Below are 72,089 nucleotides of genomic sequence, written 5' to 3' on the forward strand. Positions count from 1 at the left end.
CTTCTTCTTCTTCTCCTTCTTATCCTTAGGAACTTGGTTTTTAGCTTTACCAGTTCCCTCAAGCGAAGAGGAAGGAGGAGAGGAAGAGTTAGAAGAGGTAGAAGGCTGGTGGGTAACTTTAGACTCATCTAGTTGTCGATTCGACTGTTCAGGAATAGTGGTGTTCTGAACTACATTGGTTGAGAAGAGCCAGACCGGCAGGCTGGAGTCGCCAATTTGTTGTTGGGAAAAGTATCCAACACGGAATGCCCCTATCCCACTCTAAGGAGTGATAGTGCCTTAGCAAAAAACAAGACAAAACTATCTGAGTTTTCTTCTTTATGAAATGTAAATAGAGGAGAAGGAAGTAACTAACCGATGTCTTCCGCTAGTTTGTTGATCCAATCTCACTCTCTTTTGTTTGCTTCCCGCTGCTTGCTCCTTCACTGGCCCAGCTACACCAAGTTCCTGCAAGATCACAAGAGAGGGAAAACTACAAAAAGCATAGATTCACATTCATAACTAGTTTAGGATTAGAATAAACTAAATATGCAAATACATCAAAACATCATTGGTATACAAGCATATAGGAGAAACTCAAATGGTTTTATTGATATGAATAACAAAGTTCAGGAAGAGATACAACCATGAGAGGCCCAATCCAGCATCACCTTCCCAGCAAATGGAATCCCTTCTTCACCTCCTTCAAAGCAAATCACCCAATAGTTCTAATCTCAAACCAACAACAATTCTTTGAAAATACCAAATTCCAGCCTCCTGGATCTCATGGAGGAGAGATCCATATATAGATGTTTGGAGAGAGGATGAGTCAGCTTGAGATCTTACTAGTGTCCTCTCCCTCTGTCAGTTCTTATTTCCACTTGGAGGTTCTTGCTTCCACTTGGAGTTTGAGAACCTCTTACTCATCACTAGTCGAATTCACTGAGGCAAGTGTCATTGAGGAAGATTCTGGAAGCTTCCAGTGCTTTGACACCTTGCTGAATGACCTTGCCATTTGGCACTTCTCACTCAACGCACCCTGGTAGTGCTTTTACCTGCGTTGTAGTGCAGGTAGCCAGTGTTAGCTTTGCATTTCAGCGCAGACAGCTAGTAGAGCTCTTGAATTGATCCTGAATTGACTTGTTTTTGAGCAGTTTCTGGTGGAGAACTTCTGTGAATTGTTGTGGTTTGTTTGCCTTGTTCCTCTAGGGATAGGAACAACATGTTTAGGGACTTTGGATCCCTTAGATTATGGACATTTCATGCTCAATGCTGTTAGGCACAAAAATGTCTATAACAGTCACGAAAACACATGAGAACCACCGCAAAACCTAGACCTAGGTGTGCCTTTCTTCTTTTGATGGAACTATTAGCTTCTATCAAAATCTACATCTCTTGGCATTGTTTACCTGATACTTAATTGAAATTTCTTATGAGCTTTCTGCCTTGTTTTGAAGGATAACTTCCTTTTGTGAATAGAAGCAAAATCCCTAGATCGAATGGCTTGATCTAGAAATAATAGAGACAAAAAGACTTTTGGTTTTCTTAGAGAATTTAGAATATGGCAGAAATACATACTTGGAATCAAACACAAAATCTCCTCTTCTCCTTGCTTGTAAGCTCCATTTCCAACTTCAAATGCTATAAATGGAACCTACAAAATGACTAAAACAAGCAAGAGAACTAAAACATACAAATAACATATACTAACATCTCTAAAAAATGAGTAAAGAAAGAATTGTAATACATATGCGTAAATGAGACATAAGTATAGGAAAACAAAGCACTTTTTGTATTAATGAACGTAGGATAAGATTACAACCCTTTATCGATCTTGACCTTTTAGATGTATCCCAACTATCTTGTCCTTCCTTTGCCACAAAGCAAGCCTTCATTCACAACTTAGATGCAAGGATGGATAATGGATCTTTAGGCACAAAGAAGCAACACGAGGGCATAACTAAGAGTCTCTAAAAGCCAACCCAAACCCTATGGGAGGAAGTAAATTTAAAATGTAAAAGAGTTGGTTTGGGATTTACCAGTCTAGGACTTAGATCCACATATGAGGGGGGATAAGCTCTAGCGATAGAGATAAGACCTCAAGAGTGGGAGTTCGAGATATTGATCCAATAGTAAATATCTAAAACCACTTATGATCTACAAAATATTTCAGCAAGATCAACTTGAAGTCCGGATATCACTAGGTACCAATCGAACCCTCAGATGTTTGGAAGACTACCTTCGAAGTGAAGGAGGGCCTTTTCGAATGGTTGGTTATGCCTTTCAGGTTGATGAATGCTCTTGAAACCTTCATGAGGCTAATGGATGACATCTTATGGATGTTCACCAACTCATTTGTAGTGGTATATTTGGATGACATCCTGATCTTCAGCCAGAGTGAGGAAGAGTACCTCCACCACATCCGATAAGTTCTCCAAATATTGTGGCAACACAAGTTGTGTGCCAATTTGGAGAAATGCACTTTTGGCATGACTTAGGTTCAGTATCTAGGATAAATTATTGATGAACGGAGGGTGCATGTGGATCAACCAAGATCCAAGTCATTCGGGATTTTCCAGCCCCAACCATTCTGACAGGGCTCCGCAACTTTTTGGGCCTTTCCAAATTCTACCACAGGTTCATGTTGGGATTATCTCAATGCACTTGGCCCTTAAGTCAAGTCACCAAGGGAGGAGCGAAAGAAAAATTCTTTTGGTCTGAATCTCAACAGAAGGCATTTGCAGAGTTGAAACATCACCTCTGCTCTGCACCAATTCTCACTTTACCAGACTTGCAACAACCATTTGAGATTGAGACAGATGCCTATGACTATGCTAGTGGGGTAGCCCTTACTCAATAGGGACATCCAGTGGCATATCACAATGAGACACTTTCAGACACAATTTGGAAGTATCCCACTTATGATAAAGAGTGTATTCCATTGTGCAGGCCTGCCGACAATGGAAGCATTACATTTTGGGGAAGGCAACAGTCATCCACACAGACCACCAACCCCTATAGTTCATACATATGCAAGGGAAGTTGCATAATGATCACCAACAAAAGTGGTCCACATACTTGCAACAATTCCATTTTAGTATCAAGTATAAGAAGTTTGGAACCAATAATGTTGCAACTACCTCATCCGACCACCGATCATGGCGTTAACCATCATGCTCAACCCTTGTGGGCATGAGACTTTTTACTGGCTATTTCTCTACAAAAGCAACCCAGAATTCAGCCACACATACCATACGCTCTTGGAGGGTTAGCAAGTTCCAGGTTTTCACCTCCAAAATGCCTTGTTATGCCACCTGCGACACCTATGTGTTCCTTCAAGTGAGCGTGCCAAGATGATTTGGGAAGCACACTATAGTCAAGCCACTGGGCATTTCGGGGTTGAGAAAATGGTGGAAGTACTACAAAAGTATTTCTATTGGCCAGCTCTTAGACTGGATGTTGGGAAGTACATCAGATCCTGCACTGCCTGCACCATTACCAAACAGACCATAAAGAAGCAAGGCCTCTATACTTCGTTGCCTACCCCTAGTTGACCTTGGGAATCCATATCCATGGATTACATATCAGGTCTTCCTTCTACTAAGCATGGAAACAATTGTGTTTTTGTGGTCATCGACAGATTCTCGAAGATGGAAATTATAGCAGCTTGCAAGAAAAATATCACAACAGAAGCCACTTGTAAACTCTTCTTAGAACGCATGTGGGTACACTTTGAGATCCCACAGTCTACCATCTCAAATCGGGAAAGCAGGCTCCTCAATACATTTTGGTCCAATCTTTGGTCAATGTTGGGCACCAAGCTCACTAAGTCCACATCTTTCCATCCCCAAACTAATGGCCAGATGGAGGTCATCAAAAGGATGCTCATACACATTCTGCGCATGTACAACTCAAAGCATACACGCACATGGGATGAGAGCCTTACCTATGTCCAGAACAGCTATAACTGGACTCTCCACAACTCGACTGGCCACAGCCCTTTTCAGGTGGGCTTGGGATTCCAGCCATTATGTCCCATTGATGTGGTCATGCCATTTGCAGCTACTCAAGCAGATTCAACTCATGTACAGTCTGAAGTTGATAAGGCAAACAACTTCATTGAGCACATCCAACATATCTGCCAATAGCTCCGCGACATTCTAGAGAAATAAAATTCCAAGTACAAGAAGCAACGTGATCAACATCGGGTGCCACACAAGTTTCAAATGGGCGACAAAGTGTGGTTGCATTTGCAGAAGGAACGCCTTACCGGAGCTTATCGGAAACTCAAACCACTCTGATATGGTCCTTTCACCATTACCAAGTTTGTGGGAGACAACGCATTTGAGCTCATCACTCCCCCATTCCTTGATCTACACCCAGTGTTCAATGTGGACCGCCTTCGACCATAATTCCCACCATTGCTAGACACATCAAACATTGCAGAACAGCTCACACCTACAGAGTTAAATCCAGATTGCATGGAACAAGCCACAATTGATCTGATCAAGGACACCTGACAACAAAGGATCCAAGTATATCGAGTTGTCAAAGCAGGCCAACTCCTTCACCAAGGCAAGTGGCTCACCAGGGACCAAGTTCAGCATAAGTTTCATCATCTCATGGAGGAACTCAACGCAATGGGGACCATTTCTTCCTAAGGGGGGAGGAATGATCTAGGTGGATATTGGTGGCTACCCACCTATTCCAATTAGACCCCAACCATTTTTTCATTCAGTTTTTTAGTTTCCTTATTTGTAGCACAATTTACTATTTTTGGCAGTTTTTCGAGCCCTGAACTTCCGGAGCCGTTTTGAGGCCCTAAACGACGTTTTTGGGGAAAAATGGGACCAACCTGGGATATAAAGTGATGTTGGTCATTCAAAAATCGTAGTCCTCAAAGAGATATTTCTAATGAGATATTGTGTGAATCAAACAGAGATTGTATGCCAAATTTATGAACCCAGGAAGTTGATGTAACAATTTACCCAAATGGGGCCCATAGTTTGGCGCTTCATCTCCTAGGGTTAGGTTTCTGGATGTTTAGGGTTTTCCATTGCTTCTCAATAATAAATAGGCCTTTGAGCCTCATTGTAACACAATTCAGAGGCATGTAGCCGCCACATCTGTTCTAAGAGATAAGCTACCATCACCCGAGCTAGTCTTATTTCCATTATGTTTGTAAGCATATTTCAGTATTTTATATTAATGAAATGAAGTGTTGTTTCTAGTGCATCTTTGTATTTATGTTTATATATGTAATTTTTTTCATTCCTATTTAAATCCAAATCAGTAGTTTCATAGCGGTCTACTCTTTCTCTGTTTTTCTTTGCATGTCCCCAACAAGGTCGGGATATAAGGAGTTAGGTCTCGATTTGGTTGAACCTTTGCAATATGAGCCTTGCAAACCCCGACGATGCCCATGGGGGAAGAAAAGAAAGACGATGGGGTAGGAGATCCTATCAAAATATTGCTCGAGGAGGCCCTTAAGAAATAAAGGAACACAATGATGGATAACTTTGCCCAGATCCTTCAACGGTTACCCATCAGCGACGCATCCACATCCAGCAACCACTCTGGAGGCTCCACTCCTTTTAAGGTGCAAGTAAACTTTGATATTCCCATATTTGAGGGCCAAATATATGCATATGCCATAGAGAAATGGTTAAATCTGCTAGAAGGATATTTTTCTATTCATGATTTTTCCTGCCGAGAAAAAATTACTTTTTCTCTTCTCAAAGCCACCCCCCACATCAAGGAATGGTGGGAAACCTACTGTGAGCAGAAGGATGAAAGTATGACCTCAATTTTTTCAGCCACACCCACTTAGAATTCATTCCAGGATGCCATCAAGGAGTTGTACTACCTGTTAGGAGCTATGAGGATAAATACATAAGTGGACAACGTTGCAGCAGGGAAGGGACCAAGATGTGCTAGAGTTTACCAATGTTTTTCATACCCTTTGCACGAAGTTGGGTATAAAGTATTCTGAGAAACATTTGATACTCAAGTATCACAGCTTCCTACATAGGTACATCTAGGACGAGATAAAGTTCCTGGACATCTCCTTGCTCAGCACATCATACTGATACACCCTCAAGATGTGTGAAGTTTAAATAGAAGAAGTGAGGCTTTGGATCTGCGAATCCGAAGTAGGGGAAAGGTGCCCCCAAACTGTAAAACAAAGGAAAAATCCAAAGCGGGACAGCCCAGGACAACTTGCCAAAGCCGAAAGCAAAGAAAAACATCGCAAAGCCGAAGAAGGACATAGGAAAGTGATGTGAGTTCTATAAGAGCTCCACTCACAACACAAGTGAGTGTCGGGCCAACCAGTCACTAGTGGCCGAGATGAAGGCTTCATAATCAGATGCATGTTCTAACTGTGAGTCAAAACTCGACAAGGGGAATGACAAAGGGAAGCAGATTATCAATGCGGAGCCCAATGCCACCATTGCAACCACAAGGATCCAAAAGGAGGAACCTGAAGATCCAAAGGAGGAGGAGCACCTCTTCCATTCCAACATGTCGGTAAAGGGCTCCCCACTATAGTTCATTGTCGATAGTGGGAGACAAAATAACCTCATTTCAGCAGAGGTCATGAAGCGGCTGAGCTTACTGACCATAACACACCCACAATTGTACACCATCACATGGCTTCACCAGGGATGGGATCTTCACGTGAGCCAGCAGTGTCGCCTCCCATAGAGTGTCAAGCCCTTCACGGATGACGTAGTGTGTGAAATTTCTCCCCCTTGATGTTTTTGATGTATTATTAGGCTAACCATACATGTGGAAGTGACATGATGTGTATGAGTCAAGGCTTCATGTTGTTATTGTTACTTTGGGAAATAAAACTAGCTCGAGTGATGGTAGCTTATCTTTGAGAAGAAATGTGGCGGCTACATGCCTCTAAATTGTGTTACAATGAGGCTCAAAGTCATATATATTATTGAAAAGCAATGGAAAACACTAAACATCCAAAATACTAACCCTAGGAGATGAAGTGCCAAACTATGGGCCCCGTTTCGGTAAATTGGTACATCAACTTCCTGGGGTCATAACTTTGGCATACGATCTCTATTTGACGCACGCAATAGCTTGTTAGAAATATATATCTGATGACTACAAACTTTGAATGAAAAACATTGGTCAAACACCCATTTTCCCAAATAATGTCGTTTAGGACATCAAAACATCTCCGAAATTTTAGGACCCGAAAAACTGCTAAAAATAGTAAATTGTGCTACAAATAAGGAAAATGAAAAACTGAAAGAAACAATAGTGGGGTCCAGGTAGAATAGGCGGATGGCCACCAATATCCACCTAGATCATTCCTCTCCCCTTAGGAATCAATGGTCCTCATTGTGTTGAGTTCCTCCATGAGATGAGGAAACCTTTGCTGAACTTGGTCCCTGGGGAGCCACTTGCCCTGGTGAAGGAGTTGGCTTGCTTTAACAACTCGATATAGGTGGATCCTTTATTGTCAGTTTTTATTAATCTATGAAATATTTAGCAAGATTGAATTGATCTGCAAAATATTTCAGCAAGATCGACTTGAAGTCTAGATATCACTAGGTAACAATCGAACCCTCTAATGTCTGGAAGACTACCTTCAAAGCCAAGGAGGGCCTTTTCCAATGGTTGGTTATGCCTTTCGGGTTCACAAATGCTCCTACAACCTTCTTGAGGTTGATGGATGACATCTTGTGGCCATTCACCAACTCATTTGTAGTGGTATACTTGGATGACATCATGATCTTCAGCCAGAGTTGGGAAGAGCACCTCCACCACATCCGACAGGTTCTCCAAACACTACAGCAACACAAGCTATGTGCCAATTTGGTGAAATGCACTTTTTGCATGACCCAGGTTAAGTATCTGGGATACATAATTGATGAACACGGGTGCATGTTGATCCAGCGAAGATCCAATTCATTTGAGATTGGCCAACCATAACCACTCTGACAGAGCTCCGCAGCTTTCTGGGTCTTGCCAAATTCAACCACGGGTTCATGTTGGGATTCTCTCATATCACTTCGTCCTTGAGTCAATTCACCAAGGGAGGAGTGAAAGAAAAATTATTTTGGTCTGAATCTCAACAAAAGGCATTCAGAGAGTTGAAACATCACCTCTACTCTGCACCAGTGCTCACTTTGCCAGACTTGCAACATTCATTTGAGATCAAGACAGATGCCTCTGACTATGCTATTGGGGTAGTCCTTACTCAACAGGGGCATCCAGTGGCATATCACAATGAGACACTTTCAGACACAGTTCGGAAGTATCCCACTTATGATCCAGATTTAAATAGGAACACAACAAATTACAGATATAACCATACATATAGAGATGCAACAGAAATAATACTTCATTTCATTACTGTAAAATATTGAAATATTCTTACAAACAAAAATGGAAATAAGCTAGCTAGGGCGATGGTAGCTTATCTCTGAGAAGAGATGTGGCAGCTACATGCCTCTGAACTATGTTACAATGAGGCTCAAAGGCCTATTTATTGTTGAGAAACAATGGAAAACCATAAACATCCAAAAATATAACCCCAGAAGATGAAACGCAAAACTGTGGGCCCCGTTTGGATAAATTAGTACATCAACTTCCCGAGGTCATAACTTTGGCATACGATCTCCATTTGACGCGCACAATATCTCATTAGAAATATATATCTGAGAAATACAACTTTGGGAAGAGAAACTGTTATAGCTCCAAATCTCACTCTTATGGTTTGTGATACTGCACTCATGGCCCAGGGCAACCCCTCCTTCTATACCTGGTCCAAAAATTTTAAAAACAGTGTTTTATCCCTTAAAAGCGACATTTCCCTGAGATAAACACGTGTATACGCGGGTAGGTGTATACCCAACCCACATATATGTATTAAAACACTTAAAAAAATATAAAACTCCTTAATTTTGGGCGGAGATCACGGGTTTTACCTACTGATCACCTGTTAGTGCCCGTGGCCCAATTGTTCCCAACAAATTCCCAACTAAAAAACTACTTTGGGAGAAGTATAAAAAGGCTTCAATGGGAAGGCCTAAGGGAGGAGAGAAGAGAGAGAAAGGTTATTATGCTGAGATTTCCCTGACCAGGTCTGAAGATCCTTGTGCCTCCTACACTTCCCCCATTTTTACAGGAAACCCTTGTTTCCTTGTGTGATGATGTCCATTTACTACTTGTGATATCATGGAGTAAGTCATGGAAGGAGTTTATTAAAGGCTTGAGACTGGACGAATACTCACATGCATGTTTTTGTATTTTCTAAATCTGTCATTCACCATTTTCATGCATGATCATTCACTTATGCTTACACTCAGTATCAACATGCATTTGCATTCACATTCGTGTTCATTTTCCCGTCGGCGAGTCTGGCCAACCTTGGTATGGACTCTGCCTCACTAGATAGCATTGCGCAATCCTGAGAAGGAAGCTTCTACCTTCCTCTCCAGAAATGTGCATTTCTTACCAACAACTATTCCCCGTGCTTGCTTTGCGTAATCTTGAGGGATAGTGACTATTGTCCAAGAAAATTGCGCAATGCAGTCACAGAGCCCACAGCCATTTCCAGCTGAGATTGCACATTGCGCAATTCCAACAATCAGCAGCCAAAATGGACTATGCAATGTGCAGTTCTAGTAGCCTAGATTGTGCCTTGTGCAGTCTTGGCAGTCAGTCTCCCAAGCGAAATTGCACAACCTTTATGATCAGTCACACAAGTATGTTGCAAGTCAATTCTCAAGTTCATTTTGGTTTTCCACTGACAGATTTCTTGCCATGAGTGTTGCCATGTCTCCAGGTATGGCAGGTGTTCATCTACCTCTCAGCAGTGCAGGTACAATAGTTTCCAAGAAAGCAGAGTCAAAGACACGTTCAAATCACACCTATAGATGCAATCGATCAAATGTATATGAGATTTCCTTCTCACTAAGATATCAAGTTGTTCATAGACAAGGACATCAATATATGACAGCAGCAGCATCACAGCAAGAAGCATCATGAACTGTAGATGAAGGCAACATTTTGAATGCAACGAATGTAGTGAACGCAGCGAACACAGCGAATGCAGCAAACACAACGAATGCAACAAATGCGGTGAATGCAAGAGGAAGGTTGTTGATAACACAGAGGTGGAACAAAGTTGCAAGATCAAGCATATCCACTGATAATGAAAGCAATTTTGGAGACTCAGGCTATAAGGTGACAGTGTGACATGAAGATCGCGTGAAGATAGTGAATGGAACCAAGAAGGAGTTTCATGTGCTACATTAGCAACCCAGGAAGAACATGAAGTTGCACAGACAGACGAATGAGTTGCAGCAGGAACAAGAACAGCAGTGGGCGCAACATGCACTCACGGATGAAACTGCACCCATACAATTTAAAGATCCATCCCAGCAGCTGAGATAGAGCAGACATGGTGAGTAGTTTTGTTGATCGCATGCAAGGGATTCAGCAACATGCATGTCATTGTGTGCATGCATGCAATCCTACCCATTCAACACACTCACCAAGGTGAAGATAAGAAGCAAGTCCAACTGGAGTTGAACATGTACCTCGGCAAGTTGATGTGCATGACCACCAGCACACACTTGATGATCAGCACGGACACTATGCATCAGTGTGGCGTCAGTTCAGCCACACCCAAGAAGACCATGCGCATGTTAGTAGACGATTTGGATGAAGGGGTCGAACCAATGCACCGGTTGCAACGAACGCAAGAGTTCGCTTCAGCAAGATGTCACCATGAGGTGCATGCACACCATCAGAGATGACCAAGCTTTGCATCAGCTCAACACCTTCACCATGAAAAGCATGTCAAAGAGTTGGTCTCATCACACCGAAACGAGTGTCAGTGATGCCTTTCATGGCTTGCTCAAGCCATGTTATCTCACATGAGTACATGTGCATTGTAATGTTGAGCCATGTCAAGTGTAAGTCGAGTGTTAATAGTTTGATGTAACAGTCATAAAGTAGGTGAAGAGTCATGAGGGTAGTTGAATTGTCACAAAGGGGAATGTCAAGAGTCACCCCACCCTTTGCTATAAATAGTCCCTCATGACTCATTGTAAAGGATTTTGGTCAGCCAAGCTTCTGATAAGACTATCTTGGAAAGAGCTTGGATAGTATTGTAACACGCCTTGGCTTCTCCACTGCATAGAGCTGGTTCATCTCTTTGGAGGAGTAGGCAGATGTGGCTGTAACATTCCACTATTGGGGCTAGCGGGTTTACATGGATGTATTGTATGATGGGAACTTACACTTATTCATATAATAAGAGCCAACGCGTTTTCACACATGTATTGTATCTGTTGTAAGACTGATCTTTAACACTTGTAATGCATGTTGCTTTAACCTATGTTCTACATATGAACTGATTCATTTGTTGTAATGCATAATCTATTAATGGAAATGTGTTGTATATGTTGTTAATGTTGTCCCGTCTGTGTCAACTTCTCTATTGGACATCAGACAAACCTTACACATGAACCTTTTTGTGACAACTGTTGCACTCGTTCAGATTGATCCATGAGTGTTGTACGTGTTATCTTACCTTGTATTTTGTGACTACTGCATCCGAGTGGACTGCTCCGCCGAAAGATGTGTATGTCCTATGTGTTGTGTGTTCCTAGCTGAGTTGGGACTGATCCCTTTCAACCTGGAACTCACCTTCACCCTCATCTCAACCCACCTGTGTTAGAACCTCTCATACACCTTCCTTGACTCACTGTAGCAGTCACACCCTTGCTACTGATAGTGTTATCTTACTTGCCTCTGTGTGACATTGTGGTCAAGGCATTGCTTTACGACCCACTACTAGGAATCCTACACGAAATAGTACTTCTTACCGAGGAGATCCCTTTACATGCTAGCCGTCTAGGTTAGTCATCATTTTGAAGCTATAAGGAGGGCCAGATGACAAGCTGAGTCCTCACATATGTTTTGAATCTCTTCACATCTATCATGACTAACTACCAAGTTTCTCTTCTGGAATGCATGTATTATAGAAACGATTTCAGCATTTAGAAAAGGCTCTCCGATAACTTGTCTCAAAAAACATTTGATGGTGGAGGCTAGGTAGCATTGGTAAGGCACACGGTTGGCGTTGTAGGCTCATGAAAAAGACATGGATTGATCCAGGTGGATGTTGGTGGCCACCCACCTATCCCATTTGGACCCCCACAACTGTCTCTTTTAGCTTTTTCAAGTTCCTAAATTGTAGCACAGTTTACTATTTTTAGCAGTTTTTCGAGTCCTGAACTTCCGGAGCCGTTTTGAGGACCTAAACGACGTTTTTTTGAGAATCTGGGGCAACATGGGTCCATGGACCCATGTTGCCTCCCAAAGTGGTAGTACTCGGATAGATCTTTCTAACGAGCTATCGTACGCGTCAAACGGAGATCGTATGCCAAAGTTACGACCCCGGGAAATTGATGTACCAATTTACCCAAACAGGGCCCACAATTTGGCATTTCATCTTCTAGGGTTAGGTTTTGGGATGTGAAGGGTTTTCTATTGTTTCTAAACAATAAATAGGCCTTCGAGCCTCATTGTAACACAGTTCAGAGGCATGTAGCCGCCACATATCTCCTCAGAGATAAGCTACCATCGCCCTAGCTGGTTTCTTTCCATTTCTGGTTGTAAGCATATTTCAGTATTTTCCATTAATGAAATGAATTATTATTTCCATTGCATCTCTGTATTTATGGTTATCGCATCTCTGTATTTATGGTTATCTCTGTAATCTATTGCATTCCTGTTTAAATCCGGATCAGTGGTATCAGAGCGGTCTGCTTTTTCTCTGATTTCTTTGCATGTCCCCAACGAGGTCGGGATATAAGGAGTTAGGGCTTGAACTGGTCGAACCTTTGCAAGACCAGCCTCGCAAATCCCGACGACCTCCCATGGCGGATGAGAAGAAAGACGAGGGGGCAGGAGATCCTATCAAAATCTTGCTCGAAGAAGCGCTCGAGCGGCAAAGGAACGCGATGATGGATAGCTTTGTGCAGATTCTTCAGCGGCTACCCAGAGGCGACGCATCGACTTCCAACAGCGACTCTGGAATGCCACGCCCTTCAAGGTACAAGTTAATTTTGAAATCCCCATATTCGAGGGTCAGATAGACGCAGATGCCGTAGATAAATGTTTAAATCTACTAGATGGGTATTTTTCTGTTCATGAATTTTCAAGTCAGGAAAAGATTGTTTTCGCTCTTCTCAAAGCAGCCCCCCACGTCAAGGACTGGTGGGAAACCTACTGCGAGCAGAAGGATGAAAGTACAAGCTCACTATTTTCAGCCGCACCCACTTGGAATGACTTCCGGGATGCCATCAAGGAGCAGTACTACCCTATCGAAATCTATGAGGACAAATAGATCAAATGGACCACACTGCGACAGGGACGAGACCAAGATGTGCCGGAGTTCACAAACATTTTTCATACCCTTCGCACACAGTTGGGTATCAAAGATTTTGAGCTGCATCTGCTACTCAAATACCGCAGCTGCCTACACAGATACATCCAGGAAGATATGGGGTTCTTTAACATTCCCCTCACTCGGCACAGCATACCGATACGCTGTCAAAATCGAGCAAAAGTTCAAACAGAAGAAGCGAGACTTTGGATCTGCAAATCCGAAGCCCAAAGGACAAAGCCAAGGCGGGGTGACCCAAGACAACCCATCGAAGCCGCAGGAAAAGAACAATACCACGAAGCCGAAGAAGGACACAAGAAAGTGGTGTGAGTTCCACAAGAGTCCCACTCATAACACAAGTGAGTTTCGGACCATGCAGTCGCTGGTGGCCGAGTTGAAGGCTTCCGAATCAGATGCATGTTCTGACCCTGAGCCAGAACCTGACAAGGGGAATGGCAAAGGGAAGTAGAGCATTGATGCGGATCCCAGTGCCACTGTTGCCACCGCCAAGATCTAGAAAGATGAGCCCGAAAACCCAGAGGAAGGGGAGTGCCTTTTCCACTCACAGATGTGGGTGAAGGGTTCGTCGCTACAATTCATTGTCGACAGTGGCAGCCAAAAGAACCTCATTTCAGCAGAGGTCGTGAAGCGGTTGGGCCTACCGACTACACCACACTCACATCTGTACAGTATCGGGTGGCTTCATGAAGGACGAGATCTGAAAGTTCGCCAGCAGTGCCGCCTTACCTACAACATCAAACCCTTCACAGACGAGGTATTGTGTGATGTTACACCTCTGGATGTTTGTGATGTATTATTAGGCCAGCCATACTTGTGGAGGCGACATGTTGTGTATGAGTCAAGGCCTCGCGCTGTCATTATTTCTTTAAATAATTCATTATACAGGATACCGGAGGTGGCCCCACCTACTGCCACATCTTTGATCACTACCAAGAAAGGCAGCAAGCTCATATCACAGACTAGGAAATTCATCTGTCTGGTTCACTCCCAAAGTAAGGGGAAGATTGTTGCTACATCCATGACCCTTGCAAAGGATTCCTCCACGCAGCAGCAACAACAAAGGGATATGGTCATGACAAAACACAGGAACAACTTCTCCTCACCCACAGGGATACCACACAAGTTTCAGGTGGGCAACAAAGTCTGGTTGCATCGACAGAAAGAACGCCTTACCAGAACCCATCAGAAGCTCAGACCACTCCAACATGGTCCTTACAGCAATACCAAGTCTATGGGGAACAATGCTTTGGAGCACATCATTCCTCCATTCCTTCACCTGCACCAAATGTTAAATGTGGACCATCGTCGACCATGCTTCCCACCATTACTGAACAGATCAGAGATTACAGGACAAGTTCAGCAGATGGAGGAACTCAACGCAATGGGGACCATTGCTTCCCAAGGGGGGAGGAATGATCCAGGTGGATGTTGGTGGCCACCCACCTATCCCATTTGGACCCCCACAACTGTCTCTTTCAGCTTTTTCTGTTTCCTAAATTGTAGCACAGTTTACTATTTTTAGCAGTTTTTCGAGTCCTGAACTTCCGGAGCCGTTTTGAGGTCCTAAACGACTTTTTTTGAGAATCTGGGGCAACACAAGTCCATGGACCGATGTTGCCTCCCAAAGTGGTAGTACTCGGATAGATCTTTCTAACGAACTATCGTACGCGTCAAACGGAGATCGTATGCCAAAGTTACGACCCCGGGAAATTGATGTACCAATTTACCCAAACGAGGCCCACAATTTGGAGTTTCATCTTCTAGGGTTAGGTTTCGGGATGTGAAGGGTTTTCCATTGTTTCTAAACAATAAATAGGCCTTCGAGCCTCATTGTAACACAGTTCAGAACAGTTCAGAGGCATGTAGCCGCCACATCTCTCCTCAGAGATAAGCTACCATCGCCCTAGCTGGTTTCTTTCCATTTCTGGTTGTAAGCATATTTGAGTATTTTCCATTAATGAAATGAAGTATTATTTCCACTGCATCTTTGTATTTATGGTTATCGCATCTCTGTATTTATGGTTATCTCTGTAATCTATTGCGTTCCTTTTTAAATCCGGATCATGGATTCTTTGCGGAATAAATGAGTTGCACGTTGTTCATCTCCACGCTTCGAGGGCACCCCATGCACTAGTGTGCCACGCTGCCTGAAAAATCTATTTATTCTCTTGCTCATCTGGTTCTAGAGATAGACTCTGCTTTCAATCACTATGACCATAAATCACTCAACACAGAAATTCTAAAATTACGAAAAGCACCTGATGAATCCGTTGAACAGTTTCACACACGCTTTTGTAATCTTGCACACTAATTCCCCGAAGATGATATTAGTTGGGAATTTCTTGATGGAAGATTTGAATATCTTCTTCACATATCCAAACCCCGCTCAGCACACTTCGGTGATGGAGCTACGCAATCACAAGCAGGAACAGTTGCTGTCTCAAGTGATTGTATGCCTTCACATCATCAAACAGCTCCACCACCGCGGAGTGATGTGGGAGATCATGCACACGCCTCTGTTGAACTGTCACGCTCTCCCACTCCACCTGCTCTTGAGATTTGCGCATATTTGGTTAGCAAGCATGTTGGTTGTCACGTGGACTCTTTCCCTTGACCTCCATCCTCGCGTTTTGTTGATCCTCTGGATTGTACTATCTTATGTTCTCCCATTCCGAACTCCTCACCTGTTGTGAACGAGGATCAAGTTGTCGACAGAGTTGGTGTTATGCAGCCAACCTGCGCCATCATTCATGATGAGTGTGTGCGGGAATCTAAAGAAGATCCCGCGGTGAAAGATGACTTCCTTCCAACCGCACCTCATCTGCTTCATTATGAAATCCCTTGTGATTTTTTCACTATCGATTTCCCCTATGAAAACCCATTTCCGAATGTTTCTACTTCCTATAATTCATAGGACACCTTAGATGCCAGTCTGTCATTACAGTGTGAAGAGGACACATCTTCCTTGGAAAATCTGTTCAATCTATCATTTATCTTTCTTGAAAACACAGAGGGTGAACATATTTACTTCCCATCTACCCCTCTACCCGATTCATCAAATTATGAGGATGTCGATGAACATCCTGAATTTTCTGATCTTGGTTGTCGTGTTATATTCACTTCCTCATTCGATCACGATGTTTATTCAAACATTGCTATTCTATCCAAGACACTAGTCTATGATGATCTATCTGTCAATGAGGTCGAAACCCCCCCAGATTGTTGAGGCACTTCAGCCCAAGTTGATGGTTATGCCAGGCCCTCACTGTCATGAGGTTGGTTTCACTTCCAGTCAAGAAATTATTGAAACACTCAAGGCTCCTCATCACTCTCTTCTTTGCACATAAGATCAACCAAACATTCATATGTCACTTCCTTCACTTGGACTACATGATCCCATCGCTCCTGTGTTAGAGGAATCTTACACAGCAAGCACACATGCACAACACAAGTGGTATACCTTTCTCATGTTTTCTTACATGTCACAATCAAGAGAATTCATAAACTCAACATCTGCATGCAATGTAGCAAAACATCATGGCAGCATCATAGAATGCATGTCATGCACTATCACTCATCTTTTTTATGTGGTCACTTTTAAGCTCGGAGTGTGTTTGTCTTCACTGCTACATCTTTCTTGTTTGTTGGTTCGCACAACTGTCTTGTTCGTGAACATTTTCTTCACCAACATGGGTCAACCAATGCGTCTATCACTGCATTGGAAGTATCACTTCACGTGACATGACCCATGCATTGTTAACTTAGGAGTAGGGGTAGTGTTTGCTTTTGAGTTGTTTGTGTGCATGCTTGTTTTCTTACTTGCTTTATTCACTTGTTTGTCTGCTTACTTGTTTTCTTACTTGGTTTGCTTTAACTTTTGCTTTTGCTTTTGCTTTTCTTTGATGTTTGTTAGTTCATTTGTTTCATTCGTAGGTTAGTTTTGCATGAAATCATGTATGACTCTTGAAACGAGTTGGGTGAAGTACAAGAGGGCTTGTACAGCTATCACTACTTGGTTATCTGTCATCTCGCCTCTGTATGAAGATCTTGTTACTTTCAGTCCATGATATTTCAAAGGAAAATATGTATTGTTCGAAGTGAACCTTGGTGAAAACATAACGCTTGCGTGCTAACTAGTGTCACCTTCTCTAGTTGGTTGTTTTTGGGTTAACCCTTGTTAGCTTATTCAAGTAGAGTAAGGTGAGGGGGAAAATCTTAACAAGCATGTCAGAGATACAATAAACTACTTATCTGCAGGAACAACCTCTTCTTCTCTCAATAAGTCGGGATCCCTCTTCCACCTCTGAAATGAATAATTTTTATGCACAGTTACAAAGATGAAAATGAAAAAAAATGAAAAAGTGAAAAAAGTTTGAAAAAAATGAAAAATGAATAAGGCGAAAGAAGAGAAAGGCTTCTTGCGCAGGGAGGTGATGCAAGTAACTTCGTCGAGGTACTGACCAGGCTTGTTGGAAGCGATCCATGCTTCTGTTCTTATGTGTCTCCACCCGGGTATTGTCCAGGCCTGTTGGCAGTGGAGCAACACTAGAGATGAAAATAAGACTATGACGACTATACTGCTTCTGTATCAATATACCCCTCAGTCCCAATCATAACAACTATGTTGACTTGGCTTGGAATTTGTGTCAATCAACCAAGATTTTGGAAAATGCTACATCTTACAATCAAGCAAGTGTGAAACCAAGAGGAGCTGAGAACTAAGCAATACTTCCGGATGTGTTAGAATTTCTTTTCATGAACAAGGTCCATTCAGAGAGCTAGATTTATATCATTTTGTTGCCAAGTGTTGTAGCAGATACAACCACCCTCCAAAAATTTTACTTAGCTTCATTTTGGAGCCTCCCTTCCAACCTTCACAGCAGTTTGTCTTGCTTCATCAGGTTCACAAGCTTTAGTGTTTTGCTTGCACAAAGGCGTCCTGTCAATCACATCTTGATGCATTCCCCTTACAGGTTGTTCACTCGAACTTGGTTCAATTGCAGGCTGAGCAGCTTCCCCAAGAAAATTGTGCATTTTTGGAGGGAAAATAGCCTTCCCTCTAGAAATTGCGTAATCCTATTTGGCAGCCTGCTAGGCTCAAATATTACGCAATTCTGTCAGATAAAACTCTCAGGAGGAATTGCGCAATTTTCCCCAGCAGGGCTACTTAACCCAGAACTTGCGCAAATATAGGCAGCAGTGAGCTCCTCTGCCCAAAAATTGTGCAAATCTCCTGGGCAGTCAACCCAGCTCCCAGCCAGAAATGTGCATTTCCTTCAAGCAGTTGAACATCCTCTTTCATGTGCAACTGAGTTGATTGGTTCCCTCCAGGACCGAGAAAAATAGACTTGCATGCATGGATTGCTTCTCCCAAGGTAGCATGCAAAGGCATCCCTTGTTTTAGGGATCTATGTTTAGCAGTTGGAGATTACATGCAAGGGTCATTTTAGAAACCTCCCACCAAGTGTCACTTTCCCTAGATTTATGGCATGCGCATCACAACCTAGATGTTATCAAAACTCATCAACAGGATGCTACAAATTCCATTCCTCACATCAACCTTGCAGCTCTGACATCCCACATCACATCTAGGAGTAGTCGTCACATTCAGCTCAATTGTTTTGGGGTAAGCCTACTTCCCATGCCTTGTGTTGCATTTATGTCACTTTTTGTGTTTTCGCTTGTATGAGTATTGTTTTCTTGATTTCTTTGAATGCTTCTTTCCGTTGACATGTATATTAGATTGTCCTAGAACCATTTCAGTTTTCGTCAACATCTCATTATTGTCGGATGCATGAAACTATTTTTCGTGAACAGCCGCCGATTCGGCGACTCACCTCACCCACATGCATGTTGTTCCATTTTATGAATCTGTCATTCACCATTTGCATGCATGATCATTCACTTATGCTTACACTTAGTATCGACATGCATTCACATTCACATTCACGTTCAGTTGTCCGTCAGCGAGTCTGACCAACCTTGGCCCAGACTCTGCCTCACTAAACAGCATTGTGCAATCTTAAGAGGGAAGGTTCTTCCTTCCTCTCCATAAATGTGCATTTCTGCCCAGGAGTTGTTCTTGAGGCTTGCTTTGTGCAATCTTGAGGGATAGTGTGTGCTGGCCAAGAACATTTTGTAATGAAGTCACTGGGCCTGGAACCATTTCCAGCTAAGATTGTGCATTGCACAATTCTAGCAGTCAGCAGCAAGACTAGACTGTGCATTATGCAGTTCCAGCAACCTGGCTTGTGCCTTGCGTAGTATTGGCAGTGAGTCTCCTAACCTCCCGGCTGAAATTGTGCAACCTTCATGATCAGCCACACAGGTATGTTGCAAGTCAGTTCTCAAGTTCATTTTGGTTTTTTACCCACAAATTGCTTGCCATGAGTGTTTCCATGTCTCCAGGTATGGCGGGTTTTCATCTGCCTCTCAACAGTGCAGGTACAATGGTTTCCAAGAGAGCAGAGTCGAAGACGTCATTCAGAGCACACCTGGAGATGTAATCGATCAAATGTCTATGAGCTTGCCTTCTCACTAAGATATCAAGTTGTTCATAGACAAGGACATCAAGATATGACAACAGCAGCATCACAATGAGAAGCATCATGAACAGAAGTTGAAGGCAGCATACTGAATGCAACGAATGTAGTGAATGCAACAAACACAACAAATGTAGTGAATACGAAGAATGCAAGAGAAAGGTTGTTGACAATATAGAGGTGGAATAAAGTTTGGAGATCAAGAAGATCCACTAATAATGAAATCAACTTTGGAGACTCAGGCTATGAGGTGATGGCGCGACATGAAGATGATGTGAAGATAGAGAATGCAACCAGGAAGGAGTTGCATGTGTTGAAGCAGCAACTTAGTAAGAACATGAAGATGCACAGAAATACGAATGAGTTGTAGTAGGAACAGGAATAGCAGTGGGCACAACATGCACTCATAGATGAAATTTTGCCCATATAAGTTAAAGATCCATCCCAGCAGTTGACACAGAGCAGACATGGTGAGCAATGTTGTTGATCGCATGCAAGGGATTCGGCAGCATGCATGCCATTGTGCACACGCATGCAATCCAACCCATTCAACGCACTCACCAAGGTGAAGACAAGAAGCAATTCCAACTGGAGCTGAACATGTACTTCAGCAAGTTGATGGGCACGACCACCAACACACACTTGAAGATCAGCACAGACACTATGCATTAGTGTGTTGTCTGTTCAATCGCACCCAAGAAGACCATGTGCATGTTAGTAGACGAGTTAGATGAAGGGGCCGAACCAATGCACCGGTTGCAACGGAGGCAAGAGTTCGCTTCAGCAAGATGTCACCATGAGGTGCATGCACACCATAACAAACGACCAAGTTTGGCATCATCTCACCACCTTCACCATCACAACCATGTCAAAGATTTGGTCTCATCACATCGTACCGAGTGTCAATGATGTCTTGCATGGCTTTCTCAAGCCATGTTGTCTCACATGAGTGCATGTGCATTGTAATGTTGAGTCATGTCAAGTGTAAGTCGAGTGTCAATAGTTGGATGTAACAGTCATAGAGTAGGTGAAGAGTGTTGGCATTATGTTTCTGGTATGGCTATATGTTACAGATGTTGTACTTGATGGCAACACCCGTGGCAAGGCTCTCAATATGTTGAAAATTAAGAAGTACGTAGGAGAACAGTTCAGAAGATGTGTACCCGCAGGTACACCGTGAAGGGACCGTGGCCAGACATGCAGGTCAGCCGTTTAGGAGGTGCGTACCCCCAGTGCACTCACTTCAAGGCAGAGAAAAGCACACGTGGGGTTTCTTATGTTTAATCCTTGGTATTTAGCCGACGGTATTTGTGTTATTATGGTTTTGGCTCGTGGTATTGATCCATAATTTTAGGAGGAGCTTGCCTATATAAAGCAAAGGAGATCCCTTGGCTAAGTATCTTTGTAAATTGAATATCTTAAGATCTGAAATATTGGGTTATTGTTTCAAAAGCTTGATCTATATGAAAGTGAAGTGGAAAGCGAATCTATGAAGGGTGATCTCTCGAGCGCATGATCAGATCTGGGCATCCGACTAACTGTAGCACTCTGGTGATCTGCCAATTCGACCCTAATCAGAAGTACGCATGTGTTTAACGGTGCCTCTGCGTGGGTACGCAGAGCAGAAATAGGCGAACTGCGTGGGTACGCAGAGCAGAAGAAGGGTCACTGCGTGGGTACGCCGAAGCGGAAGAAGAAGGGCTGCGTGGGTACGCAGCGCGACAGTGGTTCAGGTGCGTACGCATAGTAAAAGTATGCGGCGCGATAGTCTTTTTGAGTGCGTGGATACAGTAGCAGTACGCGGCGCGATAGTCTTTCTGAGTGCGTGGATACAGTAGCAGTACGCGGCGTGATAGTGTATCTGGGTGCGTACTGCACGCAACACGGTATAAGAAGTAGTGCATGGGCATGCGGCGCAGTAGAAGGAGCTCTGCGGGTATACGCAGGGAAGCAGAAGGTGCAGTGCGTAGCGACGCAGGCCAGAGAAAGGAAAACTGCGTATCTGTCTTATGACTTTCTGTTGACTGAATTTTTCTGTTGATAAGGTGTTCTGGGTTTAGTTCTGTTTTTGTTGATCTGGTTACTGCAGTTGACTGTGAAATCTACATGTACTTGATGATCATTTGATGTTTATGAAAAGTGGTCCTTGTAAGAAAAGAAGTAGGGGGTTGTAGCTCCCTTCCAGGAGAGACTGGAAAACGAGAGAGAGTTGTAGCTCTCTGCAGGTTGCAGCCTGCGTACTGGTAAAGGAATGCACCAGTACAAGACCATTGTAAAAGGAGTTTCTAATTTGTAAAAGAAGATAAAGACATATTGCAGCAGGTGGTTTTCACCCACATTAGGTTTCCACCTTATATCTGGTGTTCTTTGGTGTGACTATCTGTTTTTCTTGTTCATGCTCATTATTTTATGGTACTGATATGAAAAAATAATTCAAAGTGTAAATAAGGAAGATTTGTTAAAAGAATTTGATAATACTGATTCACCCCCCCTCTCAGTATTATTTCCAACAAAGAGTCATGAGGGTAGTTGAACTGTCACAAAGGGGAATGTCAAGAGTCACCCCACCCTTTGCTATAAAGAGTCCCTCATAACTCATTGTAGAGGCTTTTGGTTAGCCAAGCTTCTGATAAGACTATCTTGGAAAGATCTTGGACAGTATTGTAATGCGCCTTGGCTTCTCCACTGCACGGAGCTGGTTCATCTCTTTAGAGAAGCAGGAGGATGTGGATGTAACGTTCCACTTTTAGGGCTAGCGGGTTTACATGGATGTATTGTATGATGGGAACTTATACTTCTTTATATAATAAGAGCCAACACGTTTTCACACATGTATTGTATCTGTTGTAAGACTGGTCTTTAACACTTGTAATGCATATTGCTTTAACCTGTGTTCTACATCTGAACTGATTCGTTTGTTCTAATGCATAATCTATTAATAGAAATGTGTTGCATATGTTATTAATGTTGTCCCTCCCATGTCGACTGTTATGTCAGACATTAGATAGACCTTTCAGATGAACCTTACTATGGCAACCATTGCACTCGTTCAGATTGATTTGTGAGTGTTGTACTTGTTATCTTACCTTGTATGTTGTGACTACCGCATCCAAGTGGACTGCTCTACTGGAAACTGTGGATGTCCTATGTCTTGTGTGTTCCTAGCTGATTTGGGACTGATCCCTTTCAACCTAGAAATCACCTTCACCCTCATCTCAACCCACATGTGTTAGAATCTCTCATACACCTTCCTTTACTCACTGCAGCAGTCACACCCTTGCTACTAATAGAGTTATCTTACTTGCCTCTGTGTGACATCGTGTCAAGGCATTGCTTTACAACCCACTGTTTGGACTCCTACACCAAATGGTCTGAGGTCTAATTGGGACTTATTACAGGGAAGATCCCCTTACATGTTGACGGGTCTAGCACCGTCAACAAGTTGATGTATCTTTTGAGCTCATGATAGACAATCCTGATATCTCTTTTGGGATTTATTTATTGGAACTTTTGAAGGATCTAGTCAGATCCTTGGTAATGCATTTTTTCTAAAGTAGATATGCAAATGTAATTTTGTTTATCTTGCATAAATAAAGTCATATTTTTTTTCCTGAGAAAAAAAAACATTTAATCTCCTCTAATATAGGCCTAAGGAAAATATTGTTGCATGAAATAACATCATTAATCCAATTTATAGATAGCATGAAATCTCGATACATGTGAATCTAAGTACAACCCTTCTCTTTTGCAACCAGGTGCAGGTTTTTGCATGCAAGAGTTCAACTTGGTTTTTAGTCTGAAGTCCCAGACCCATCTTGATTTTGAAAATATGATTTGAAGAGAGGAATAATATAAAACCTTTTCCACTGATCTAACCATTTTTTATAGAAGTGCCATCAAAATAGGCCCACGGATTTTAATAATAAATTTGTTGATTAATAACCACTTTTAGGGGTGACAAGACATTTTTTTAGTGGATAATGGCTTAACATGGCTAGTACATAATCAACAGTGTGTGAAGGAACCAAAACCTTGTCCCGAAAGATTGCCTTATTCCTGGCCAACTAGACCCCCCAACAGACAATGAGGGGAAGAGCTTTGAATGGGTGAAAAATGGGGTTGGAAAAACAAGAACATCATGCTGCTTCCAGATCAGCTCCATCCCAAGGAATAGAATGACATAAATAGATGAAGAGCACATTCCTCATTATTTTGACATAATGAGCACCAACCAAGCCCGAACATGAACCTTCTCTGTAGGACATTCCAAGTGGGAACCTTCTTCATCATAAGACACCACATGAATAAATTTTCTTTTGCGGGATAGTTTAATTTCCAAACCACCTTCCACCACCATTTCTACTATGCTTCCACTCAATCAACCATAAGATAAATGAAACCCAACTTTGGAATGTAAGAACCAAAAGGGGAGATACTCCAAAGAAGTTCATTGAGTCTATCAATCATCTAACACGTCCATCTAAAATATGAATGTACTCTTTCCATATGACCCTATGCTCCACTTCTAAACCTAGCTCCTCAATAGGGAGGTTCGGATTAGCAATGTGAGCTAGTTTATTGTAACCACGGTGATTTAGAAATTTTATTAGTGGAGGAGACAAAAAATTATTCATAACACTTCTAGGCCATGGATCTAAACCAAGGTGCATCCTATCACCTCTACCAATGTGCCATGTAATATCATTTCCAATAATATCAAAAGAGTTGAGAACAACTTGCCATATAATAGAAATATTTGACCTTGATTTTTCTATGCTTCTCAGTCAATCTTCTAACAAATTAAGAGCAATGTATTTTTGAAATGCACACGACATCCAAAGATTATCTATTGAAATCAAATGCCAAACACATTTAGTTACCAAGGCTTTAGAAAAATGGAATAAATTCCTTAAGCCCCTACCTTCCAAGGCTTTAGGTTTGGCAATGGAGTCCCATCTAACCCATGGAAATACCCACTTCTCTTGATTCCCTGCCCATAGAAAGAAAGAAGACAATATTCTAATCTTGTGCAAAATAAATTTGGGAATCCATGCTAAGGAGGCCCAATAAAATGGAATAGCCTCTAAAATTGATTTTATCAGAACCAGACAGCCAGCTCGACAAATCCATCTATGATTCCAACAATTCAATTGTTTATCCACCTTAGAAATGAATCAAGCCTTGTCTGCTTTACTATAACAATTGGGTTTCAACTAAAAACCCAGATATTTTAGACCTTGCACCAATGGCATTGATTCAAAAAAACAAGTATCATATGATGAAATATGTTGCATCCCTCCTCTAACTTTGTTAGTTGTTTCCTTTGTTGAAACATAATTTCTAGGCCCTTTGGTTTCCTATGATTCAACGTAACCTCATTGTCCTGGAATTGGCTAGAACAGTTAACAATTGCAAAGTGAATGGTCAAAACCAATCCTTGGTGGCACCTTAAGACTTATTGAATTCTCAAAATCTTATATATTGTGCACCGATCTAATGTCAAACTAGAACAAACATCCAGGGAATAGTCTTTTGTTATATTCTAATTTACATTGCAAACCACTATATTGCAACACACCTCAAGAACCTGTTGTAGTGGCTACAACAACCCTCCAAAATTTTGGCTCGCATGCAAATTTCAAAGCCTATCATGGATCTTGTGATCGATCATTCCTTGGCCACTTATTGGTAAGTTGATGATCTCAAGCCCCCTTCCTTGATCTTAAGATTTGTTCATGTTCTCATCTTTATGTAGCATGTGTCATCTTTGGGCATGGGGATTATTGTTTGTCATGCAAAGGGAAGTTTGTTTTTCTTCAAGGGGAAATCTTTGTGTGTATGAGTCATTCTCATTACATAGACTTGTTTCACACTCACTTCACGCACTCTTGTCACGAAGGTTGTTGCATCAAGCAAAGTATGTTTTATATGTTCTGGATAGTCTATGTTGTATCACTAAGTGTTAAAGTGGTTGATCACAGTTAAATTTCTATCACGGTTCACATCATTTCTACTAATCCCACACTTATCCAGATTCCAGACTTTCCCGAGAAACCTAGCCTCATCCAACTTTCTAGAACTGCACACTTCTGCAAACCTCAAGCTTTTTCCCTTTCTTGCTGGAACTGCGCAATGCGCAAATACCCCAGCCTCCCTTGGCATCCAAAACTACGTAGTGATTTAGTCTAGTTTCCTTCCCACGGCTGGAACCTACTGTCTTCAGAAACTGCGCAGTATTGTCCCTCAACTTCCCAGTCTTCCTTTCATCTAGAAACTGTGCAGAGATGTCCTCCCAGGACCCCATCCCGCAATAGTGTCTTGTATCTCAAAACTACGCAGTGTTGTCCTAGTTGTCCAGTCTACCTTGCATTCAGAAACTGCGCACATGTGTCCTCTCAGGACATCATCCCGACAAAAATCATTTCCTATTGAAACTATGCAGATGTATTTATCAAAGACCACAAGGAAAGATGACATGCTAGATGACTCTCAATGAGTTGAGGAGAAAGACCAAGGAACCAAGTTATGACAAGAAATCTGAACCGCATGCAAACTTCGTCGGATGCATAACCAACTAGAGGGTAAGTATGGTAAGTAAAGTACATTTGTTTGAAGTACATATCTTAGTGTAGCTTGAAGCACTGTTGATCAGTGTCATATCATTCTGTCTTCAATAACATGCATGTTTGGAAGTGCTAAAATTCATTCCATGTGTTTCCTCTACATGTCTTGATTCTTTTTAGCTTTTTCGCACTTGTCCCTCTTAACCTTAAGACAGTCTCATTGAGCACATATTTTTCTTGTTGGCTTATGGTGCCCTGTCATCGAGTCATGCTAATTGTCTGATCACATTGTCACATATATACAAGATTTAGTTGCTCTCGCACTTAGCCATTTTTCCTGAAAATCTGTCGACTAGACAAACCCATTCAACCGGACCCCGACTGAGCTACACTCCACAATCTCACCTCTCAACTACCATGCTCTGCTACCCAGAATTGTGAAGTGCTTGAGGTTGTCCTTCAAGGGAAGTTACACTGCACAATCCTAGAAGTGAGCAAGTTGTCTGTCTCCTAGAATTGTGCTGAAGTTGTCTCTAGGCCCGATCCACTATGTGCTTCATCATTTATCAAGCCTCCCTCTAGTCTACCATAAATATGCACTACACTATGACCCAAGGCTTCACTTATCTCCAGAATTGCACAAACATGCCCAGCTGCCTACCCTGCGCTACCTACAAAAATTGCGCAGTCATGTTAAGTCAGTTCTCTTGCTGGCTTGCTCTGCATTATCCCTAATAATTGCACAGATCTGAGTGGTACACCTGTTGTTGCCCTGCTCTGCACTTTTTCCGTAAACTGCACAACACTGCCTATCCTGCACTATCTCTTATAAATGCACAATTATGACTAGTAGCTCACCGCAGCCTGACATGCCCTGCTCTGAAAAATTGTGCAGTTCTACCTAGCTGGGTTCCACCTTGCAGTTGTCACTGTTGTCCATGATTGCACAATTTTACCTCTTAGTGACCTCTGCACAGTTTTTCCCGACAATACTCTAGAGCCCTTCATTCTGGCCTAAGTTTTACTCTGCACAGTTTCAATGTCTTGTCCTCCCTCCCTATCACCTGGACCAGAAACCGAAAACAATGCATCATACTAGACTAGGATATTTTTGGATTTGATGTCATCCCATCATGAGTGAATTGCAGGAATAGGTACATTTATGGAACATGGCACGACAATGAACGGGATGAAGAAGGAGTGCATGCTAGAAGACTTTATCGCAACTGAATGAGCATACCAAGAACATTGAGCAGCAAGAAAAATGGATACATGCTTCTAAATCATCAAGAAAAGACCAAGGCCATCGAAGACCCCGCAACACTTTGTCATGCGGAGGTGAAGACACAACACACCAAGAGCAAATCTATCACTCAACAACATAGCAGCTTGACATGGACACCACAGTCAGCCAGTACATGTCAGCATTGTCATGTCGAGTTGTGTCATTAGTTGTCTTGACCACATCACTACTATGGGCCATACGTGTTGTAATCAAATGTAATGTAATGTGAAATTCCAAGAGACACACATATGAAGTTGAAGAGTCACGTTAGTTGAAAAGTCATAGGAAGTTGAAAGGTCATGAGGGAATTCCAAGAGTCACAAGGGTCAAGAATCGCCCTTGGCTATATATACCCCATCATTGTATGAGCAAAGTACTTTTCACCTTGGCTCCTCCCACATAGCCATGTGAGTCTATAGTTTGTTCTTTGAGGGGTGAGTGGCTCCAATCTCCCACTACTAGGGATAGTGTTGCAGAGAATTTTGTCACTATCCCTATACTCCCCGTTCCTTGATCCTGGAGGACCTCTACAGTGAACCCCGCATGCTTTTCCTTCATGAAGGAACTCCCATTGAGTCCATCTTCATGAGCAGATAAATTCCCTTTTGTACCATTTCCCCTGAAACTTCTTTTTTGCCCAGTTTACAAGACCGGTGCTAATGGCCTTTTCTCCCCCACACCGATGTGCATAGATTAGCACTACTCCTCACACCGACCGAAGTGACTGAGCTGTGTTCCAGTCACGTCAGTCCTATTATGGAAATTTTTTAAATTAGAGCCGAAGCTTCCAACTCTAGAAGCTTCGTAACAGAAGTTTGGTAAATGGTTTGGCTGGATGCGGTCGAGGATGACATTTTGGGCTCCTTTCCCCTATAATGATGGAACTACCTCAAGGGATAAGACCTTCTCCCATGAGAAGAGGATCCATCTCCCATCCATGTTTCCTATATAAACCTCCCTTCTTCCCAAGCACAAGCTAGTTACAAAGTTAGAGTGTTGATATTAGTGTGCTTATACTATTTTGGTTTGGAGTAGACAAGCAAGCTATTACTAGTTGTAGCTATCTAGTTGTGTGAGGGAGAAGTGTGATTTGGTTTGGAGTGAAACATAAAGGGAAGAGCCTTAAAACTATTGTTTCTTGAGGCCATCATCGAATGCTAGTAGAAGTGTGTGGGAACCTGGTTTTGTCATAGGAAGAGTGCAGCATCAAGACGAATGGTTGTAATCTCTCTTTGATATTAATATATGCAACTATCAATTGGTTTCCTACATGTTTTGTAATATTACATGTTCATGGCTTAATGTTTCTTGACTTGTTAAGTAGGTTGAATTGCAATTTGTCTATTATTATGTTTGTTTTCTACTATTTTTTACTTGTTTCAGGAGCTTGAAGAAGGAAGCGAGAGATAGCTGGAGCAAGCAATCAAGGACATCATCAAGCAGGATAAGCGGACCAAGAGGTAGGCCCTATTGATTGATTCTAACCTAAGGAAATATTCCATAGAATGTATATGTTGTGGCTAGATCCATCATCAGGCTACATGAATTTGTTCATGTCCGCACTTATAATTTTACTTCACCACAAATTGGCGACTCTGCTGGGGATCCCATCCTTTTATTTGTCTTGGATTTCATGATTTCGTGAGAAATTTTCTAGTTCCACGTTTTCCCTTTGGTTTTGTTTCTTTTCTCTTGTTAATTGGTCTGAGTCTAAAATTCATAGTGGCAGATCTAGCCTCTGTTTTCAAAAAAAAAAAAAAATCCTTAGCTCCCTCGATTAATCCGCTAACAGTCGCACTGACCAGCGCGAGTTGCTGAGAAACAGTCATGCCAGCCAATCTCTGAAGCCTGTTGTCAGTTAGGCAGTCACACCGATGCCTATAAGTGAAGATTAGGCCTTGACCCCAATCTTGGCCAGTGTGTGCTTCTACTGTGGTTTTGACCCCGTATGCCTTTTGGACCATTTTCTCCCTAATTAGAAAGCTACTTTTCAATTGGTTTTGTTTGCTTGTTGCCTTATCATCTTTCTACTTGATTGATTGAGTCATTGAGTGGCCAGCAACACTAGGGCATCTAGTTTGTCATCCATTCAGCAGTTTGTGAACTCACTAAGTCGGGTTGTAGGTGTGCTTACTCTTTGAATTTTGTTTTTGGTCCTTCTTACGACTTTGACCTATTTTTGCACAAGTTTGAAAAGTTTTTTTTTCTTGCCTAAACATTTCTTTTCTTGCATAGATTACATTGTTGGTCTTGTGTTTGGTAAAGTTGGTGTTTCATTGATTTCAATCAACTTCTCTTTTCATGTTTTCATTTGATTGAAGAGCCTATTGTCTCAAGAATTTTTTCACTGAAAGATTGTACGAAAAAAGTTTGTTTCATTGTTTCATGAAAAAGTATGAAATTCTAGCTTGTTTCATCATTATGTTACAATAATTTGAATCTTTACAAGACTAGAATTGCATCGGCATTTGAAAAAGGAAGAGATTTTTTTTGTTTTTGAAAGGACTAATAGATAAGTTATTGTCAGGAAATTAGGAATTGGAATGCATTTTTCATTAGTTTATTTTTTTAAAAGTAAGGTAGTGAAAGATCATTTCGTCTTTATTTGCTTGATTGTTTTCATTTGAATGAGTAGTTTCTACCCTCTCTAGTGTAGGCATTTCATCAAATTGAAAGGGTCTTGTCTCATTTAGTTTCATTTAAGGTTTTTCGAGTAGCATCGCTAAGACCTGAAAATTGAAGCATAACTCAAAATCAACTTTAAAATTAATTCAATTAACCTAAGGCACATTTGACATTAACGATCATATCTAGAAGGTCTAGGCTAGAGACGTGCTCCGATGTCTTTAAACCTAGCAGTTGTTGTTAGCTTTGGCATTAGACATTGCTAGTATGGATTTGTGATCCTCGTACTGTCGAGTATATAATGGGAGACCCCACTAGGTTGCAATCCTCTTATCCTTAGGAAGCTGAGTCGGCCACCGAGCAAACATGATACACCGAACATTCCGGGAGATTGCCTGCTCGTACTTCTTGGTTTGTCGAGAGGTATTCTTCAGTTCACGGTTGCCTGGTAATCTTGTTTACCTAGATCATCTAGAGCAGTAATTTGATCTTTTTTACTCATTAAACTTAAAAGATCATTCGAGCACTTGTCCTTTCGATCTCGTTTCCAATCAAAAGCGATAGAATCATCTTGTTTCTTTCTCGACTCCTAAAAAATGAAAGAGCATCAACCTTTTATGCATCTTAATAATTGGTTGCCCATGATCTAAAACACCTTGTTAGCCTTTTTGAGGCCAAATCGTGAGTTTCCTTAAAATAACATTTTAAAGCCTTGAAGTTATTTGCTCCGTCGACTAAGACAAGGTCATCGTGGCTGAACCATTTAGTTCACCCAATTCCTCTTCCTCTCCTCTGTCTAAAAGATTGTCTGAGGAGCCATTTCTTGAGTTACCAGAGTCACTTGAGGACCAAAATGTTGAACTCGCAATTGTTTTGAGTGTTCAACCATTTTCATTTCGTCCTTTGCCTACTTTTGATACTGATTCATCTATTGATCTTGGCCCAGAATCTCTGGACAATCCTGTTCAAACTCCAGAGAACTCGTCGACCATTGACAGTCAGCTTGGACTAGTTATCTACCCACTGAGCCCTCTGTTTGACCCTGTTGTGATATCACCGCAACGGCCTTACAATTCGTACGACCAGCCGGGTGTTCCTTTGGAACTATCCCCTCGTAATTGTTCGGCCATTCTTCATCATTTTTTTTCAAACATGGAACCCGAAGGCGATGCTCCAGTCACATCTCTGGATGAGTCTGAAGTTTCTACTCCAAACATTGTTAAGGGGGAAGAATTGCAATTGCAGTTTCCTCCCGATGGTTTCCCTTTTTCAGAAGGTATTCTCGCCAGTTTGCCACCCAACTATGTGTCTTTGGCACAGTTGGTTTCAGGTAGACCTAGCGCCTCATCACTTTACCATAATCCTATATGGGTGTTAGGCACCAAGCCTACGTCAAGTCTGTTCATTACGAACACGACTTCCCTACAAGCTGTTACTTCAATCCCGGTGCAACCCATCGTTCCGAATACTCTTGTATCATTAATCCCAGTTACTCATCAAGCACAATCGGTAGTTTCAAAGATTGTCTCTGTCAGTTCCTTCGTCACGACAGTCAGTGGCCAGATTGTGCCATCGCCTGGAGGGCAGAACCTAAATGCTTCTATGGTGTCAGGTGCCACTAATGTGAGCGTCTCACAAGCTCACATGCTTGGTATAAACCAACCTTCTTCTGGTATTATTTATAACCCTGCTTATACTACTGGATCAAGCAATTTCCATTACCAACAGGTTCAAAATCCCATTGGTCTGTATGAATCGAGCAATGTTCAGTATCATCAGCCCTATGGGGCTCAGGTCCAATACCAAAATCCTTACGTTCCATATGGTTCTCAAGGAATGGTTAATCAACCTTACACCCTCCAATATGGGATGTACATCCAGCCTAGCTATGGCCAGATTTAGTTCAGTAATTTCCCAAGGGAAACCTTTGTTGCAAAAAGGGCTCTCTGCGCAACAGCGAGGGAAAATTATCTCGCAACGAGGTCACCTGCAACAACCGCAAGGTCAATCATTACAACAGTTGCAGCAAGTCACACAATAGCAGATGCATTATGCTCTGCACACCTCTCAACCCATGTCCTCGCAGGGCCAACCTCTACAACCCCAGGGACAAATTTTGCAACCGCAAGGTCAAGCCTTGCAACAGCAAAACCAACCAGGGCAAAAGCAACCCTTGTATACATATCAACAAGGTCAACCCTTGCAGGGGCAGGGTCAAGGTCAAGTCCTGCAACAGCATGCCTAAAATCCTCATGTCCTAGGTCAATAGGTTCATAATCCTGTCGACTAAGGGCACTAGGTACAAAATCCCTACGTCCAAGGGTAACAAGTGTATCAACCTTATGCCCAAGGACTGCAAGTCCAGAATCCTCTTGTTCAGGGACAATAGGTTCATCAGGTGTATGTTCAAGGACATCAGGTCCCATATCCATATGTCCAAGTTCAACAGACTCAACATCTTTTTAACCCGTACGTTTCTTATCAGCAACCTATGCATGGACAGTTCCAAGGTATTCAAGGTAAAAATCCTCCCTATGGTCAAGGTAATCCGCAATGGGGGCAGCCTCAGATGCCATATGGCCAAAATCCCCCACTGTGAGGCCAAAATCCTTACCAGTAGGGATGGGCTCCCCCCTATGGGCCCGCTTATCGACCTCCCATGCCTTTTAACACTCAATTACCTTTCTTAGCTACACTCGAGTTGCCAAATGTATCGCGCCTTACAAATGATCCAATCCTTTATTCTTCATACTGGCCTCTGGTTCCATCCAAGATACCAAGTGATTTTCCAAAGTTCTATGGGAAAGCTAAAGAGGATCATCAGGTCCATGTGATGACATATCACCTCTGGTGCTCATCAAACTCATACGTAGATGATTCCATTTGTCTCTGTATTTTCCAACGAACCCTCATGGGTGTTGTAGCAAAATGGTACATCGAGCTACCTCGAAGTACTTACCATGACTTTAACTCTTTATCCATGGCTTTCCTCGCACATTTTCAGCTTCCCGTTCGCTATGAAGCTGGCACCTATTTGCTCATATCACTTAAGCAAGATATTGTGATGCACATCTCTGATCACATCCATGAATGGAGACGTAGACGTCGCCTGATCAAATTCGATATTGATGATCAATTTCTCACTTAATGGTTTACCAAATCATTCGTAGCACCAATTGCTCGTAATATAGCTATGGGTGGATGCATCACTGAAGAGCAGGCCATTGCTCGTGCCCAGTACTTGGATATAGTTTACTCTCAGTCTGGCACTTTATACGAGTTATTACCCAATGCTCTATGGCCATCATCTAATCTCGCAGCATCAAAGTCACCAGTTGTTCCTCCTGTCGATGGAGTTATTGGTTCAGTATCTCAGACCCCTGCTAAAACTTCTTCCAAACAGAAGTCAGTCTCAAATGTTGTCTGTAATAGTTCATCTTAGAATCCACCTGGCCCTGGTAAAACCTCAGAGGTCCATGTTTTACAGTCTACCACAGCAGACAAATCCTTGAAAGGAAAAAAGAAAGGCAAAGGCAAAGCTAAAGTCGATGCCCCGAAACAAGGTCCTCCCAAATTGTCTGCTGGAGAATATTTGCAATGAAAACTTAAGTGTCCCTACCTCATTTGCGAGGAAGATCACTACACTAAGTATTTTCCTCGACAATCCGAAGTTAGTTTCCTGCTCAAAGGGACCCCTGTTGTCCTCAAAGAGTCATTTCCATCTCAAGAAACCCAAATGGTAGACCAATGCGGATCTGCTTCCTCTGGATCTCAAGTGTTCATAATGAGCACGCCTATTAATGTGGCTACCCAATCAAAATACTATCAAACTCCAACTCCGACAGCTAGGAAAGAGAAAGAAGCTACACCTTCTTCTTCTACCCCGAGTTCTGGCCCTCTGCATATTGAGCACCCTAACCATGATTCCACTATGCGGCCACCCTCTCAAGGTGTACTGCGGAAATCCTCGTACAATCCCAATGCCCGAGCTGCTTAGCACTACAATATTGTTGAGGATTTGGCTCAGGCATCGTCAACCATGTCAGCTCTTGAGGTACTCCAAAGCTTCCCATTGCAATGGAAATATTTGCTGTCAGCTATCGGTGGCACCGATCCCACCAATTCCAATTTGATATGTTTTGATCTAGAGAACCATGTTCCACAGCTCCCTCATCAGATTTTCTTTCTTATTCAGGTAATCATCAATGAGAAGACTATCCACCACACGATCATCAATGAAGGTGCTTCCACCTGCATCATGTCAACTACATGTTGGAAAGCTATTGGTTCCCCTGCACTGAACCAGTCTCCGAACACTTTAGAAGCTTTTGATGAGCACGATTTGCGACCCTTCGGTGTCTTACCTAACCTTGCTATCACCTTGGAAGGTAAGACAGTGCAAGTCGGAGTAGGAATTGTTGACGCCAATCTCAATTATAATCTTCTACTCAATCGAAGTTGGACTCATGACATGCATGTCATGGCCTCCTCTGTGTTTCACGTGATCCGTTTTCCCCATCAAGGGAAGATTGTCACCGTCGATCACTTGTCTTTCTTTGCCTCTTCCTCCTCGGATGGCAATGTTCCATACGTCAAGCACTCTGGTGCTCCCTATGAGAGTTTTGGGGTAGGTCTCTTCAAAGATTTTTCCTTAATGGGGATTTCTCCACTCCCACCTCCTCATGTTGTCTCTATCTATTGGGTTGTGTTATATTCATTCCACGACTAGCCCATGTAGTTAACTGGGGGGTTAGAAGGGGGGAGGAGCCCCCCCTTTTTTGCGTCAATTGCGTAGTGGGGGGAGTCACAGGGGGTTTGAGGGTTGCGGGTAACCCCACTCTATGGGTTTTGGGCCCTCTATTAGGTTGGGCGGAACCACCTATGGTTTTGTGCATGATTTTTGCACATGTTTTTGGACGTGATGGTTTTTGGTCCATGGTTTTGGACGCAATGGTTTTCGGTCCATGGTATTGGATGTTTCAGCATGTATAAATATGTGTTATAACATTGAAAGGAACATAATGAAAAATCAAGCTAGTAGTCCTAGTTTTGGGATCAAGGGGAAAATCTCTGTGCATATGTGTTTTATGTGTTATGCTCTCGCATTGTTTATTTTATGTGTTTTAGAATTCGTGTGCAGGTAATTTCTGAACGGGGTTAAAACCTACATTTGGTATCGGAGATGTTTTGGCTTCAAGGGGATGCCTTTGTTGCTAAGGGGTTTTGCTCGGGCCTGTGGTAGACCCTGTTCAGTGGGAGATCTGCGAGATTGATTCTGGTGGTGAAAGAAGATGGCAAGCAGTGGAAAGATAGAGATTGACAAATTTAATGGTCAAATTTTTGAGTTGTGGAAACTCGAGATGGAGGATCTATTGGTGGATAAAGATAAGTTGATCATGGGTACTAAACCAACATGAGTGTCCGATGAAGAATGGAAGAAGTTGGATTGGAAGGAAAAGAGCACAATATGATTGTGCGTCTCAGATTTAGTATTGCTGAATGTATCAGGGGAAGCTACTGCGGAGGCTTTGTGGGACAAGTTAGGGACTTTGTACCAATCTAAGTCTCTGGTGAATAAATTATTCCTGCAGAAAAAGTTGTATAACCTGAGGATGAAAGATGGAGACTCAGTGACAGAACATTTGAAATCATTTAATATTGTGGTAAGTCAGTTAGCATCTGTTGATATTAAAATTTCAGATGAAGATAAGTGCATCAGTTTGTTGTGTTCACTACCAGATTAGTGGGATAGTCTGGTTATTGCAATAGGTAAAAATGCAACTGCCTTGTAGTTTGATGAAATAGTCTCATCCTTGCCGACGGAGGTGATGAGACGGAAAAATATGGAGAGCCAGAATGGTGATGCCTTGTCTATATGAGGACTATCCCAGAACAGAAACAAAAATAAGTCATCAAGTGGGAGATCTAAATCTAGAGGGAGACTAAATCTCTAGGAAAACCTGTAAAGGTGGTGTGTTGGAAATGCAGAAAGGAAGGGCACTACAAAAGGGACTGTAAATCTAAAGTTCCTGATAAAGGAAAGGGATCTGTTGATGCTCCTTCTGCAAAGGCAAAAACCACCTCAAATGAAGGTGGGGATGTGTACTTGGCTTCTTCAAGTATACATGTAGATCATGAGGCATGGTTGATTGACTCAGGTGCATCCTCTCACTTCACTCCCCATAGAGAGTGGTTCTGCGAGTATGAGAAATATGATGGTGGTGATGTATTCTTAGGGGATGATAGGAAGGCTAGAATCGTTGGTTGTGGAAAAGTAAAGTTGAAGTTGCAAGGTGGAAGAGTTAGAACACTTCCAGGTGTTCTACATATTTCGACATTGGCCAGAAATATGATTTTTGTAAGCAATCTGGATGATGCTGGTGTAAACACAGTGTTTGAGAAGGATACCTGCAAGATGGTTCGTGGAGAACTGGTATTGATGCAGGGAGTTTGGATTGGAACTATGTACAAGCTTCAAGGTAGCACTGTTGTTTATGGGTGAAACAGTTCTGTGGTTCCTACAAGTAGAGCAGAAAATCTAGTGGTCTCTGGAGAGAAGACCATGTTGTGGCATCAAAGGCTTGGACATATTGGAGAGAAGGGCCTTTGAATACTTCATGGTAGAGGTATGGTAGAAGGTATGAGTAATATCTCTTCCGATTTTGATTTCTGTGAAAATTGTGTATATGGGAAGCAAAATCGGGTGAATTTCCCCTCTGGTGGTAAGAGGGCGAAACAGATATTAGAGTTTTTTCACAGTGATTTGTTTGGACCTATGAAGGTTCCATCACTGGGTAAGTGTGTGTACTATGTATCATTTATAGATGACTTCTCAAGGAATACATGGATATATTTCCTTAAGAAGAAATCTGAAGTCTTTGACAGGTTTAAAGGATTTAAGTCTCTGGTGGAAAACCAGACAGAGAAGAAGATAAAGGTGCTAAGGAAAAATAATGGTGGAGAGTTTTGCAGTAATGAATTTGAAGAATTCTGTAACAACTGTGGTATATCACGGAAACAGACTACTCCACATACACCTCAGCAAAATGGAGTTGCAGAAAGAATGAACAAGACATTGATGGAAAGGGCAAGAAGCATGCTCATTGGTGTCGGGTTAGGAAAGTAATTATGGGCAGAGGCGGTGGAGACAGCGTGTTACCTGGTCAATAGATCACCTTCATCAACATTGGAGGATAAGACTCCACAAGAGGTATGGACTGGTAAGAAACCCTTTCTTTCACATCTGAGGGTATTTGGATGTGATGCATATGTACATGTTCCAAAGGAGAAACGAACCAAGTTGGATAGTAAATCTGAAAAGTGCATCTTTATTGGGTATAAGGATGGTTTAAAGGGTTATAAGCTTTGGAACCCAGTAACAAGGAAGGTTGTGTACAGCCAAGATGTGGTGTTCAGAGAGGTGAAATATGTTATTAAATGTGAACTCCAACCAAAGGAACCTGAGAAGATAGAGTTTGAGCTTAAGGAGGAAGAATCAGACTCTATAGTATAGGAGGAATCAGAAGATGAAGAGCCACAAACTCTGGGTGTGAGAAGATCAGTTCGAGAAAGAAGGCAGCCAGAAAGGTATAGTCCATCTAGTTTCTATTCAAATTTTGCTTTATCTATTACTGATGATGATCCCAGAACTATGAAGGAAGCAGTAGATTTAGAGGATGGAAAACTCTGGAAATAGGCCATGGTTGATGAAATGGCATCTTTACACAAAAATGAGGCTTGGGATCTAGTGGATTTGTTGGCTGGAAGGAAACCGATTGGTAGCAAATGGGTGTTTAAGAAGAAGACAAACGCAGAAGGAAATGTGGAGAAATACAAAGCTCGATTGGTAGCAAAAGGTTATTCCCAGGTGTTGGGAATTGATTTTGGTGATATTTTTTCTCCTGTTGCCAAGGTAACTTCTATTAGATTACTTTTATTTGTTGTTGCTGCTTTTGATTCTGAGGTAGAATAGATGGATGTGAAGGCAACATTTCTTCACGAGGATCTGGAAGAGGAAATCTACATGAAGCAACCTGAAGGCTTTGCGGTGAAGGGTAAGAAAGAACTAGTATGCAAGTTAAAGAAGTCTATGTATGGGTTAAACAGTCACCAAGGATGGGGTATCAGAAATTTGATACATTTATACGGGGACTTGGCTTCACCAGAAGCAAAGCAGATCACTGTGTGTATTTTAATTTAATTGGTGACTGTGTTATTTATTTGGTCTTGTACGTGTATGATATGTTGCTGGTTGGAAATGACAAAGAAATTATCCAGGATTTGAAGACCCAATTGTCCTCCAAATTCGACATGAAATATCTTGGTGCTGCAAACTATATTTTGGGCATGGAAATTAAAAGAGATTGGGAAAAGAGGAAGATATGGTTAAACTAGAGGAAGTATGTCGAGACAATATTGCAGAGATTTAATATGCAGGATAGTAAACCGATGAAGGTTCCTATTCATGTAGGTGTAAAGTTATATGTTGAACAATGTCCCAAGACACAAGAAGAGGAATATGACATGTCCCGTGTTCCATATGCAAGTGCAGCCGGTAGCCTGATGTATGCGATGGTTTGTACTAGACCAGGCATTGCACATGTAGTGGGAGTATTGAGCAGGTTTATGTCAAAACCAGGGAAGAAGCACTGGATAGCAATGAAGCAGTATTTGCGTGGCACTAGTGATTATGGTTTGTGCTACCAAGGAAGAGCAGGATTGGACAGAGTGTTGGATATTCGTGGCTTTGCTGATCTAGACTGGGCTGGAGATCTGGATCAGAGAAGATCTACAAGTGGGTATGTTTTTAACTTATTTGGAGGTGTATTCAGTTGGATGAGTAAGAAACTATCTATAATGGCACTATCAACTACAGAGGCAGAATACATGGTAGCCACTCATGCAAGCAAGGAAGCAGTTTGGTTGCAAAGATTGTGTTCAAATATGGGGTTAGTACAGGGAGCGATAAGGATAGATTGTGACAGCCAAAGTGTAATTTTCTTAGCAAAGAACCCTGCATATCATTCAAAGACAAAGCACATTGATGTTCAGTATCACTTTGCGAGGGATATGATAGAAGACAAGAGGGTGTTGCTGGTAAAGTTGGACACTTTGAAGAATACTGCAGATGCATTGACAAAATTTGTGAGCTCTGAGAAGTTCTCTTGGTGTAGAGAAACAATGGGCATTGCAGGGATGTATAAATGACTAAGCTCTCTTGTGGCCCCCTGTGGAAAGAAAACAACAAGTGGGAGAATGTAGGGTTGTGTTATATTATTTCCACGACTAGCCCACGTAGTTAACTGGAGGATTAGAAGGGGGGTGGATCCCCCCCTTTGTTGCGCCGATTGCGTAGCGGGGGGAGTCACAGGAGGTTTTAGGGTTGCAATTAACCCCACTCTATGGGGTCCGAGGCAGTGCCTCAGAAAATTTTGGTTTTGGACCCTATGTTAGGTTGGGCGGACCCACCTATGGTTTTGTGCATGATTTTCACACATGTTTTTGGACACGATGGTTTTCGGTCCATGGTTTTGGACGTGATGGTTTTTGGTCCATGGTATTGGATGCTTCGGCATGTATAAATATGTATTATAACATTGAAAGCAACATAATGAAAAATCAAGTTGGTAGTCCTGATTTTGGGATCAAGGGCAAAATCTCTGTGTATATGTGTTTTATGTGTTATGCTCTCGCATTGTTTATTTTATGTGTTTTAGAATTCGTATGCAGGTAATTTATGTATGGTGTTAAAACCTACACTGTCAACATGTTCTCGGTCAAATCTGATCCCTGGGTGATACCTACACCAGACCTTGTTAATACTTGGGGTGAGGTTGTGCCGCTTAGTCCCGCCGAAGTCAATTACATGGAAATTGTTTCGTCTTCAAACTCTGCATCCTCTGATTCTCATATGTCGAAGAACTCTCTCGATACGTACTCTCAATCCCCTTGGCTTGGAACTTTGGAATCATTTGATCCCTTAGCCAAGACCTTCCTTGATGATGAAGGTATCATGGAAATCATGTCTCTCGAGAAACCACCATGGATCGATACTCATCATCGCTCCTCGTTCCTGCCTCGCCCGGTGGTTATGTCTACCGCTTTTGAAGAGTCATCTTCTCCATTTTTGCCACCAATTGTTACTCATGAAGTATGGTCCGAAGGAAATCTGGGTAATATTACCCAAACGATGTCGATTAACATTTCTATCAAACCCGATATCGTTGAACACATTCATATAGGGGTATCTTGTTCTCTAGATGAGATCAAGACATATACTCATCTATTTCAATAATTTTGTGATGTGTTTGCATGGTCTTACGAAGAAATGCCCAGAATTGATCTTAGCATTGTGGTACATGAAATACCAACATATTCATACGCAAAGCTCGTTCGCCAACGGCTTCGCCCGATTCACCCTAGGAAGGTTGTTGCTTTTAAGAGTGAAGTTGAAAAGCTTCTCAAGGCTGTGTTCATCTATCCCATCCCCCTTACAGACTGGGTGTCCAATAGTGTCCTGATGACTAAAAAACAAGGCATGATCCGCGTTTGCATGGATTATCAAGATCTTAATCGTGCATGTCCTAAAGACAACTATTCTACTCCCTTCATTGATCAAATCATTGATGAATGTGCCAAGAGCGAGATTTTTTCCTTTATGGACGGTTCTTCTGGTTATAACCAGATTAATTTCGCACCAGCCGATCAAGAAAAGATAGCCTTTATCTACCCATGGGGTACATTCACGTACAAGAAGCTCCCTTTCAGCCTCAAAAATGTTGGAGCCGCGTTTCAACGAGAAATGTCCTACATGTTTCGTGATATTCGCAACATTGTCCAACCTTACTTGGATGACCTTCCCACCCATTCTCGTAAGCGCCAAGATCACCCAGACCATCTTCAGCAGATTTTTTGACGCTGCAGACACTATAACATTCGATTAAATCCACACAAATGTGTTTTTTGTGTGGAATCAGGATGACTTCTTGGCTTCATCGTTTCCAAGGACGGTATTCGCCTGGATCCGCTAAAAGTCAAGGCCATTGTAAATTTACCCCCTCCATCCTCACTGCACCAACTCCAGAACCTACAAGGAAAGGCCAACTTTCTCCATCGTTTTATACCCAACTATGTCAAACTAGCCACTGGATTTACCCAGTTTCTCAAACAAGGAACACCCTTTGTATGGGACGAGGTGGCCCAAAAATCTTTTGATGATCTCAAAGCCATCCTCATAAATGCTCCTCTGTTGCACCCGCCGAACTATTATCGAGATTACTTCCTTTACCTAGTTGCGGCCCCTAGCACCATTGCTATGGTCTTGGTCCAAGACGACGACGAAGGCAGCGAACATGTAATCTACTACCTTAGTCGGAATCTCCTTGACACTGAAATGCGTTATGCACATGTCGAGAAGTTGGCTTTGGCTATCATTCAGGTTGTTCAATGCTTTCGGCACTATATCCTTTTACGTACGACTACAGTGATTTCTGAATGCAACCCTATGACCTATATCCTAACTCGTCAGTTGCTGGAGGGAAAGTATTCTAAATGGATCGTCATCATGCAAGAATTCGATGTGGTCTTCACTATGGCCAAATCTAAGAAGTCACTTGTTTTTACTGAATTGATTTGTTCCCTCCCATCCAAGGCTCTCCCTACTGGTGCAGATGAATAACTTCCAAATGAGACTCTTTTCTTGATTAGCACCCTTGATCCATGGTACGGTGATATCATCGTGTATCTCCAAACATCCACGTTGACCAAGGATGATCACCGAAGGATTTGGCATCATTCCCAACCCTACAGTATTATTGGCGATACTTTATACCGTGTTGGTGTCGATTCAGTTCTTCGTTGATGCCTTACGATCGAGGAAGTTGAAAGAGTTCTCAATGATTTCCACTCTAGGGCATGTGGTGGTCATATTTTTGGTTATGCTATAGCTCAAAAAATCCTTCGCGTTGGTTATTTCTAGTCGTCTATCTTCAAGGATTGCATTCTTGTTGTTCGTAAGTTCCACGAATGCCAAATTTACCAATGCAAGATGCACACCCACCTGCTGACCTACACCCCATCATTACCATTGGTCCCTTTGCCAAATGGGGCAACGATTATATGACATGTAACCCTCGTTCGACCGAGGGGCATGGCTATATTATTTTGGTTGTGGATTATTTCACCAAATGGGTCGAAGTGATGCCTACATATTCTGCAGATGGTAAGACGGCGGCTCAATTACTTTTCAACCATGTTATTTCTAGGTTCGGTACACGCCAAGCCATTGTCATAGACCATGCTCGCATTTCAGAGATTACATGATGGCTAAGCTGACATCTGCACTAAGCTTGTGCCACTGTTGGCTTAGTAGGGCTTGACCTAGGTTGAGAAGTGATTTAGCCAAGCAAATCCCAGTACTACTGGCCCTTTCGGCAACAGTCTGCGGAGCGCGGACTAATGTCTCACCTGAAGTAGTATGGGAGGGTGCTAGAACCAGGTTTCCGCACCCTATGGATGTCGATATGGTGGAATTGGTACGCGGTCCAACTTTCGTACTTACTGTGCTACGCGCACCAGCGGGTACCCCACACCTTGCGATACCATCTTCACGCAATTCTAGCCATAGCGTGACCCGTTTTATTTACCTAAGTCTTCCTTAATTATGCATTGTTAGATGATTACTTAGATTATGTTCATATATAAGCATTCATACAAGTACTTATCCAATTGCACGCAGTAAATAGACAGATTAAAAGTAATGCATAACCACAAAATACTGATTCAAGAATAGATGCACAGAGTAAACTTCTCTTTATTAGCTTTCAATCCCAATTACAGACTCAATCTGCCCTGTGCACTCAGCTGCAGGGGTCTGCGCACTCAGCTGCGGACTCTACTAGGCCTCTACGCACTCAGCTGCAGAGCCTCTTACTACTACTACGACCTAGTACACTTCAGATCCAACTCTAAGCTTGAACCATGCCTTCGCTATTCTATCTATCATTACTTATTTTTACACTTAGAGCCTCGCTCTATTTATACAATCCCATGGTCCGTGAACCATGGGTAAGCTTACACAACTTTACATTAAATTACAATATTTTAGGGCGGACAGCCCTATGACTCATCCTAGACTTCGCACCTCGTGCCTGCAATTCGTGGAGTCTTATAATATAATTGACCAAAACTTGGGCTTTGAGCCCCAAAAACATGCTGCTAGGGATCCCATGCCCAATAGGCCCCCAACACAATCATCGTGACTCATCTCGAGTCAATCTACTGGTGCGGCAATCTTGGCACGGAGCCCTCCAATGGTTCCTGTGTTGCACAAAGGTCCGCAACGCACTGTTCTACCGTCTGCTGGATCTGCTCTACTCTTTCGGCCGAATGCTCACTGTCAGGGGAAAATCCCTATCTTAACGCATGCATCACCTTCATTTGTACAATATTTCCTTCAATTTCGACGGTGATGAGGAAGGCCTTATCAATCCAAGGTTGAACACGCGCTTTAAGTACTGCCTCTTTCTATCGCGCGACATCCACCTGTTCCTTCAATTCCTTCGCCTGTTGTAGCTTCACCAGCCATTGGGTCAGGAAAACTGTCTGCATTGTTCCGTGCACACTGTCTTACTACACTTGAAGCTCCCACGCTTCTATTTCCAGGCACTGTATGGTGGGGTCCTCCTGTAAGGAAGTGAGGATCGGGAAGGATTCTTCCAACATTGTAGTGAAGTTATGCATGGCCTGTCCTATTTCCTTCGGCCCTTTTTGGATAGTGCCAGTGCATTGTTCCCTAACTTCTGAGGGCATGGATGACTGCACCTTTAATCGTAGTTCGGCACTCTGAAGGTTTAGGTCCAACTATATCCTCGTTGCTTCCTCCTTTGCCTCACGGAATGCACTAGCCAATCTGTGAATTCGCACTCCAACTAGTAGATCTATTGGGACAGCCAATTCTGGGATAGTTCAATAAGCATCGTCTACCGCTTGTGTCAGTCCTTGAGTCTACGCAATGAGTTCATCCTGCTACCGGCTGAGCTATGCCATATTGATCTTTTGTCCGCTCAATACCTGTAGCGCACGACCTTCTCTGGCATGGATCTCGGCTATGACCCCATCCTGTAACTGGTACAGGGTTTCCTATGGAAGGGCAGCCAAGTTTAAGCCCAACCCCTTAATCCTGTCCACTGTAGCTTGGTCAACTTCGTTCGTTGCCGCTAACGTGCCTGGGGGAACATGAAAGTGTTGGTCATTCGAGCACGTAGCATCTGTTCCGCCTCTGAGGTACCTGCTACGACATATGGAGCCATCATTCCTATTTGAGTGGGTTGCACCTATAGTTCCTGTATCTGCATTCGTAGTGCCCCCAACACAGTGTTCTACTCCATCATCACCTCTTGGAGCGCGTCCTTAGTGACATCGTGAACTGTTTCGCCAATGTCAAAAAGATCACCTTCTGTAAGCGTGATCGGGTCAATGGACGTCTTGGATGCCTTAGTCTTCTTTTTGGGGATCGGTTTCTCAGGGACACACGGTCGTTTCAACTATGGCAAGGTAGTCGCCGGATCCGAACACTCTTCGTCCAGTTCAATGTCCTCAAGCCCCTACCTTGTGGACATTTCATGGCCCCCCTCGGCCTCTTTTACTGGTGGTGTTGTTGTTTCTGTCGTCTGCATCGTTGTTGCTGCATCAGCCATCTTCTATTATGCGGCTACTTCTGCTACTTCTTGTTCGTGGCGCCTCTTTTCAGCCAGCTGTGTGATGCGTAGCTTGGCATCCTTCTTCCTTTGTTGGGTTGCAACCTTCTCCATTCCTGCCAAGTCCAGGGCACGCCACTCTGGAGGGAATGTTTCCAACGCTGTGAATATGGCATCATCAGTAGCAATAAATGGTAGCTTCGTCCATTCCTTTGCTGGATCCTTCCACACCCAAACATGAATTTTGTGCATGTCCGCTTTAAATTCTGCCTAGCTCTGCAGAGTGGCGTACACTGTGGGAGACAACCATGGTCTTCTATTGATCCACATCTGGATGCTCGCCTCCATCAGTGCCCAAAAAACCTTAATCGCGTGAATCTGCTTTGCGTCCTTCATGGCCCAGAGCGAAGAGTACTTTGTTGCCTCAAATAGGTCCTGGTCGATAGGTGGGAACTGGCTATCTGCCAGTAGTTCGATTGCTACCAACAAGATGGATAAAAGCAACCACGTTTAGTGGAAGGTATTACCCTACTCTTGGGCCTCCTTGCAGTTCATCAAAAATTCCTCACAGAGGAACTCAGCCCAGTTGAACTAGACCCCCTCTGCGCACTGTTCAGCCAGCATAACCACAGGCGCTGGTACTTCATCGACATGACACTTTCGTATTAATTTGTCGGCCAGGAGCTGGGTGGCTACACGCATGCCTTTGTCCTTGATACTCGCAATTTCATAGCCGCGCTTCTTCTTTTCCAGCTTGTATTTAGTTTTCATGGCTTCCACGAGAGCCAAATCACTGCTTTTACCAGTTATTTCCACGGGGTCCCTTCCCTTACAGGGAAGCCCAAAAATCCTATGAATAAGTTCCTCCATGATGGGAATAGGCTCCTCCAGCCATAGATACCCAATGACCCATCATGCACCAGGCACACCAGTTGCTTGATGATGAAAATGGTGATGGGCACATAATGAAAGTGGGGTATTCATCGTAGATGAAGTAACCCGACCTTCTCCACATCACGTAGCCATTTTCGTGGCTCCAATGTAATCACTGGCCCCTCCAACTTTTGTTTCGTAAAGCTTGCCATTGCCAGGTGCGGGAACTTCTCACTGTCTGTGAGGTCCCAATCTTTGAATTTTAGGGTAGGCACCTGACCGAGGGGTGGACCTTCAAAAGTAATTCCGTCGAGGAGGAGCGGGGTTTGGAGCACACTCTTCGTGGCCTCCAGGTCTTTGGTCGCCCTAAATTTCCCTTTCCATGGAGGGACGTACATGGGTAACTTTGCTGCGGAAGGCATTGGTGGGACATCCTCCTCCACATTGTCTTGTGCCTCTATTTGATCAATTAGAGCCTATAAGTCCTCCTCCTCTTCATTTGATTCAATGGTGATAACTTTCCCTTTTTCTTCCATTGACAACTTGCCGAACCATGGGTTTCGTGGGGATATGCAGACTGGTCCCATAGTCTGCTTATCTTTCTTCAGTCGTGGCATTTGTGGTGATTTCGGAACTTCTGGTGCAACCACCGCATCTCCGGGCTCCTCATGAACCATATGGGGCTCCGCTGCCTCACCAGCAGTATCTTCGGCGAATTGCACTCCTAGTCTGGTAGCAGTCATCGTGTTTACACGAGATACGTTCTGTCGCGTACTCAAAGGTGGTAAGAGTGCTCAGCGCTCAATGCTATGTAATGGCTCAAATCTCAAACAACCAAGTGTTGTCTCATGGCTAACCCTGGGGGTTTTATAGCATATTTTGAATTTGAATTCGACCATTCCCCCCAATTCTATGTCATTAATGCCTTCTTGGCGGTAGATCATCCCAAATCTAGCTCTTAATTCATGCCTTAATTGCCCACCACCCGCTCCTCTTTGTCTTAAATTGGACATCTTGTCATGAACAGTGACATCAACAGTCACTTCCTAGCCTACCCACATGGCAACGCAGGCCGCTCTGCGCGGCCGTGACCTTTATGACATGTCGATCCTACGTGAAACCTCCTTATCGCACAGCTCCCCCACAGACTCTTTTATAGTCCCGCACTCTCTTTCAACTGCTTGGAGCGCTGAGACTATGCTCCCTACAGCTAGTCAGGTGGTCGCACCACCTATGCAAGACTTCAATTCACCTTCTAGCCTAGTCCATGGGCACTTCTCAATTACCCTCACGACAGTCAGCGCCGCGCATTCTTCCTTATGCAGTGCACTCCCTTAGTTACTTTGTTTCGAAAGGTGTGGTCGCAGCCATGGTAGCAGAGTCACAAATTCTCGGCGATAATATTTTAATGCAGTAGTATGGTTGTCCGTATCTTGTCTTGTCATTCTTAGTTTGTTGACGAGACATGCTTGCGCGATTTCATTTTCCAGTTTTTTGATCTCAGCGTCCATTAACATGCTTTTCTTCCTCAATTGTACCCAATCTTCTTCAAGTTCGCGAAGTCTAAGGTTCCCTCGCTAAATGGCTTCCTGAATCCGCATATGTTCACCCTTGCGTAGCTGCATAATTCCTTCGTCCTATTCCTCGCGTACTGTCCCAACTGTGGGATCTATTGCATGAGGATTCCTTTCATCCAAAATTATGGTCTTGACTCTACTCCTCAGCTTTGGAATCATCTCCGTGCTTAGGTTTTTTCACATGGTCCTATAGGCCCATCGAACCCTTGGCACATGCAAGTCCCAATCAGTTCGTCTCGCCTGGTGAACCCTATTTAGGACTCCGTACACCTTATTGAATGCTTCCACATGGAATGTTTTTCGTGCGCATCGCCTTTCCTGCTCCTGCGACCTACTTTGATTTTCGATCCTAAGTTTGGGGTGTGCTTATGCGGGCTGTGCAGAACATGTCTGTACCCATTGAGACAAGTGGGCACACAAGTTTCTCCGTCCTTGCTAACCGACTTATATTTGAAGTTGGGGGCTTCCAAACTATAGGCACACCATCCTTCTACATCCACGCCAGTCCTCAAAATTTCCTTGATGTGTACCCCACCATCGTGTGGATGTTGCGCGCAGTGCCCACTTCAATGCATCGAACCATTGTTGTTCTAGTATTGTGCTTTCATATTTGCTCATAAATTTGTCCACCACTGTCAATCCATCATATGTCGGCAACTCTCTTGACTCTGTTGTCACGCAACACAGTGATCTAACCATCATGTTGCAATTCAGCGTTGTCACTTCGTGCAACCGATTTTTCCATCACTCTACTTCTTCGTCTGAATCCGAAGTGCAAGAGCTTTTGCGCTCCCACGAGATTCTCCCATTTGCAATCAGATTCACCCAATCTTGGTCTCGCGCAGTTATCTTGTAAATACAATCAAGATCATCGTTGCTATCCTCGTCGCGCACTGGTTCAGTGTAGCACGCTCCTTCGGTTGGGTCTAGTGGGACTACTACACGTAGTGACTTTTTCTCGAAGATCATTTTTTGCTTCTTCAGGTTGATGACTCCGTTCATATCGGTGGCCCAGTCTATTCCTAACAGCGCGGGATAGGGATTGTTGTCATCAACAATCTCTATTACTTCAAAGTCCGGATGCGCGCTCGTGCCTTCAATATCAACTGTCACCCTTGCAACCTCCCCATGGGAAAAATATTTTGTTGGTTCACCATTCGTAACTGAATAGGGGACCATTGTAATGTGGGTCTGCCCATGCATTCCCATGTTTACTTCGGTAATACATTCGCGTCCGAACCCAGATCTAGGATTACCTAATCCATTTCATATTCACCAATCTATGTAGTCAACCTCATTTCCCTTCTAGTGCACAATGCATGCTTCCCCAATTTCTGGACTACGCGCGGTTCCCTTAACTACCTTGTTGTCACGCAGTAGTTTCATGCATGTCTCCAAAAAGGTAGTGAGCATTGAAGGATCCATTCCTGGCTCTAGTTGATCCTTACTACCTGAAGTGGAGGCCTCCGTGAAGCTCTTCTTAGCTTCCATGAATGTTTCCTTTACACATTCTAAGTCAAACTCAGGTTCCTTTCTAGGACCCTTGCGAAGCCACATACTTTCCTCTGGCTACTTTCCTGTATCCTCTCCTGTGGCCATACCGCTTTCGAGCATCATGTTTACATTCGAGTCCTCTTCGCACAGCTCAGACCTCATCATTTGTATATTATGAGTTGGGGGAGGCTGGAATACCCCTTTTTCGCGCATCCTTGTGATCAACGTAGGACAGTCTATTGTTTCATGATCAAACTGATCACAATATGAACAGGATATCCTCATCGAGTTGGTACAATCTGGGGCATAGTGCCCTAGTCCTCCGCAATTGTAACAAATTAATTTTTCGTGGCCCCTTCCTGGTCCCATTCCACCTCGTCCTCAACCTCGCGCCTGAGATCCAGCGCAAGCCATCCCCACATATGGGTAGAGGGCCCGCGTTTCAGTCTGCATCCTATAGGCAGGGGTCTGATCCATCATTAGCTCGTAACTGTGGCAAGTGTGCTCATCGTGGCCTACTGACCTGCAGAAATTACAAAACAATTGTTGGGGTGTCTGTGTATATTTCTGCAACAAATGATAATTAACTGTTGTGTGTTTCCCTCTTATCTGATAGATTGTGCACCATAAAGCGAGTTCCAAGCTCGACCTTGCCTATGCCTCCGGTCTCAATGGCATTGGCCCTCCTCCTACCAAGTAGTTCGCGAACACTGGACAGTGATCCTTGTCATGGCCCTGGCCTTTGCATTTTATGCACCATACTTCCTCGCACGCCTTTGGCCACGGTGCCCTATCCTGCTTCAAACTTTGCATTTCCAAACACAGATTTTGTAGTTGCACGTGGATTTGTTGAACTCCCAACCCAGGGTCTTGTATCGGGGTCTCGTGTAATCTCATTGCCATTTCCAACGCTTCGGCCTGGATGGAAAGTTTCTATTGTGACAGCGTCATCCTCAAGTGTAGTTTCAGAGATGTTACAAACCATGCACAATGCTGTCCATCTGTCAACGTCATATTGGTTTCACAAATTGTACTCTTCAGCCATTGATCTATATCCCAGGGAGTCTCGCCCAGGAGTATCGTGATTTGTTTAAACCCGATGATTGATTGTGTTTCTGGCTTTGGCCTGCTAAATTCCTTGTTCAGCACGGCTTGGATCTCTATTATCCCTGCATTTGGGTGGTCGTTAGAGTGCTTGATATACAATGTTAACGCACGATCCTGCAGCGCACTCACAAATGTAGCCTTCTTAATATTGTCGTCCATGACACCTTGTGCTTCCCATACTGCTCTTATCACGAACCAGAATTGGTCTGGATCTTCATTCCCTACTCCTCTGAATACTGGTAGTTTGATCGTGCTCACCATACTGAACTATGGAGGTGGTGGAGGTGGAGTGGATGGAGATGGAAGTGAGGGAGGTGAAATGAGTGGCGGTGTGGGTGGAGGTGGTAACCACGAAATCCACTGCCTTATCAAACTGACCGCGCTTCTCGGAGAAACCTTAGCGAACTCTTCCTCACTCTCTCACGTGGGGGCAGTTAAGGGATTGTTTTCTAATTCTTCGCTACTTTTGTAGATCTTTTCGCTCTGCGTAGTTCCAAACATTAATGTATTCGCATGACCCTTTTTTCACACAATAGCATCTTAATCCAAGTATTAAAAGATTTAATATACTTACCTCACGGTCCTTTGAGAAAGCATCATTCTGCCTTGCTATAACTCATGGTCATGTCTACCGCAAACTCAGTGATAAATCCCCCTATTATCTAGTCGAGCCAACGGTCCACAGCTCGTGCAATCTTATCCTCTAATGCTTCTAGTCTGTGCACTAATTCGAGAGTCCACACTATTGGTTTGTTGAGCCTACACCTTCCTTGGTTGTCGGATATCTTCATGATCCACTCATATAGCTCAGAAGGAAAGGATGCAAATAAAATCTCGTGGATTTTCGTATAAACATATCGCTCCAACCATTTTTCCTCAGATACTTGCAGAGTTTTGTTTTCCTGTGTCGCGAACTCGTGAATCTTCTTGTCCAACCACTCTTCAATTTCCTTCATTGTTGGGTACCAGTGGCACAACATCAGACATCCCTTATGTAGATCCCAGTCCCAGCAACGGAACCATTTGTTGGCTTAGTGGGGCCTAACCCAGGTTCAAAAGTGATTTAGCCAAGAAAATCCCAGTACTACTGGCCCTTTCGGCAACAATCCGCAGAGCGCGGACTGAAGTCTCACCCGAAGTAGTATGGGAGGGTGCTAGAACCAAGTTTCCACACCCTGGGGATGTCTAATATGGTGGAATTGGTATGCGGTCCAGCCTTCCTACTTACTGTGCTACGCGCACCAGCGGGTACCCCATGCCCTGCGATACTGTCTTCACGCAGTTCTAGCCGCAGCACGACCCATGTTATTTACCCAAGTCTTCCTTAATTATATACTATTAGATGATTACTTAGATTATGTTCATATATAAGCATTCATACAAGTACTTATCCAATTGCGCGCAGTAAATAGACAGAGTAAAAGTAATGCATAACCACAAAATATTGATTCAATAATAGATGCACAATGTAAACTTCTCTTTATTAGCTTTCAATCCCAATTACGGACTCGATCTGCCCTGCGCACTCAGCTGCGGACTCTACTAGGCCTCCACGCACTCAATTGCAGAGCCTCTTACTACTACTACGACCCAGTACACTTCAGATACAACTTTAAGCTCGAACCATGCCTTTGCTATTCTATCTATCATTACTTATTTTTACACTTAGAGCCTCGCTCTATTTATAAAATCCCATGGTCCGCAGAACATGGATAGGCCGACACAACTTTACATTAAATTACAATATTTTAGGGCGGACAGCCCTATGACTTATCCTAGACTTCGCGCTCCGTGCCCGCAATTTGTAGATTCTTACAATATAATTGACCAAAACTTGGGCTTTGAGCCCCAGAAACATGTTGCGAGGGATCCCATGCCCAACAACCATGATGGTGTGACCGCATATTACCCTCACGCCAACGACCAAGTTGAAGCTGTGAATAAGGTCTTGGTCACAATGCTTCAATGTACTATTGGGATGCACAATTCTAATTGGAATCTCATGCTCTTTTCATCTCTATGGGCCTACTGAACCTCAACCAAAGATGCAACTTGTTTCACACCATTCCAGCTAGTCTATGGTCTAGAAGCAACATTGCCGATCGAATGCGAGATTCCTTCACTCAAGTTAGTTGTTGAACTCCTCCCTGAAACATCACCTGAAGAGGAATGCCTATTATATTTAGAAGGACTGGATGAGACTCACTGTCTCGCTGCCTTGGTCATTGAAGCACAAAAGAAACGGGTCAAATCCAATTTCGATAAGTCGGTCTCCCCTCGTGCATTCTCTTAGGGTGATTTGGTCTTATTATATGACCAAGCTAACGATAAGCTAGCGGCAGGGAAGTTCGAACCTATGTGGCATGGTCCCTATATCGTGAAACACGTTTTGCAGAAAGGAGCCTATGAGCTTATTTATTATGAAGGAAATCCTCTCGATAAGCCCTGAAACGGGCTTCACCTCAAAAAGTACTATGCTTAGGTCATCTTGCATGGTTACTTATGTATATTAGTGTGTGATTCATTTTTGTAGAGCGTGGTTTTGTGTGATAGTATTCAAATAGATTTCCTGTTTACTATGCTTTGCAGATGGTTGCGACTCCTCACGTTGGTTTTGTTTATGGTGCTTGTCGTAGTACCCGAAAATTATCATCCGCAGAATGGGCTATTTATGACCCTAACGGTGAGTTGATTGACCTTCAAGGTATCTGCCTAGGTCGTACAACCAACAACATTATTGAATACAGTGCAGTCATCGAATTGTTGTCAGAAGCCATCGCTCTAGGCATCAGAGAATTGGTTGTCAACCTGGATTCACAGCTTGTCTTCCTTCAACTCAACGGGCAATATTCCGTTATGAACCCTCAAATATTGAGAATGTATCTCTGTATCTGTCTATTGATAAGGCATTTTGATTATATCACATATCATCATATTCCTAGACGCATGAATACATTGACAGATGCATTAGCTAATTACGTGTTGGATAAACATTTGTGAAACATGTAAAAGATAAAACAAATCTTTTTTACCATAATAGACAGGAAAATACAACATATATATATGGTGAGAATGTTGATACATCAAAACCCCAAAAAATAATATATGTGTCTAAAATAACATCGGCGGCTCGCAGGCCTTATACATCTGTGGCACGCAGGCCTCAAAAAATATGTAAGTGTTGGACCTAGGAACTAATCAACATGGTGATCATGGTAGCACGAGACGGCTCATGCTACACGAGTCAAAAATTGGAGGATCCGATCTAAGACTCCCACCATGTGTCTCTGGCATTGATGGGGAATGTCTCCCACCTGAGCATACTTCGGGATACCACGAGTTAACCCCTCAAGGTTCCTCGTGATCTCCTCCTCGTTGTCACTCCCTTCCTGATAAGGGGCGACATCATCGATAGGGTGGGGGATATGCCTAGAGATCGGGGACATCCTAGTTGGCCGCTCTGGTCCAACATCTGCATTAACAAGAGAAATGTTATAAGCACATATATACCAAAAACAGTTAAAAAATCTCAAAATTAAAAATTTGATTTCTTACCTTTGTCATCGAAGTCCTCTCCATCTGGTAAGGGCATGTCTAGATCTCCATGGAAATCAGTGCCGTTGTATGGCCAATCCTCCATGATGATATTTTGTCATCATAGCCATGAAAATAATGTAGATCAGTATGACATATGTTGACCCCTAGTGATCCTGGGCATCAAACGGCTCCAGCAAGCCATCCGCGGATCACGTGGCATAGGAGGATCTACCTTAGTCAGCTGATACTAGAACAGTGGTACTCGTTCCAAGAAGAAGGTCACAAGTACAAATCCAAAGCAAAATTGCTTCAGATTCCGCACCTTGGCTTTGGACAACAGGCGCTTGATGTTCATCTTCATGGCCTCTGCCTAGTTGAAGATCGTAGGAGCTGTGCAGTAAATAACATAAAGGAACTTCGACTTTTTAGTCTCATGTTCTGCCTGGGACCCTGCCACTCTGTTGATAATCAATAGAAGAACCCTCAATGTCAAATCTCGCACATTGGAAATCTCTATCTTCCCACTCTTGGATTTCAGGGCCTCAGGACAGTGTTCGGCAAGCAAGGAAGATATGCTTGCCCCAATCAGACGTGACCCATAAAATTTCACTGGCTCCCCTCTACGAGACAATCCAGTGATGAAATATATATCTGAAGTTTCCAACTCCAGCTCGTGGTCGCCAATGACAAAAATCGCCCAATTAATCAGGTATCGAAGCAACTCAGGTTGGGCCTGCATCCCTGGCATAAGAAAGAATTTGAGGAGCCTGCAAGCCCTCAAAGCCTCCAAGAAATTTGGGTCATTCATTGCGTAGGCATCAACATATTCATGTTCCCGTTCTTTCCAATCCACCATTTTCAGCGATTCTCTCTTGTAAAAGCCATTAATTTGAGTCAATAATCATCCTTGGCACATAAAATTCAAGTTTAAACAGTCAGTTTTTGAGAAAATAAGGTTTTTCCCTATCCACGGCACCGGCGCACCTATTTTAAAAACAGTTGCGCCGATCGGCGTGGATGACTTTGTTAATCACCCTCGGCCGGCGCGATTCCATGCCTGGAAATCGTGCCGACCGAGGGCGAAAAAGATTTTCAAAAACCTCCTCAAAAATCTAAAAAAATGGCTAAAAGCATAAATAAAGAGCATGAAAATGGAGCTCAGGGCTTTGGTTGTTACCTGGAACTGGCGGCTCGTCAATTGACCTCCCAGATCTCCTGAAATCTGCTCCAGAATAATTAGGGAAAAAGTGGGTAAAAAGTCTTCACAACAAAGGTAAAATGGTAAATGGTAAAAATATATTTAATTTTCCCCTTTTTATTCATTTTTTCATGAAAATATCAGGTTTTGTAAATATTTTGACCTATTTTGCCTCAAGGACTCGATAATACACTTTACCTTACTTGTCCAGTGGTAAGTGATGGATGTTTGACGATGATGATGAGTCACGTTTCAGCGCTTTTCTCAACTCGTTAAACTCATATGAAAATATTGCCGAGTATTTTTTCCCTTTTTGACTCGTTAAAGAGAATAAAAATGGGGGGTCCGCTTTCATCTCTTTTCCGACCCTTTAAAAGTGAAAATATGGCCAAGCCCTTGTCGTTTCGAACTCGTTAACAGATGTGAAACGTTGTGTGCCTAGTATAAGTTTACCCCTTTTTCGAGCTGGGAGGCACTATTTACAAAAAAGGTACTCCTTGACTGAAATGGTCAAGCAGTTCTCTCAAGTATTGTTTTCTACCTTTTCGGGCTCGAGAGACACAAATGTACGAAAAGGGACCATGTGGAGTTTTCTTTTATGTGTCTTTTTCAAACTCTCTAAACATGAAAAAGATACCGAGTTACACCTTTGTTGAACTCGTTAAACTATTAAATGACATCAGATTCTTCATCATGATGGACATGAGGTTCTCCTTCCTAGGGCTCGTTAAACTTACTAGGTTGGATTCGTCCAAAGGATGAACTTACAATGCAAGCATATGCTATCCCCTTCAAGCTTGCAATTAAAAAATAATTGGGGTACCTATCAGAAATGGTGGAGAAAAATTTGGAAATATATCGGTCATGTCAGTAACTCGCTCTTGAACATGCCACTCTTTGCTTCGTGTCGGGTTGGGACATCCTCCTTTGTATCATTGACCTTCCTGGGTTTGCGCTGTTCATTTTTGCCTTCCATTTGATCTCTGCCACGTCATCATGACCGTTGATCCTATGGATCGAAAAGCTTCCAAACTTCCAGTTGTGTCGCCGATATGTTCAAGAGTTGTCCTTCTGCAGTTAAACTTACCTCTGATTCTCTGTATCATCCAAAATCATTTTGCATCCTCTCGTCTCATGTCAATGATGTGGGATTCATTATGGCCCTCCTTCGACATGATTTCTTTCCATCGACTTCAACTCATTATCCGGGAAGTTGATCGAGAGACTCCCCTCTAGTACCTTAGAGCTTGCATGCCCTAATGGTAAGTTCTTTGCACTTGACAACAAGTTCACATCATTGGCTTTCAATCAATTGATTTCATGAATGTTCGACTTTAGTTCCTCTGCTTACATTCCGTAGATTGTGTTGATAGTACCCTGAGGACCATTGTCATTATTGGTGGTTTCTCTCACGCTTGTTAACAGTTTACATCATTGATTGGTAATCAAGCGACTTTCTAGAGTGTTCGGAATCAACACATCTATTCACATGCTAGAATATGTACTTACATCGGGTTGTGTTGGAGCGCAAGACCCTGGACTCAGATCACAAAATTCCATGCTACAAAGTGGGGTGACATGGTTATGATGATATGCATGTCTCTATCAGATGGCTAGCTATGACCAGACCATGAGTTATCATATGTGATCCTTCTCATTATTGGATGGTTGCGACCATACTGCGGTTTCACTATGATCCTCTTTGACGGATGGCCACGCCCATACCTGGATCCATTTACATGATCATCCTCTAGATGGCTACTTCCATGCCACAATTCATGTATCATTTGAGATCTCAGTTTATGTATATGTATCTATACTTGCTTGCAGGTTTTCCGACAGCAGATCGGTTCCCTGCACTGATTTATAAAGCATTTCATCCCTCACTCCAGCTCGTCCTTCACACTTTAGGGGGAATTTGTTACACAACATTTTGTCACTGTCCATGTACTCCCCGTTCCTTGATCCTGGAGGACCTCTACAGTGAACCCCGCATGCTTTGCCTTCATGAAGGAACTCCCATTGTGTCCCTCTTCATGAGGATATAAATTCCCTTTTGTACCATTTCCGCTGAAACTTTTGGTTTGCCCAGTTTACAAGACCGTCACTAATGGCCTTTGTCTCCCCCACGCCGATGTGCAAAGATTAGCACTACTCCTCGCGCCGACCGGAGCGATTGAGCTGTGTTCCAGTCGTGCTAGTCCTGTTATGGAAAGTTTTTTAAATTAGAGCCGAAGCTTCTAGCTCTAGAAGCTTTGTAACGGAAGTTTGGTAAATGGTTTGGCCGGATGGGGTCGAGGATGACAGTTTGGGCTCCTTTCCCCTATAATGATGGAACTACCTCAAGGGATAATACCTTCTCCCATGAGAAGAGGATCCATCTCCCATCCATATTTCCTATATAAACCTCCCTTCTTCCCAAGCACAAGCTAGTTACAGAGTTAGAGTGTTGATATTAGCATGCTTATACTATTTTGGTTTGGAGTAGACAAGCAAGCTATTACTAGTTGTAGCTATTTAGTTGTGTGAGGGAGCAGTGTGATTTGGTTTGGAGTGAAACCTAAAGGGAAGAGCCTTAAAACTATTGTTGCTTGAGGCCATCATGGAATGCTAGCAAAAGTGTGTGGGAACCTGGTTTTGTCAGAAGAAGAGTGCAACGTCAAGACAAATGGTTGTAATCTCTCTTTGATATTAATATATGCAATTATCGATTGATTTCCTACGTGTTTTGTAATATTACATATTCATGTCTTAATGTTTCTTGACTTGTTAAGTAGGTTGAATTGCCATTTGTCTATTATTATGTTTGTTGTTTACTTGTTTCGGGAGCTTGAAGAAGGAAGTGAGAGATAGCTGGAGTGAGTAAGCAAGGACATCATCAAGCAGGATAAGCGGACCAAGAGGTAGGCCCTCTTGATTGATTCTAACCTAAGGAAATCTTCCATAGAATGTATCTGTTGTGGCTAGACCCATCATCGGGCTAGAGGAATTTGTTCGTGTCTGAACTTATAATTTTACTTCACCACAGTTAGTGATGTATGGTGTACAGATGTTTCTTGGAACTTTTTCTTAATTTAGAAGCTTGTCTCAGGCCAGCACATTTTCACGCATGTTTTGTATCCGTTTGTAAGACTATTCTTTAAACGTTTGTAATGCATGTTTTCTTAACCTGTACTAAGATAGTTGAACTACTTTGGTTATTTTAGTACTTACATTGTTGAAGATGTGTTGTATTGTTTATCACTGTTGTCTCCTCTCTGTGAACTACTCCATAGGACACTAGACAGACCATTCTTGTTTTCTTGGTTATAACGACTGTCACCCCCATGTGGACTAATTTGTTGGACAGTGTACGTGTTTTCCCTTACACTTTGGTTTTAACAACTACTTCATCTGTTGTGGACTATTTCTCTAGATGGTGGACAGACCCTTGTTGTTTCCACGTGTGTCTCTCCCTAGGTGGTACTACTACCTCTCATCTAGAGGCTCACTTTTACCCTCTCCCTTACAATAAGAGAACCCAGACACAAAGTTACATTGCGCACTCACCAGGAATACTCACTTGAAGTTACAAGCATAGCACTCTCAGGTGCTAAACAATAAGAGTTAAGGAAAATATCTAAGATAATGACAATTGGTCCATTGTACTAGGTGGGACTTCTACACCAAATGGTGTGAGGTCTAGTTGGGACTTCATACTGGGGAGATCCCCAGAATGTTGGCAGGTCCAGCACCGTCAACAGAACCCAACTAATTTCTTGATTAGTGACTATATTAGAGCTTGTAGAATTCATTACGTGGATTTAAACCCCCAACCCACACAATGTTGATTTCAAATAACATGGAGATAACATACCTTTAAGCACCATTTCAAAAAATGATAACATATTATCATGTGCCCTCACCTCTACAGTATGTGGATGTACGAAAAATATTAATGCCCATTAATTAACTCCACCACCTATCATATATTCCATTAGATTGATTATTAATTAATTAATCGTGGGATTGGTGATAATATAATCTGCCATTTTGAGTCAATATTGCTAACCTCTAATTCAATAGTAGAGTTGGAAAACCTATCTTCTTATCGATTTAATGTTCTTAGAACATAAAAACATTCAAATGAGAAAATATGTTTTGTTTCTTGTTGGATTCTTAATATAATCCTTTCCAAAGTACAATCATACGAAGTGTTTTTATTTCTCATATGTCATATAACAAAGCCACATAGCTAGCATTTCCTATTGCTTAGTTTAATTCTTGAACTTTGAAGATATGAACCATTTGCCACATTTGTACAAGGACTACATTGTAGATACTCTCGCTTAGTTTAAATATAGTTAAAATAGAGTCAAAAACAAAAGTTTCATTATTGAGGGTGATCGAGAGAGATGTAATCATAATAATGTGCAAAGTATAAGTCTTTGTTTTAAATTTTATGTGCGTAAAGTGTTGAGTTTGATTGTATTAACCTTCAGTTAATCATCTTTTTTAAGTTTGTTGTTTCATAGATAATATTCTTTTGACCAAATCATTTTACAAAACCACAAATTTTTAGAAGTAGAACAATTATGATGTAAAATTATGATGTTGTTAAATTGAAACATTTTCATACTGGTATTTAATGTGGTAAAACCAAATGTCTTGCACGTTTACAAAAAATTCTAAGTTGGAACATCGAGTTGTTAGTTATATTGTAAGAATACACTTGTCAAATTATTTTTCATATTTATTTATAATTTAATTTATATAATTATAAAAATTAATAAAGTTTGAATCAATAATTATTTAAAAAACTTGAATCAAAGTAACTATTTTTTACCGTAAATTCCAAGCATAAAAATTACTGATAATAAAATTAATAATAATAAAATTTATATTATCGATTTTGTTTGGGTTTTCCAAGAACTCAAAGTCATGATTCAGTTTTTGTAGTAGTGGGCAGGTTTTCTAAAATGACAAATTTCATACCCTGTTCCAAAACCAATGATGCTTCCCATATTGCAAATTTGTTTTTTAGTGTAGTGAGGCTACATGGACTACCTAGGAGCATTGTTTGATTTTGAGACACCAAGTTTATTAGACATTTTTGGAGAACTTAATGGAAGACATTGGGGGCAAACTTGCCCTACAACTCATCCTATAATCCCCATACAGATGGGCATACTGAAGTGGTTAATAGATGTTTGGGAAATGGTATATGGTTCATGAATATACTAAACAAAGTCTGGGAAATTTACTAAGGTATCTGGTTCATGAACATAATAAACAATTGAATCAAGTTGTCCCACAAGCTTAATTTGGCTATAATAATTCTCCTCCTAACCATTCTCAATGATCAAAGTTGAATCACAAGTGTGACATTTGAAAGTACATCGGATTTGTGCAAATAAGAATCTTGTGGCATAAATATGATTGTGAAATACTCGAAACCTCTAAACTAATCAGAGCCTAAATAAATAAAATTTAAAAGTTTTAAAAGATAAAATATTTTTGTTTTGTAATATCCACTTTACAAATTGTTTGTTTAATTTTTAGTCAATAATGGATTAATTGAAAGGTCAACTCATATCGAATGAGATGGCAAGGATAATAATAAAATTATTTTTAAAGATATTGTTAAGTTACTTCAAAAAAGATGTATAAGAGATTTATTTTAATTTGATTATTAAAATTTACAAGAATAGAAATATAGGATTTTTATAAGTTTATTGGTTTGTGTAGAGCTTATTCTCTACCGAATCTTAGGTTCAAACCTCATGGGAGGTATGGAGGATGGAAGCCATCTTTGAAGAAATTTAATTATTAAAAGGGCATCTAAGTTTGATTAAACTTGTACAACCTTGGTAATAGCATCCAATCTATATTAAACTTATGCAATTTATTAACTCAATAAATATATATTTATATATCTTAAAAATATTATTAAATTGATATTTTTACATATAAATATAGTTTAATTTTTTTATATATATTATATATATATATATATATATATATATATATATATATATATATATATTTTTTTAATTTTTACTCAATAGTGGATTAATTGATATTGGATACTTTGGCAAGGATAATAATAAAATTATTTTTAAAAATATTGTTAGGTTACTTCAAAAAACATGTATAAGAGATTTTCTTTAATTTGATTATTAAAATATACAAGAATGTAAATATAATATTTTTATAAATTTATTGGTTTGTGTAAGGTTTATTCTTTACTAAATCTTATGTTCAAATTTTATGACAAATATTAAAAATGGTAATTATTTTTGGAAAAATTAATTTTTTTATTTTTATATATTTATGAATTTTATTTTATTTTATTTTCAATTTAATTTAGTAATATTATAAATATAAAATATTTATATAAATCTCAAATGTATTCAATTACTTACATTTAAAAAAATAATAATATTCAATTATTTACCGCTTATAATCATATAAATGAAGTGTAAGAGCTAATTTTAAGTGAAAAATTATTTTTAGATTATGAACTTTATGTTCATATACAATATTTTCAACTGTTTTAAAATTTAAAAAACAATTATGTTGTATGATTAAAAATATTGAATAATTACATATATATTTTTAATATAAATATAATTATAATATATTTTAATGATGATGATGATGATGATGGTTAACGTCCGCTGAGACCAAATAATGATCTATCGGACCTAAAAAGACAAATTATTTATTTTGATTTAAGATTTTATTCCTATGCTCAAAAAGTTTGGAGAGAAGCCTCCCGAGTTCACTATAATTTTGGCATTGTAAAAGGCTAGGAAGGTCAGTATTGTAACAAAGGTTGTGAAATTGAGATCTAATGTGGTTGTATGCAGGGCACTCTAAGAGGAAGTGGTTTTCATCCTCGATGCTCCCATTCTCACAAATATGGCAGATCCTTTCCATCCATGGCGTTTTAGGAACTACCCAGCGGCCAGTTTCGCTATGGAGCTCATGAGAATTCGTTCTAATCTTTGCTATATTAATTTTCTTTTTTGAGCTAGTTAGAATAGAGAGATACTTTTGATCTTCAAGGGTGGGGTTGATGACCTTCTTATAATAACTTAATTTTCTTTTAGACGCTAAATCTTTCTCACACCACAATTTTTCTTTGAACTTAGAAGTAACAATATCTTTAATGTTATTTATGTTTTGCAAAGCATCATTCTCATTGATCTCCCAATAGTTTAACCAGGCCCTTGTGTCCTTATGCCATCCTCGGTTAAGCCTTACGTGATTTTGGCTGGAATTTAAAGCTAGCTTAGGAAGTCTATGATTGTCTATGTTATTGAGCTTGTGCTTGTACATCAGAAACCTGAGCATAGCTAGGCTCTCAATAGAAGAAAGACCTGCTTCTATAAGGAGAATAGGATAGGGTGTATTACTTTTAATTTTCAGGTTATAAGTTATAAAACGCTTCTGGATTTGCTCAATCTTCCTCCATGATTCTCTGGAGATGCTGCAGCCCCAAACTTCACAGCCATATAAGATAACAGGAGTGACTAAAGTTTCAAAGAGGAACTTCTTTTTATCCCACATTACGAGGTTTGTTGTTTTACAATTATTTTCAAGACCAAAATAAGCTTTCCATCCCCCATTGATCCTTTTCTCAATGCTATGGTTCCAGTTGAGCTTGTGATGGATATCAATTCCTAGGTACTTGTAAGAATACACTTCCTCCAGTTATTATTGTCATACGTAAAATTAGCGCAAGTGTCCTTCTTAGATTTGATAATCATAACTTTAGTTTTGTCTGTATTAACAGTCATACCCATGGTAGAGCAGAAATCCTTAAGAAGCTTGAGTTGCTTATCAAGATCAGAAGGGCACCTTGCCAGAAGAACAATATCGTCAGCATAGAGAAGAAGGATAATGACTATCCCAGCTAAGATTGTGCCACCACATCCTGCTTCTTCTAAATAACCTTCGAGCTTATCGATGTAAATGCCAAATAGGGTAGGGGAGAGGGGGCAACCTTGTTTAACTCCGATGTTACACTTAATATCTTTTGACCACCCCTCCTTGTTCTTTAGCTTGGCAATTACATTCTCGTATAGCCTTATAGCAGCAGCTCTTAACTCAAGAGGAACCTTTAGCTCTTCTAACCTATAATAAAAATTTTGAAAAAAAAAAATAAATAAAATTATATAAATAAAATAAATATTCCATGGATAGAATAAAATCATTTGTTTATGTTAAAAATATAAATCAAATGAAACAATATATCTTTAATATTTTATAATATTTATAAATATTGTTTATTTATTATATCTTTAATAATATTTATGTATTAAAAATATAATATTTTTAGCTTAAATATATGGTCTAATTATTATATATTTTATATATTTATTATTACATATTTTATAATATTTATAAATATAGTCAAATTTATATATTTTTTATTTTTTATAATATTTATAAGATTATAAATATTGTTGGTTTATTATGTTTATAATTTTTAAATTTGACTTATTATTTTATATACAAATCATTTTCTATTATACTTAATTTAATTTAGAAGATATTAATATAAAATCTTTCATTTTTATTATATTTAATTTAATTTAGAAGATATTAATATGAAAGGTTTGATTTTAATTTATTTGAGACCTTTTTTACTAAGTTGTTTCTTTTCTTTACAATTTTTTTTGGTGGGTAAGCACCCACGGGGATTTGAACGAGTGACCTATCACAAAGAGTGCCTTAACAGTGCACCCATTCACCGTCAATCCAAAGCCCCATGGGCTACCTTTTCTTTACTTTACAATTGAAAATAGCTATAGTTATAAAATTTAAAAACTTTAATTATAGCTATTAATTTTCTAATATTATTTTCATTATATATTAATTATAGTATTATGATTTATAAATTAATTACAATATTATGATTTATATTTATAAAGCATGGAAAGAGTTGGCATTGAAATAGTGGGGTTTTTGGGCTTTAGTTAAATGGGTGCACAAGGAAGGGCGTCGACATTCCGAACTTGGTCTTGAGTGGGCCTACTCAGACAGTCGGGCATGAGAAGCAGTCAGGGCTAAGGTAAATTGGTGTGATTGGCAATTTTAGTTAATGTACTTTAAAGAGATAAGTACTTATGTATATGTTTTCATGTTTAAGAAAGAATGTGGTTTCCGTAATTTCTCTGTGTATTAAAGAATAATCTCTCTGCATAAGATATTTGTAGATTACAATTTATTTGTTACTTGGTGAATAATTAGCAATGAAATCCTATTGTGGTCTTAACAATTACATATGATAGGTAATCAAATGAAGGAAGAAATATATATATATGTTATAGGACTCACCATTTTCTTTAATCTCTACTTAGTTAGGCATAATTGTGTACATGTGTCACCTTCTATCTCGTCCAAAAGACCCTGCGGTTCATATTTCTATATTAATTTAACTTTATCTTTTTTCCAATTTTAAATTTTGTTTTTAAATATATATTTTAACTTTATTTGAGACCTCTCTTACTAAGTTGTTTCTCTTCTTTACAATTGAAAATAACCATAGTTATAAATTTTTAAAACTTTAATTATAGTTATTAATTTTCTAAAATTACTTTCATTATTTATTAATTATAGTATTATGATTTATAAATTAATTACAATATTACAATTTATATTTATAAAACATTGAAAGAGTCGGCAGTGAAAGAGTTGGGCCTTTGGGCTTTAGTTAAATGGGCACACAAGGAAGGGGGTCGACATTCCAACCCTGGCCTTGAGTAGGCCTTGTCGGACAGTCGAGCATGAGAAGCAGTTGGGGCTAAGTTAAATCGGTGTGATTGGAAATTTTAGTTAATGTACTTCAAAGAGATAAGTACTTATGTATATGTTTTCATGTTTAAGAAAGAATGTGGTTTCCAGAATTCTCTGTGTATTAAAGAATAATCTCTCTGCATAGGATATTTGTAGATTACAATTTATTTGTTACTTGGTGAATAATTAGCAATGAAATCCTATGGTGGTCTTAACAATTACATATGATAGGTAATCAAATGAAGGAAGAAATATATATTTGTATATGATTCCGCATTGTCTTTAATCTCTATTTAATTAGGTAGAATTGTGTACGTGCGTCGCCTTCTATCTCGTCCAAAAGTCCATGCGGTTCATATTTCTTGGTAAAAGGCGCAAAGATCCGACTTCAACAAAAATCTATTGACTAGTTGGCTGACAAAGGAATCGGCTTTTGCGGATTAGTATTTTGAAGCGATGTCGGGAATTGGAGTCCTCAACCAATTGTTGATAATTGCGTGGAAAAGAAGTTTGTTGCAGCAACGAAGGATTAGAGGGCCTAGACACTAATACCTTCAACGACTTGAGCATTGTTATTTGGTTCCATCGGGGTCGGGAAGGAGGACCCAAAGTAATGGTGAAAAGAAGAAATGACACCAACTTTGACTTGTGGAAGGGACCCAGACTAGTTGGAGGTCGGCTTGGGGTTCGTTTACACAGTGCGTGGAGGGGAAAATAAACCTGACTCCCAATCTCATAATTGGATCGACCTTTTAATTGTTGTAGAAATTTCTCTATAGATTAGCTAGATTTGATACCATGTAGAAAATCTGACTGTAGATTAACTCGATAATGCAATATACCAAAGCAAAATACTATAATCTACTTCTACTATCAATTTGCAGAAGCTTAAAATTGAGCCAGATCGAGCTGAACACATATAACCAGAAGAAGAAGAATCAATGCACATGAAACACAGAAAATACTCGGGGGAAAGCCTCAGCTAAAAACCCCACTATTTGTATTATCATACAAGGTGGAAATACATAGAGATTATACAAAGCCTTAGCTCTCATAGCTAGCCAGCTCTTAGTACAATCCTCTTAGATGCTCACAGGCAATCAAAGCTTCTCACAAGCCTTCCTCTCTGCCATCCAAGCTCCTATTTTCTTGCATAGTTCCTCTAGGATGATCTCCTTCCCCTAGTGGAACACTGCTCTAACACACTGTGAGAACTGCGCAATCCTCAAGGAACCTTACCTTGACAGCATGCATGAGTTTACTTTATAAGAGAAAACGTGCAACTGATAGTACATTATCTGTTGGGTCCCTATAATACTAGTAATTACCCCATTACTATTGTAGTTATACCCCTTATTTATATTGTTGTGCCCCTATTACCCCCATATTGTTATTTCTGTGCCCCATAGAATCCCTCTATTGTTATTTTTGTGGCTTTATATTATTATTGTTAGGTCGGCTGGATTATATTGTGACTCCTTAGACTCCTATATATAGAAAGGAGGTTTTGTCATTTGTATCAACCAAGAATTGTTCATTTATGTAATGTAAAGGAGGTTGCCCCCTCGAAGAGGCTGAATTCTAAGGCGTTGATCTATCTTTTCTATCTTTTCTTGAGCTGGTTTCATAACATTTGGTATCAGAGCTTTGGATTCTAGGGTTTCGCTGCTCCAAACAGGTCATCGTGGCATTTTCACTATAACTTTTTTTCTGTGACGTTTCAGAAGTCGAAAAAAAACCCATTTGAGAATAAATCGCGCTGAACCTTGGGTCCGAATTTCAGAGCTTTTCGCGTGATATTTTCGGAGATATGATCTGAGGAATTTGGTCTTTTTGCAGACTCCTGAATTACACTCAAAACAGGTGACCTGGGGAAAATCGTCATAACTTTCTTTCTGAGAATCGGATTGAAATTTCGTAAGACGTTACAGAAAGAGGACGGACTGTAGTTTTTTTTTATATATTTTTTAGAGTCAAAGGTTGAAACAGTGACACGTGGCACTTCATACAAGTTCACTCTACTGAACTAGTCTATAATCAGGTCACTGTGGGAGATTGTGCATAACTCTTTCTTGGAGAATCAAAATTGGATCAGACTAGTGGCATTGGAAAGAGGACATAGAAGGCTACTACAGGTCACAATTTTAGAACTAGATGATTCGAAATTACAAAGATACATTAGATTCAATATCATGCTTCTACAAAGTAAAAAAAAAGGTGTGTAGTTTTTTTTTTTTTTTTTTTTTGCATAAGCTTGGTTTGAAGGAATTCAAAGGGCATAGTAAAGCATTATTATCGGTAATTGATGCCCCGAGGAAAGAAAATGCAAACACCTAGCAAGGAACCTGAAAGCTCTAGCATGACTCATGAAGAAGAGGAAGAAATGCTACATGATATATCAAAATTACAAGAACAAGTGCAACAAATGTCACGCTCACAAAAGCTAACATATGCTAAGATAAATGGCGTGGAATCTAAGATAAAGGGCATGGAAGCTCAGGTGAATGGCATGGACGCTAAAATTGATGGCATGGATGATAAGATGGAAGAATTGAAGATAAATATGAATAAGTTGCTACAAGAAATGGTCACTAAGGGTGAAAGAGTACTAAAGGAAACTCATGATGAGAACAAAAGAAATGTTAATCATGATTCCATAGACTCTAATGTTGGATCAAAGACTCACCATGTTCCAAAAATCGATATGAGGAAGTTTGATGGCAAGGATCCCGCCACATGGATATTACAGATGGAGCAATTCTTCGATCTCAATAATGTGCAAAACACACAAAAGGTACGTATGGCAACTTTATATTTGGAACCAAATCAGTTTGTATGGTATCGATGGCCTTGTTCTCGTAAACAATTTATCACTTGGGAAATTTTTATGGAAGAATTGATAGCACCTTATGAGGATACAAAAAGCAACACTTTTTTTAGCCAATTGATAAGTCTCAAACAAAAGGGTTCAATAATGGAGCACATTGAGGAGTTCCAAAAGTTGAACATAAGGGTAAAAGATATTCCAGAAGAGCATAGGATTGATGTGTTCATAGGGTCTTTAAAGGATAATATCCAACATGATGTGCGCCTTTTGGAACCTGATTCATTAGAGAAGGCATTCAGGTTAGCAAGAAAAATGGAAAGCAAAATTATGGCAACTAGGAAGCATACCATTCACAACTATAAAGACAGAAGTGTTGTTGCCCATAGTCTTCCACAACCTACAAGGTTGACACCACAACAATTGGAAGAAAAAAGAGCAAAAGGGCTTTGTTACAATTGTGATAGCAAATACACAAAGGGTCATAAGTGTGGTGAGAAGAAATTATTCTACATAGATTGTGAAGAGGAAGAAGAAAAGGAGCAAGAAAGGTCAAAAGAAGAGGATATATTCCAGGAACAAAGCCTAGATGAAGAACAAATAAATCCGACCATATCTTGTAATGCATTGGCGGGAATTACCACTCCTCAAACCATCAAGATAGAAGGACAAATCAAGAAGAAAAAGGTAATAGTGTTGATTGATTCAGGAAGAACCCACAATTTTATTCATTGTAGGGTAGCAAAAGAATTGAATTGCTTCCTATATCCAGCACCAGAGTGTCAAGTGATGATTGCAAATGGAGGAACAATAAATTGTTCTGGAAAGTGCCATAATATCAAGCTATCCATGGGAGAATATGTATTGACTATCCCAATGCTTTCCATTCCAATGGGAGGTGCTGATGTTGTACTAGGAGTCCAATGGCTACAATCCTTGGGTACAATAGCTTTTAATTTTCAAGAACTTTTCATGAAATTTTCTGTGGAAGGAAAGGAAGTTGAATTAAGGGGTATTGCAGGGAAACCAGGAAAGATAATCAACTCTAATGGCATGACAAAGCTTCTAAAAAAGGAGCAAAGAGGTGTAATTGCACAATTATGTTCACTAGATGTTTCCACATTGGAATCATCTATTTCTCCAGATCTCCAAAAAGTCCTAGACAATCATTCCAAGGTATTTGAGACTCCCAAAGGTCTCCCACCTATGCGTGATCATGATCATGCTATTCATCTGATTCCAGGAAGTGTTCCTCCAAACATCAGGACGTACAGATATCCATATGTCCAAAAAAGTGAAATTGAACGTATGGTTGCAGAAATGCTAGAGGCTGGTATAATTCAACCGAATCAAAGTTCTTTCTCAGCTCCAGTAGTATTGGTGCACAAGAAGGATGGATCATGGCGCATGTGTCCAGATTATAGGGAGCTCAACAAGCTCACTATTAAAGATAAGTTCCCCATTCCCGTCATTGATGAATTACTGGATGAATTGCATGGATCAATTTACTTCACCAAGTTGGATCTTCGTTCGGGATATCATCAAATCAGAATGAAGATTGAAGACATTCCGAAAACGGCATTTAGAACTCATGAGGGTCATTATGAATTTTTGGTCATGCCTTTTGGCCTTACCAATGCACCTTCAACATTTCAAGGTTTGATGAATTCAATTTTCAAACCATTCCTTAGAAAATTTGTGTTGGTATTTTTTGATGATATAATAATCTACAGTAAGTCTTGGAAGGATCATGTTTAACATGTTGACAATGTGCTACAACTATTGGAGGAGAAACAGTTATATGCAAAAAGATCCAAATGTTTCTTTGGAGTTCAGGAGGTGGAATATTTGGGTCATATTGTATCTCATGAAGGAGTTAAGGTAGACCCTAGCAAAATTAAAGCCATTAAGGAATGGAAAATCCCCACATCCATAAAGCATCTGCGAGGATTTCTTGGGTTGACAGGGTATTATCGCAAGTTTGTTAAGAATTATGGGAGAATAGCAGCACCTCTAACAACATTATTGAAGAAAGATTCATTTTCATGGACTCTGGAAGCAACAAAGGCCTTTAAACATCTTAAAGAGGCAATGTGCCAAGCACCGGTCTTAGCTACACCGGACTTCACAAAAACCTTTATTGTGGAATGTGATGCTTCAGGAAATGGAATTGGTGTTGTTCTAATGCAAGATGAAAGACCCATTGCTTTTGAAAGTCTTCCAATCAAGGGAAAGTTTTTAAGCAAAGCTATTTATGAGAAGGAAATATTGGCAATACTCCATGCACTTAATAAATGGCGACCCTACCTAATGGGAAGACACTTCAAGGTAAAAACGGATCATGATAGCCTTAAATACTTTTTGGAAAAAATATTATCCTCTGAAGAGCAACAAAAGTGGGTCACAAAGATGTTGGGTTATGACTTTGAAATCATCTACAAAAAAGGGAAGCAAAATGTGGTGGCAGATGCACTCTCAAGAAATGATGAGGATATGGAAGCATTGTTGTGTGCCATTTCTATTATCCAACCAGATTGGATAAACGAAGCAAAGGAGGAATGGAAGAATGACGAAGAAGTGTGGACACTTATTCGAAAGCTACAACAAGATTCCAGTACTTATGATACATTTAGCTGGAAAAATGATTCGTTATGGTACAAAGATCGCTTATACCTCTGTAAGAATTCCCAGCTAAAACAAAAGATTCTTATGGAATTGCACACTTTTCCCTTAGGAGGTGTTGTGGGGGAAAGTATCCAACTCGGAATGACCCTAACCCACTCTAAGGGTGACAGTTCCTTAGCAACAGCTGAAATCAAAGCTATCTAAAGTTTCTTCTTTATGACATGCGAGAGATAAAAAGGATAGATCCACTTACCGATGTCTTGCGCAAATGGTTGATCCTGTCTCCTTTGTTTGCCGCTTGCTCCCAGCTCCAAGTCTTTTCACGGGCCCAGCTACACGAGATCCTGCAAATAAGACAAGAAAAGGAAACTACAAGAAGCATGCATGCATAACTGATTCAAGGATTAGCATAAATCAAAGACGCAAGTAAGACAATACACATTGAAACACATGCGAATAGAAGAACCTCAAATGCTTTATTAATATATGGAAGTAAGGTTCAGGCGGTGATACAACCATGCGAGGTCCAATCCAGCATCACCTTCCCGACGGAGAGAAATCTCTTCTTCACCTCCCTCAAGCAATCACCCAATACTCTCAACTGTAAACCAACAGCGATTCTTTGCACTGAATTCCGCCCTCCAGATCCCATGGGATGAGATCCTTATATAGAGTTTTGGAGTGAAGGCAAGTCATGTTGATGTGTGACTTGCTGTGCTCTTCAACTCCAGTTGTTCTTCAGTCCTTCACTTGGAGTTTCTACCTTCCACTTGGAGTTCTAGAAGCTCTTAAATCACTATTAGGCGAATCTTTTGATCACATGCCTTTCTGGAAGCTTCCTGGGCACTGGCACTTTGAGAAAAAGATTCCTCCACATGTCCAGTTACGCCCAACGCAGGTAGCCTTTGTCCTACCTGCTTTGCAACGCAGGTAGCCTTTGTTGCACCTGCTATGATCCAAAATTGACTTGTTTTGAGTGTTTTTTCAGTGGAAGACTGATTTGCAGAGCTGTGGTTTGCTGACCTTGTTCCTCTGAGGGTAAGAACAACATGTTTGGGGACTTTGGATCCCTCAGATTATCGACATTTCATGCTCCATGCTGTGAGGCACAAAAATGTCTATAACAGTTGCCCCCTAAAGTATGAGGTCGTTTATCGGGTGAAATGCTTTATTAGGAGGATCCGAAGTTCATTCAATCGTCGGGAGGTGACCTGTAACAAAATACAATACAATACATTATCTTTTCATACTTTCTTTTCATGATCTAGCTGAGGCGGGCATTTCCCATGCTCAGCTTTATAAATACATTTGTTGTACATAAACAGACGATCGTCTGATAATAGACTGATAATTCTCTACTTTTTTAATTATCATCCTTTTAGTAGGATGATCATCTGCTGCACATGTCTATGTTTTTATCTCCTGAATATATATCGCAGCCCGGATGGATGAAACTAGATCCGGGGTCTTCAAACTTCCGATCTTCACACTAAGTACAAGTCGATCCATGTGAGAATTTCTTGAAGTCGAACATGGAAAGACATCGCTTGATTACCAGTCAATAATGTAAACTGTTAACAAGCGCGAGAGGAATCACCGATAATGATGATGACCCTCAAGGTACTGCAGCACAATTCACGTGGCGTGAATATAGGATCTGACGTCGAACACCACGCAAAGTCCCCTGGTCGAAGGTCATTAATGTATACCTATCGCCGGGAGTGAGAAACTTGCCATTGAGGCATGCAAGCTTCAAAGTACTGAGGGGGTGTTCCTAGATCAACTTCTTGGATAGTGAGCTGATGTCGACAAGAAGCGATCCGTCAAAGGAGGGCCTTAATGAATCCCACATCAGTGACACGGAACGGAGCTAGTGATGATGGTGAAAATGATCTGTGAAATATGATCCAGGGTGGCAGTCATGGAAG

Source organism: Pinus tabuliformis, chromosome 2_1 (genome assembly GCF_031772625.1).
Source record: "Pinus tabuliformis cultivar Carrire ecotype Pingquan chromosome 2_1, CPIR1, whole genome shotgun sequence".
NCBI lineage: Eukaryota > Viridiplantae > Streptophyta > Pinopsida > Pinales > Pinaceae > Pinus > Pinus tabuliformis.